At 49.3% G+C, this 70,529-nt stretch overlaps 2 protein-coding genes across 3 annotated transcripts; both read right to left on the reverse strand.

The window, feature by feature from the left end:
• Positions 1–20,119: 20,119 nt before the first annotated feature.
• On the reverse strand, positions 20,120–44,433 carry QPRT (quinolinate phosphoribosyltransferase). Its single transcript, XM_010387820.2, has 4 exons — positions 44,260–44,433; positions 22,251–22,786; positions 20,470–20,601; positions 20,120–20,398 (listed from the first exon to the last, which is right to left on the reverse strand). The coding sequence occupies exons 1-4, from the start codon at positions 44,270–44,272 to the stop codon at positions 20,180–20,182; spliced, it is 900 nt and encodes a 299-aa protein (XP_010386122.2). The 5' UTR covers positions 44,273–44,433; the 3' UTR covers positions 20,120–20,179.
• Positions 44,434–56,955: 12,522 nt separating this feature from the next.
• On the reverse strand, positions 56,956–59,547 carry SPN (sialophorin). 2 transcript variants are annotated; one of them, XM_030925336.1, is made up of 2 exons: positions 59,422–59,547; positions 56,956–58,821 (listed from the first exon to the last, which is right to left on the reverse strand). In XM_030925336.1, exon 2 carries the CDS (start codon positions 58,778–58,780, stop codon positions 57,563–57,565), a length of 1,218 nt encoding a protein of 405 aa, XP_030781196.1. In that variant the 5' UTR covers positions 58,781–58,821; positions 59,422–59,547; the 3' UTR covers positions 56,956–57,562. The 2 variants fall into 2 exon arrangements, with proteins under 2 accessions (XP_030781196.1, XP_010386135.1); XM_010387833.2 differs by lacking the exon at positions 59,422–59,547 and adding an exon at positions 59,185–59,274.
• Positions 59,548–70,529: the final 10,982 nt, after the last annotated feature.

Here is a 70,529-nt window from a genome sequence, read left to right on the forward strand (position 1 = left end):
GGGTAATTATTCTCTTTGGGCCTGCCTGATGTGATTGCTAAAAGAGCTGGCTTGATTTTGCAACATTTGCAAAAGTTTAGTAAAAAGGCCATGCCCGGCTGGACGCGGTGGCTCACGCCTGTAATCCCAGCACTTTGGGAGGCCAAGACAGATGGATCACGAGGTCAGAATGTCGAGACTATGCTGGCTAACACAGTGAAACCCCGTCTCTACTAAAAATACAAAAAAAATTAGCCGGGCGTGGTGGCAGGCGCCTGTAGTCCCAGCTGCTTGGGAGGCTGAGGCAGGAGAATGGCATGAACCTGGGAGGTGGAGGTTGCAGTGAGCCAAGATCGCGCCCAGTCTGGGCAACAGAGTGAGACTCTATCTCAAAAAAAAAAAAAAAAAAAAAAGAAAGAAAGGCCATGCCCTGTGTAAAAGAAAATAAGCCACTTTTTCTTCAAAGTTTCAGGATTGAAGGAGTCCCAGTGCTTTAAAATACACTCAAGGGGAGTGCATGTTATACATGATCTATTTCCCATCTAGAAAGAGAAGTGAGAATAAAAGCGTTCTTTTGGTCTCCTTCCTTTTGGTATGTGATCCAGGGTGGAGACAAAAGCAGTAGGGGGCGTTCCCCCAACTACCTTCTCTCCACGGTTTCTGGATTCCCAGCACCTATTTAAATGTGCTGCCCGTGACCTGTGACTGCAGATGTGACCCTCCAAGCCATGACACCAGAGGAACTCAACTTTCGGGCCTTAGTCATGCTTTCCCCAAGCAGTCTTAGTCCTCTGCCTTTTGTTTCCCTTTGACCTCCTAGACTGGTGTGGTCTTTGCGCCTTCCTAAGAAATAAATGCATTTCAAGAAAAATCATGTAATTGGGCAAGACCCCTTTAACGGAGGGGGCATGCTAGATTGAACTCTATATCCTGCTGTTACGGCCTATGATAAAGCATTTACCCATAGGAAAATGGTTCTGGTTAACTTCCAGACTTAAAATTTCCTTACTAATTAAGTATTATCTTAACTGGAGACAGAATAGGTGCCTTAAAAGAATGTAGGAACCAAATGGCCATTTTTCTATTGATGGGACAATATTAGATCGAACATCTGGCTGCAGAAGACATTTTACTCCTAACTATTAAAAGCAGAGCTTTCCCGTTCACAGAAGTAGCAGTAGAAAAGCGCAAAATGGAAAAGTTGTGAAGCTGCAATTTACCATAGAGAACCAGCAATGTGTCTCATGAAGAGGATTTTTATTTCCACTAGGTGGCTTACAAATACCACGTGCTTGCCAGAGAAACTGTAGAGAGACGTTTATTGAGTTACTGGCTGCCGTGATTCATGATCTCTTCTAACAGACCTGTTTCCCTGAACCGTAAAGATTCCTGCACATTAGACACGCAGAGAGGGTAAGAGACCATGGATAGAGACAGAAAGTTTGGCCACAGGATAGTTGAAGATTCTCTGCCAACACCCGGCTGTTGCAGGCTGCATCCGGTCCAGAGGCCTTTGAATCACGCCAGGATGTGCCCTGGCCAGAAATTCCCAGTTGCCTCAGAACTTTTCCCAGCCTCACTTGATGGCAACGTGTCCCCGCGAAAATGTGGGATATGATGAGGTTTCTCTTCAAATAATCTGATCAATCTTTTATTCTTTAATTCATAGTACTCCCTGCCTTTTTTCTCCTTTTTTCCTTTTTGCCTTTGTTAGATGCCCAGGCACACCACAGTACCAAGCGTTATCAGTACCAGCTCACATTCCTTTCCTTATCTGGAAAGAGGACTAACGTTCTAACTCATTACAGACACCCCTTGCCCTTCCTCTCCACTTGATTTTGGGAGCCCACTCTATCTTAAAAAATGAAATGTGCCGGCGGTGGCTCACGCCAGTAATCCCAGCACTTTGGGAGGCCGAGGTGGGTGGATCACAAGGTCAGGAGATCGAGACCATCCTGGCTAACACAGTGAAACCCCGTCGCTACTAAAAATACAAAAAATTAGCTGGGCATGATGGTGGACGCCTGTAGGTCCAGCTACTGGGGAGGCTGAGGCAGTAGAATGGTGTGAACCCGGGAGGCGGAGCTTACAGTGAGCCGAGATCGCGCCACTGCACTCCAGCCTGGGAGACGGCCAGACTCGTCTAAAAAAAAAAATGTAGGCCAGGCGCGGTGGCTCAAGCCTGTAATCCCAGCACTTTGGGAGGCCGAGGCGGGCGGATCACGAGGTCAGGAGATCGAGACCATCCTGGCTAACATGGTGAAACCCCGTCTCTACTAAAAAAATACAAAAAACCAGCCGGGCGAGGTGGCGGGCGCCTGTAGTCCCAGCTACTCGGGAGGCTGAGGCAGGAGAATGGCGTAAACCCTGGGAGGCGGAGCTTGCAGTGAGCTGAGATCCGGCCACTGCACTCCAGCCTGGGCGACAGAGCGAGACTCCATCTCAAAAAAAAAAAAAAAAAAAAGTAATGTTTAGCCAACCAGGATCGGTTTAGATTGTATGACCCAACCCCAGCCAATGGGGAAAGGGTACAGGGGGCAGGACTTGCGTCAGGAGTAAAGGCTCTTATGCCCCTTTGTTCAGGTGTGCTCTCATGGCAACTGGCCAAGGAGGCAACCCTCTGCACAGAAGTAAAATTGCTTTGCTAAGAATTCCTTTGTTCTAGTGTTCAATTTCCTTAGGATTTTTAGCATTATCCCTAACAAAAGAAGCTAGTTCAAACATGGCCAACATTTCCAGTACCTGTGGGTAATGGGGGGTTCTCCATGTTCTCCCCAGCAAGCCTCACATCCGAGTCTTTAGTACGGCAGCCAATGCTAAGAGTATGTATTAGGCTGACGGACGTTCGTTTATTTTAATATAGAGGCTAAGAGTGCCTCACAATGATAGAACAGATTTTAGGACTGCTCCCAAACTCACCACTCCAACGAAGGTTGTACTTTGCATTTTTCTGACCCATGTACCAAAATGATACGGCTCTGATAAGTGGAGGAACACCAGGGCTCTTGTCTCATGCACATTGGATGAAATGACACAGATACACGTGAAGTGGTGTTAAGGAGTGGAGAGTTTAATAGGCAAGAAAGGAGAAGAAAAAAGGAAGAAGGTCTCCTGTACAGAGACAGGGGGAGGGGGGCTTCCTACCAGCCAGGAATATGAGGAAGCTGGAGGAGGTGGTGTCTAATTTGCATAGGGCTTAGGGGATTGGTTTAACCAGGCACGTCATTCACATAGCCCACGAAAAAACTGGCCCGCTCACCCTAGCCTTTTAATGTGCAAATACAGGACACCATGATGTTTTACACAGGTGGGGATAAGTGGGGGCAGCCCTGTTGCCAGGCACATGTGGGGGCAAGGGCAAGAGGACAAAGGTGGGAATCGCTATGTTTGGGGGGCGATTGATATGCAAATGATATGCATTTGCATATCAAAGGTTGCTGGCTGGGCTTTAAGAGCCGGGGCTTTCCTGGTAAACCAGAAATGTTTCTGGAGTTGATTTAAAATAGACAAGTTTCCAAGGACCCCTTTTCCTCTCCATCTGCCTAAAGTAATTTTTTAATAACTTCTATAAGTAGATGAAAAGATGTTCAATATCATCAATCATTAGGAAAACACAGATCAAAACCACAATTAGATACGGCATCACACTCACTAGGATGGCTATAATTAAAAATATGAACAATAACAAGTGCTGACAAGGATGTGGAGACATAGGAACCCTTGTGCATTGCTAGTGGAATGTACAAAGCAGCAGCTTGGAAAGCCAGTGTGGCAGTTCCTGAAAAAGTAAAACATGACCTTTTTTTTTTTTTTTGAGACGGAGTCTCCCTCTGTCGCCCACGTCGCCCAGGCTGGAGTGCAGTGCACGATCTCAGCTCACACAAGCTCCACCTCCCGGGTTCACACCATTCTCCTGCCTCAACCCCCCAAGTAGCTGGGACTAGAGGCGCCCACCACCACACCCGGCTAATTTTTTGTATTTTTAGTAGAGGCGGGGTTTCACCGTGTTAGCCAGGATGATCTCGATCTCCTAACCTTGTGATTCTCCCTCCTCGGCCTCCCAAAGTGCTGGGATTACAGGCGTGAGCCACTACGCCTGGCCCTATTTTGATTATTATATGCAGAGCGTCACTGAATTGTTGACTCAGGTCATGTAAGCAACTCTTCTGCATCTTCTATATTTTCCCCAATGAATGTTTCATTCACTGGAATTAATTAGGTTGGAATGGAAAGTGCAGGACTTGGTTTAGTCCTCAAAATTTTACATCCATTGGGGAAGTTACTATACTGAGGGAAGAGAGAGACCCTCTCATATTATTTTATACTCAGTAAGGAAAGAAGCAAAACTAAAGGCAGGTAGCCCGGTGTCTAGGAATCGGACCCAAAACCAAGGAACCAGACCTGAAACCAGGCCTGGGCCTGCCTGACCTAAGCCTGGTAGTTAAAACTTGACCCCTGACCTAGCAACTGATGTTATCTATAGATTATAGAGAGACATTGTAAAACTTCTGGGTCTGTCCTGTTTCACTCTGACCACTGGTACATGAAGCCCCTGTCACGCACCCCCTGCTTGCTCAATTGATCACGACCCTCTCGTGCAGACCCCCTTAGAGTTGTGAGCCCTTAAAAGGGACAGGAATTGCTCACTCGGGGAGCTCGACTCTTGAGGTGGGAGTCCTGCTGATGTTCCCAACCAAATAAACCTCTTCCTTATTTAACTCGGTGTCTGAGGAGTTTTGTCTGTGGCTTGTCCTGCTACATTTCTTGGTTCCCTGATTGGGAAGCAAGGTGATTGGTAGATGGTTAAGGCAGCTCCTTAGGCAGCTTAAGCCTGCCCTGTGGAACATCCCTGTGGGAGACTCTGACCAGCTGGAGTGATACGGATCCTGAGAGCGCTCCCGGGTAGGCATTTGCCCCAGTGGGACGCCTCGCCAGAGCAGTGTGTGGCAGGTCCCCATGGAGGATCAACACAGTGGCTGAACACCGGGAAGGAATGGGCACTAGGAGTCTGGACATCTAAAACTTGGTAAGACTAGTCTTTGTAATTTGCCCACTCTGTTTGAGTGGAAGCGTGGCCTGATCACCCACGGCATGCCTTTATTGGCACTTTGGTTTTGGTTTTGGTTTTGACTTGGTTTGAATTGCTTGACAGGACCGGTCTTAGGAACTTGCCCACTCCTTTTGAGTGGAAGTGTGGCCTGATCACCCATGGTGCGCCTGTACCGGCACTTTGGTTTTTGTTTTTGACTTGACTTGGATTCCTTGATACTTTGGTTTTGGTTTTGACCTGGCTTAGATTTCTGGATACTCTTATTTTAGTTTTGATTTTAGTTTGGTGTAAACTGCAAAAGTATGCATGTGCCCTTTTTACCCGTTCTTTGTTTTGTGCTGTGCGTGTGATGTGAGCATGGTGTTTTGTCTCGAAAAAGCATGGGTCAGGCACAAATAAGCCCACTCTCCTAGGAACTATGTTGAAAAATTTCAAAAAAGGATTTAAGGGAGACTATGGAGTACTATGACACCAGGAAAACTTAAAACTTTGTGCAAGATAGACTGGCCAGCATTAGAGATAGGTTGGCCATTAAAAGGAAGCCTAGACAGGTCCGTTGTTTCAAAGGTATGGCACAAGGTAACCTGTAAGCCAGGACACCCAGACCAGCTCCTATACATAGACACTGGTTACAGATGGTTTTAGACCCCCCGCCTGCAACACACAGTGGTTGAGAGAACAGCAGCATAAGCAGCTGGCAAAGGCAAGGAAAGACCAGCAGAGAGAAAGAAAAGAGACAGAGAGGAAAAGAGGCAAAAAGGGAGTCAAGGAGAGAGAAAGAAAGAGAGAGGCAGAGAGAGAGAGGAAGAGACAGAGTCAAAAGGAAAGTCAGAGAGGGAGACAAAGTCAGAGACAAAAAAAGAGAGAAAGAGATACACAAGGAGTTAAAAAAAAAAGTCCATCTATACCAATTCTAAGTTAATTTGGACAAAACAAGGTCTTATTAATAGCAAAGGATAATTAAAATCACAAACTTGTAAGGTTTTCAACAAAAGTAAAGTTTGGTAAAAGTTAACAGTGTAACATGTATTATAGTAACTTCTATTCTTGTGGCCCTAGACAGTGAGTCTACAGACAGAAAAAAAAAAGATTCTCTTTAGAAAAGAATGGTTATCATCTTCGAAAAAAAGGGGGAAAAAAGAGGGGGTGGGATTTATATAAAAAGAGTGTTATAGGGTAAATTCTTGTCCTGAAACAAATAAATTAACCGGTTGTTTAAAGAAAGAAATGTTTGTAGTAAGTCAGAAAGTTAAGGCATGTCGAAAAATTGCCTGTAAAAGTCGTGAAAGAAAAAAAAGTTATTAAAAAAAAGTGTGTTAAAAAATAATTTATGCAAGAAATGTTGTATAATTTAAAAGTAATTAGGCCTCCTAAATGTAAAACTATTGAAGAGTCAGTTTGTGTGCAAGGTGTATAAGGAAAGTAAAGTATACCTTTGATAAAATGATTATAAGGAGGCATAAGAATGTGGATTTTTACCTACATTAGAATGTTAAAAATATGTATATTTTGTTTTAAAAGTTTAAGCAAGTTTTAAAACATTAATTGTGTGTAAATTCTGTGTGTAAACATATTAGCTAAAGTTAAAAAGATATATCCAGTTTTTCTGTGAACTGGACATTAAAGTCAAAACGCAACAGGTTTTTCTTAAAGCACCAACCTGCTCTTTAACAAAAATTATAAAAGGTTAAAAAGAGTCTATAAAATCTTGCCTTATGATCAAACATTAAAAATTAGATAAATATGTCTACAAGGTTTTATTAAAATTAAGTTTAACATTAATAACACACTAATATAAAGGTAAAATTTAGCTTATCTAGTATAAAGATCATACAAAAAGCATTGTTAAATGTAAAATGGTATTTTGCTTTCTCTGGTTTAAAAACTAACAAAAATAGGTGCTAAAGGAAACATTCATTTTACTAGAAGATCATAAAAGTTAAAAACTTAAAATAAACTTTGGCAATTAAGACAGCATACCAAGATGCAAATGCCTGGTTGAAATGGATCAAATATTCCATCCACACATTAAACAAAAGCAGTTGTTATGCTTGTGCACATGGCAGGCCAGAGGCCCTGATTGTCCCCCTTTCCACTAAGGTGGTCCTCCAGTCAACCGGGCGTGGGCTGCATGGTAGCTCTTTTCCAGGATTCTACAGCCTGGAGTAATAAGTCATGCCAAGCTCTCTCTGCTATATCCCAAAGTCTGGCACCCTGCAGTTCAGCCCCTGAGGGCCATCCAGAATTCATCTCCCAACATTAAGCTCACTTCATGTCTCTCATAACAGGAAGGAAACTTAGCATTCCTTGGAGACCTGAAGGGATGTGATGGAGACCTGAGGATGTGATGAGTTTAAGAATTTTCTTTTTTTTTTTTTTTTTTTGAGACGGAGTCTTGCTCTGCCGCCCAGGCTGGAGTGCAGTGGCCGGCTCTCAGATCACTGCAAGCTCCGCCTCCCAGGTTCACGCCATTCTCCTGTCTCAGCCTCCCGAGTAGCTGGGACTACAGGCGCCCGCCTCGTCGCCCAGCTAGTTTTATGTATTTTTTAGTAGAGACGGGGTTTCACCGTATTAGCCAGGATGGTCTCGATCTCCTGACCTCGTGATCCGCCCGTCTCGGCCTCCCAAAGTGCTGGGATTACAGGCTTGAGCCACCGCGCCCGGCCGAGTTTAAGAATTTTCAAGAACTTGGCCTGGCGCGGTGGCTCAAGCCTGTAATCCCCAGCACTTTGGGAGGCCAAGACGGGTGGATCACGAGGTCAGGAGATCGAGACCATCCTGGCTAACATGGTGAAACCCCGTCTCTACTAAAAAAAAAAACCAAAAAAAAAAAAAAACTAGCCGGGCGAGGTGGTGGGCACCTGTAGTCCCAGCTACTCCGGAGGCTGAGGCAGGAGAATGGTGTAAACCCGGGAGGCGGAGCTTGCAGTGAGCTGAGATCCGGCCACTGCACTCCAGCCCGGGCGACAGAGCAAGACTCCGTCTCAAAAAAAAAAAAAAAAAAAAAAAAAAAAAAGAATTTTCAAGAACTTATCAATCAGTCAGCCCTTGTTCATCCCCAAGCGGATGTGTGGTGGTATTGTGGTGGACCTTTACTGGGCACTCTGCCGAGTAACTGGAGTGGCACTTATACTGTAGTCCAATTGGCTATCCCTTTCACCCTGGCATTTCATCTACAAGAGGGAGGAAAAATAAGCCATCGTAAAGTGAGAGAAGCTCCTTATAGGTCTTTCAACTCTCACATCCATTTAGAAGCAATTGGAGTCCCATGAGGAACACCAGATCAATTTAAAGTTTGAAATCAAATAGCTACAGGATTTAAGTCAATATTTTAGTAGGTAACAGTTAATGAAAATGTAAATCAGATAAGCTACATCTATTACAACCAACAACAACATGCTTTTCATGAGTTAAAAGAAACAGCAATAAGCTTTTCACGAGTTAAAAGAAAAACTCAGGTCTGCCCCAGTCCTGGGTCCACCTGACCTGACAAAACTTTTACACTCCATGTGTCCAAAAAAAAATGGCAGTTGGAGTTTTAACCCAGACTGTGAGGCCCTGGCCAAGGCCAGTGGCCTATCTCTCAAAACAACTAGACAGGGTTTCCAAAGGCTGGCCCCCATATCTAAGGGCCCTGGCAGCAATGGCCCTGTTAGCAGAAGAGGCAGATGAGCTAACTCTTAGGCAAAACCTAAGCATAAAGTCCCCCCATGCTGTGGTGACTTTAATAAATACCAAAGGACATCATTAGCTAATGAATGCTAGACTAACTAGGTACCAAACCTTGCTCTGTGAAAATCCCCACATAGCCATTGAAGTTTGCAACACCCTAAACCCTGTCACCTTACTTCTGGTATCAGAGAGCCCAGTTAAACATAACTGTGTAGAGGTATCGGGCTCAGTTTATTCTAGTGGCCCAACCTCCGAGACCATCCTTAAACATCAGTAGACTAGGAGGTGTACGTGGATGGGAGCAGCTTCACCCCTGCAAAGTGACTCTGGAAAAGACGACAAGCCCTGCTCCAGTCACACCCAGAAGCTAACTGGTCCACGCATGGCCGAAGCATGAAGAAACTCATTGCGGGATTCATTTTCCTTAAAATTTGGACTTGTACTGTAAGGACTTCAACTGACCTTCCTCAGACTGAGGACTGTTCCCAGTATATACATCAAGTCACTGAGGTAGGACAAAAGATTGCTACAGTCCTATTATTTTATGGTCATTATAAGTGTACCAGGACTCTAAAAGAAACTTGTTTGTATAATGTTATTCTATCCAAGGTATATAGCCCAGTCTCTAAATGTTATGTTTGTGGAGGAAAAGTAATAGGAGATCAGTGGCCATAAGAAGCCCCAGAATTAGTGCCTACAGACCCAGTTCCTGATGAATTCCCAGCCCTAAAGAATCACCCTGATCATTTCTAGGTTCTAAAAGTCTCAATTATTGGACAATATTGCATAGCTAGAAAAAGGAAAGAATTCACTCATTCCGTAGGATGACTTAGTTGCCTAGGACAAAAACTGTATAATGGTACCACAAAAACAGTTACATGATGGAGTTCAAACCACACAGATAAAAATCCATCAGTAAATTTCCAAAGTTGCAGACCATTTAAGCCCACCCAGAATCCCACCAGGACTAGACGGCCACCACTAGGCAATACTGGATATGTGGACATAGAACCTACACTAAGCTGCCTGACCAGTGGACAGGTAGTTGTGTTGTTAGCACTATTAAACCATCTTTCTTCCTACTGCCCATAAAAACAGGCAAACTCCTGGGCTTCCCTGTCTATGATTCCTGCAAAATGAAAAGCAAAGCTATAAAAAAATGGAAAAATAATGAATAGCCCCCTAAGAGAATCATATAATACTATAGGCCTGCTCCTTAGGCACAAGATGGCTCATACGGATATCAGACCCCCATTTACATGCTCAACCGAATCATATGGTTGCAAGCTGTTTTAGAAATCATCACTAATAAAACCGGTCAAGCCTTGACTGTTCTAGCCCAGCAAGAAACTCAGATGAGGAATGCCATCTATCAAGATAGACTAGCTCTCGACTACTTGCTAGCAGCTGAAGGAAAGGTTTTGATTTGCTTTCTAGGCTCACCAGGAAGCTGATTTGCTTTCTAGAAAGCTGATTTGCTTTCCAGGAAGCTGATTTGCTTTCCAGGAAACCAGGGCTAGTATTAAATGACCAGCGAGTAGGCAAGGCTAGGAGCAAAACTGCACATTTATTTTTGGTCCCCCAGCTTCAGGAAAGAAGGTGTGGGGGAGGGGTGAGGTCCCTCGGTCTCTGGCAGGGGAGGCCGGGGGAGTCACCCGGTGGAGCTCTCGGGCAGAGTTCCTACAGTTCCGACAGGAGTGAGGGCTGAGGAAGTGCGCGCAGCACGCCCACTGGGAGCGGTTTTTATGTCCTGGGCCTGGGAGTGGGAGGGCAGTGGGCGGGATATAGGCAGGTCGGGGGCCAGGCGGTAGGCTGGCTAGGCGGGTTCCAGTTTTTCTCCGTCGGAGGTCGGATTGCGCCTGCGCAGTCGGCCTGTGTCTTTCCCGGGTGCGGGAAAGCTGACGGTGAAGAACCGGGAACTGCGCCATCTTGCCTCCGTTCATCCAAACAGGTTTATGGAAAATGTAACCTTACTAAATGATGTCTACACATGATCAGGGCAAGTAGTTGAAGACATAGTTAAAGATATAACAAAACTGGCACATGTGCCCATGCAAGTGTGGCATGGATTAGATCCTAGGGTCATGTTTAGAAATTAGTTCCCAGCACTAGGAAGATTTAAAACTCTTATAATAGAAGTTATAATAGCTGTAAGAACCTGCTTACTGCTTCCTTGTTTGCTATCTGTGGACTTCTTCAAATGATAAAAAGCTTCATCGCTACCTTAGTTCACCAAAATGCTTCAGCACAAGTGTACTATATGAATCACTACCAATCTATTGCACAAGAAGACTAAGTAGTGAAAATAAGAGTGAGAACTCCCGCTAATAGAAAGTGAGAGTCTCAAGGGGGGGAAATGAGGGAAGAGAGAGACCCTCTCGTTGTTTTATACTCAGAAAAGGAAAGAGAAGCAAAATTAAAGGCAAGTAGCCTGGTGCCTAGGAATCAGACCTGAAACCAAGGAACCAGACCCGAAACCAGGCCTGGGCCTGCCTGACCTAAGCCTGGTAGTTAAAACTCGACCCCTGACCTAGCAACTGATGTTATCTATAGATTATAGAAAGACATTGTAAAATTTCCAGATCTGTTCTGTTTCACTCTGACCACCGGTGCATGCAGCCCCTGTCACGTACCCCTGCTTGCTCAATCGATCATGACCCTCTCATGCGGACCCCCTTAAGAGTTGTGAGCTCTTAAAAGAGACAGGAATTGCTCACTCGGGGAGCTCAGCTCTTGAGACAGGAGTCCTGCCGATGTTCCTGGCTGAATAAACCTCTTCCTTCTTTAACTCGGTGTCTGAGGAGTTTTGTTTGCACCTTGTCCTGCTACAATACCAATAATCTAAAAATGTATTCACTATAATCCTCCACCTAAAAGACTGCCAAACTGCAGCAAATTCCCCTTCTGTTTCACAGCTTTATTAAGAAAACTAAGCAGATCATGCAAAAAGTAAAAATTAAATATTTTTTGGTTCTTAGTGAGATTATAGTTAAGGGGCTTTTTTGAGACAAAGTTTCACTCCTGTTGCCCAGGCTGGAGTGCAGTTGTGTGATCTCTGCTCACTGCAACCTCCACCTCCTGGGTTCAAGCAATTCTCCTCCTTCAACCTCCTGAGTAGCTGGGCTTACAGGCATGCACCACCACATCCAGCTAATTTTGTATTTTTAGTAGAGATGGGGTTTCTCCATGTTGGTCAGGCTGGTCTTGAACTCCTGACCTCGGGTGATCCACCCACCTCGGCCTCCCAAAGTGCTGGGATTACAGGCATGAGCCACTGCACCTGGCCTCAGTTAAGGGACTTTTTACATTTTTATTAATTATTGTTATTATTATTATTATTTTTTTTTTTTTTTTGAGACAAAGTCTCACTCTTGTTCCCTAGGCTGGAATGCAATGGCACAATCTTGGCTCACTGCAACCTCTGCCTCCTGGGTTCAAGTGATTCTCCTGTCTCAGCCTCCAGAGTAGCTGGGATTATAGGTGCCTGCCACCATGCCTGGCTAATTTTTGTATTTTTAGTAGAGATGGGGTTTCACCATGTTCGCCAGGCTGGTCTGGAACTCCTGACCTCAGGTGATCGGCCTGCCTCAGCCTCCGAAAGTGCTGGGATTACAGATGTGAGCCACCACACCTGGCCTTTATTTATTATTTTTGAGAAAGGGTATCTTTCTGTCGCCCAGGCTGGAGTGCAGTGGTGCAGTCATGGCTTGTTGCATCCTCAACCTCCTGGGCTCCAACAATTCTCCCACCTCAGCCTCCTGAGTAGCTGGGACTACAGGTAGGTGCACATCATCATGCCTGGCTAATTTTTAATTTTTTTTGTCAAGACAGGGTCTCTCTACATTGCCCAGGCAGGTCTCAAATTCCTGGCCTCAGGTAATCCTCCCTTCTGGGCCTCCCAAAGTGCTGGGATTATAAGTATGAGCCACCACCTCCAGCCTTTCTTTTTCTTTCTTTCCTTTTTTTTTTTTTTTTTTGAGATGGAGTCTCGCTCTGTTGCCTAGGCTGGAGTGCAGTGGCGTGATCTTGGTTCACTGCAAGCTCCGCCTGCCAGGTTCACGCCATTCTCCTGCCTCAGCCTCCTGAGTAGCTGGGACTACAGGTGCCAACCATCATGCCCGGCTAGTTTTTTTATATTTTTAGTAGAGATGGGGTTTCACTGTGTTAGCCAGGATGGTCTCGATCTGACCTCATGATCCGCCTGCCTCAGCCTCCTAAAGTGCTGGAATTACAGGCATGAGCCACTGCGCTTGGCCTTTTTTTTTTTTTTTTTTTTTTTTTTTTCTTTTAACGTGGAAAGCATGATCTGTATCCATTTAAGAAGTTATTGTTGTCTGACTGGTATTGTCTGATTACCTGCATATATTGATATATTATTCCAATAAAGAAGCTTGTTTTTTCCTTTGGTTAAAAAGTATCCGGCCAGGCACGGTAGTTCATGCCTGTAACCCCAGTACTTTGGGAGGCTGTGGTGGGCGGATCACCTGAGGTCAGGAGTTCGAGACCAGCCTGGCCAATATGGTGAAACCCCATCTCTACTAAAAATACAAAAATTAGCCAAGTGTAGTGGCTCGCACCTGTAATCCCAGCTACTTGGGAGGCTGAGGGAGAAGAATCTTTTGAATCTGGGAGGCAGAGGTTGCAGTGAGCCAATATCACATCATTGCACTCCAGCCATAGTGACAAAAAAGAGACTCTGTCTCAAAAAATAAAATAAAATAAAATAAAGCATCCAAAAGCCTGCTACGGTGGCTCATTGCTGTAATCCCAGTTACTTGGAAGGCCAAGGCAAGAGGATCACTTAAGGACAGGCATTCAGGACAAGCCTGGGCAACATAGCAAGACCCCCATCGCTTAAAAAAAAAAAAAAAAAAAAAGGCCAGGCACGGTGGCTCACGCCTGTAATCCCAGCACTTAGGGAGGCCAAGGTGGGTGGATCATGAGGTCAGGAGATCGAGACCATCCTGGCTAACAGGTGAAGCCCCATCTCTACTAAAATATACAAAAAGTTAGCCGGGTGTGGTGGCGGGCGCCTGTGGTCCCAGCTTCTTGGGAGGCTGAGGCAGGAGAATGGTGTGAACCCGGGAACCAGAGCTTGCAGTGAGCCAAGATTGTGCCACTGCACTCCAGCCTGGGCGACAGAGCAAGACTCTGTCTCAAAAAAAAAAAAAGCATCCAAATATCTAGAATAATGCAACTTGTAGGATAGCTCCTTCTTGTTGCTAAGGCTCCTGAATCTTTTAGCTAAAGAACTAGGAGAGAGGAAAGAGGTTATCCAAGGACCCACTGAACTAGAGGTATGTATTATGATTTCTTTGCCCTTGATAATTTTCTGGGGGTGCTGTACTAGAGTCCCATGACCTGAAGCACAAGGCATACCTGAAATAAATAAAGCCTGCATTGTCTGGCCTATCTGATGTGTACAGTGATGGATGGAGATGTTATTCACAGCCACACAGGCGGATTTTCTTCAGTACTTCGGTCTTACAATGCTGAGCTACTTAGGGCCTCCGGAAGCAGGTCTTAAATGTTGCTGAGTAATTGGCAAAACAATCCATTACTCAGGGAGTCACTGGAACAAAGTATAGAAGCAGTGAACATTTATATAATTTTACCCACCCGGTTGTCTTGAAGGGCTAGCCATAAATTAATGTATGTGTCCACAGCATAATGCCACAGCGCGATTTTTTTTAAAGAGCCGACGTTGAATTGTTCGCAGATAATTGGTTTGCTAAGAATGTCTCGTTGTTGTGTTTTTTGTTTGTTTGTTTTGGGTATTTTGGGGGACAGAGTCTCACTCTGTCACCCAGGCTGGAGTGCAGTGGCATGATCTCAGCTCACTGCAACCTCTGCCTTTGAGGTTCAAGTGATTCTTGTGCCGCAGCCTCCTGAGTAGCTGGGATTGCAGGCACCCGCCACTAGGCCTGGCTAAGTTTTATGGGTTTTTTTTTTTTTTTTTTTTTGAGACGGAGTCTCGCTCTGTCACCCAGGCTGGAGTGCAGTGGCGTAATCTCGGCTCACTGCAAGCTCCGCCTCCCGGGTTTACGCCGGTCTCCTGACTCAGCCTCCCGAGTAGCTGGGACTACAGGCACCCGCCACCATGCCCGGCTAATTTTTTGTATTTTAGTAGAGATGGGGTTTCACCATGTTAGCCACGATGGTCTCGATCGCCTGACCTTGCGATCTGCCCACCTTGGCTTCCCAAAGTCCTAGGATTACAAGCGTGAGCCATCGCGCCCAGCCTGTTTTTGTTTTCTTGAGACAGATTTTCGATCTTTTGCCCAGGCTGGAGTGCAATGCTGTGATCTCGGCTCACTGCAACCTGCACCTCCCAGGTTCAAGCGTTTCTCCTGCCTCAGCCTCCCAAGTAGCAGTAGCTGGTACTACAGGCGCATGCCACCATGCCCAGCTAAGTTTGTATTTTTTTTTTTTTTTTTTTTTTTTTTTTTTTTTTTTTTTGAGACGGAGTCTCACTCTGTCGCCCGGGCTGGAGTGCAGTGGCCGGATCTCAGCTCACTGCAAGCTCCGCCTCCCAGGGTTTACGCCATTCTCCGGCCTCAGCCTCCCGAGTAGCTGGGACTACAGGCGCCCACCACCTCGCCCGGCTAGTTTTTTGTATTTTTTAGTAGAGACGGGGTTTCACAGTGTTAGCCAGGATGGTCTCGATCTCCTGACCTCGTAATCCGCCCGTCTCGGCCTCCCAAAGTGCTGGGATTACAGGCTTGAGCCACCGCGCCCGGCCTAAGTTTGTATTTTTAATAGAGATGAGATTTCACCAAGTTGGTCAGGCTGGCTTTGAACTCCTGACCTCAGGTGATCCACCTGCCTCAGCCTCACAAAGTGCTGGGATTACAGGCGTGAGCCACCATGCCTGGCCTTGCTGTTTTTAAATGCTTTTACCTTTCACTGGCCTCAGCACACTAAAACTCATATCCACTGAGGCGACTCACTGTCAGTCTGGTTTGACCTCTTGCCATCTTTGACCTCTAGATTGAGTGCCCCAGCTCTGGGCTTCTGTAACATTGGATGGTGGGTGGGCGGAGAGGTGGGAAGAGGGATGAGTGGATGGAAGCACAAGGGGTGGACAGGATGGTTGGTGGTGGACAGGATGGATGAGTGTATTACCGAAACACCAGGGGTTCAGTCTAGGTCCCGTTGCTTACCACACAGAAAGCTGATCTGGGATCCTGGGACAATGAGTATTGCCAGGAAAGAAGGCTTTATTCAGGTGACATTAGTCAAGGAGACAGGAGATAAGTCTCAAATCCATCTCTCCAACAAACTCCAGTTGGGGGTTTATATAGTGGGGAGCAAATGTAGCTGCGTGCGGAAAAACAGGAATTAGAAGGGGGTAAACAAAAGGAGTTTCAGTTCCTTGATGATATCTAGGAGGCCTGAAGGTCAGTTTCCTGGGGAAGGAACTCAGATAAGGCAAATTTAAGTTTCAAGCTTTAGGACCAGGAAGGTCAATTTCTGTGTTTATCAAAAAAAAAAAAAAAAAAAAAAAAATCTGTGGGACAATTTGGCCAGTTTCAGGTGGGCAGGACAGCAGGTGGAAGGGTGGGTGGGTGAGGAGGAGGACAGGCATCAGCTGAGCGGATGGATGGGGTTGGTGGGTAACCCAGACAGTATTACAGTATTCAGGAGGGGATGGGTGGCTGGGAGTGAATGCGAGTTGCTGGTGAATCTGGAGTACACGGAGCTTTGAAAAGTCACTGGGGTACCCTGGGCAGTTGGATGGGGGTCTGATGAGGGCATGAGGCTGGAAAAATGGGTGGAGGAAAAATTGCTGCCAATGCCTCCTCGCATTCGTTCTTGAGTAGATGCTATGCAGGGTATTCATAGCCTTTCTGGCTATTGTCTTCGGAATCCGGAAAGGGAGCTGGAATTAGAGAGGAACGGAGGGTCGCGTGGTTGCAGTGCCCTCTGGTGGCCATGAAGGAGTTGACAATTGGTGTCTGCATATTTTCCTTAAGTATTTTTTCATTGTCTATTCTTCCCCGCTCCCACTCCAACCCCAACATACAGACTCCCTGAGGACAGAGATTTTTATCCGTTTACTCGTTGTATGTCCATTGTCTAGAATAGTGCCTGGCACATAGTAGATGCTCAGTTAAATATTGAATGAGTGAATGACACAATTCAAACTGCTCCACCACTTTATATATTTTTTTTATTTACTTTTTGTTGTTTGAGACAGGGCCTCTGTCACCCAGTCTGGAGTGCAGTGGTGCAATCACAGCTCACTGCAGCCTCAACTGCCCAGGCTTAAGCGATCCTCTCACCTCAGCCTCCTGAGTAGCTGGGACTACAGGTGTGCACCACCATAGCTGGATAATTTTTTTAAAATAGAAATGGAGTCTCACCCAGGCTGGTCTTGAACTCCTGGCCTCAAGTGATCTTCCTGCCTCAGCCTCCCAAAGTGCTGGGATTACAGGTGTGAGCCACCGTGCCTGGCCTCCACCACTTTATTGATAAGTGACCCTAAGCAGCTCTCTTAACTTCATAAAGCCTCAGTTTCCTCTTGGGTAAGTGGAGAGGCTAACACCCACCCCCACGAGCATTAACTGAGGGAAGGGGACCTGCACACCTTGGATGAAGGTGCTCCCTGCTAGTTCCCATTTCATGCAGTAGCCAGCATTGCTGGCACATCGTGTACTCAAAACAGCACATCATTTTCATTAAACAAACTGCTAGGATGGGCACATTTGCCCCTGGGTGTGCGGCATCCTGGGGAAAATGATCCCAGTTTGGTACTAGGCTGACCAGGCAAAGAGGAAGTATAACCAGATGGACAAGGGACGGGAAGGTGATGCATGAGAGTCCTTGCGTGCCATACACGCCCCATTTCCCCACTCCCTCAGTCACACCCAACTCTTCCAACTGCCTTGAGCCATCGGACTCCCCTTGCCTTCTGAGGCTCTGAAGATGCTATATCACTTCTCTCCAAACCCCATAGCCATGACCCATGCTCAAGTCCTCTTCCATAGCTCCTCCTGGCCTCCCTGCAGCCTCTCTAGCCCCCTCAAATGCATCCTTTTGCAACGGACTGGATTGAAGCTGCAAATAAGCTTATCTGATTTTCCAGTTTGATTTCCAGCTCACTCCTGGGACAGAGTCCAAATCCTCTGACCTACCATTTTGTGGTCTGGACCCAACCCAACTCCTAGTCACCTCCTGATCACAGCCTCAAATCTTACAGTAGACAATCTGAGCCATTTCCTACCTCTGGGCCTCTGCCCATGCGTCTCCCCTGCCTGGAAATCCATTTCCCTGCAAGGAGGGCGTGTGTTGCCCTTGAGTGCCCAAGATCCATTCCTTCTTCCCCCAGTAATGGAGTGCCCTCCCCAGCTCTCAGATCTGGAGGTTCCTGGAAGGCTAACCCATTTCTGGGTTCAGGGGGAGCTTAAAACTCAGCCAGGCAGGTTCCTTTTGCTTTTTTAATGGAATGCTGTGGTTGCAATGAGCATTTTCCAGTTGGTCACAGCTCACGCCCACTTTGTCTTACTCCAGTTCTAGCCATTTATTTTTTCCAAATGGGTCCTGGAGACACTGAGTTTTCAGCTCCTGGGACCCACTCCTCACTTCTGCTCTATCAGGCCCCAATGCCTGCCTGGATCCCACATGTTTTCCCTTCCGGTTCCCAGATCACCCCGGGCTCAACTTTCCTCCCTTGATGCCCAGTGGTGCCCCGGTCCCATGGGGCTTCAGTTTCCCCAGTTCAAGCATGAGAAGCTGGGGTTCACCTGAGCGTGCCCATGTTTCCCCAGAGGAAGGACGGGAGCAGGCAGGGTGGAACTGGGATTAGAGGGAACGGGGCAGCTGCAGGTGGCACCTCTGGGCTGTGTCCTGTTGTAGCAGGATGAGCTGCGGACAAAACTTCTCAGGCACCAGATTAAAGAAGGAAGAGGTTTACTCGGCTGGGAACATCGGCAGACTTGTGTCTTAATAACCGAGCTCCCTGAAAAAGAAATACTTGGCCTTTTTAAAGGTTTACAACTCTAAGGGGTCCACGTGAAAAGGTCATGATATTTTGAGCAAGTGTGGGGAATGTGACTGGGTGCTACACGCATCAGCTAACAGAACAGAAAGTTTTGCAATGCTTTTTCATATAATGTCTGGAATTTACAGATAACACAAGTAGTTTAAGTCAGGAGTTGATATTATTATTGTTACTTTTTTTTAACTACCAGGGCCGGGTGGTGGTGCCAGGGTCTTCTGGCTATTTATCTTACTTCTGTATTTTTTTTTCTAACATTTTGCTTTCTCTCTTTCCTCCTGTCTTGTAAACTAGGCAAGGTTGGGGGAGGAGGGCAGCAGGAGGAGTAGTGGTCTCCTTCCTTACTGTGGGACTGGCCCCTTTTGTTTAGGGTATCACCAAAGGCAGCGTCTAGGTCCGCGCAGCGTCTCTGCCCAGCGAACCTCCGTCTGCTGTGCATTCAGAGCCGGGTCATGCTGGTGTTTGGTTCAGGTTGGGTGCATGAAGGGTGCAGGATGGCTTGTCTGGGGCTTTTGCCTGCCTTTCTTCCTTTCTTTCCAAACTTCCTTTCCCTCCCTCCCTCCCTCCCTCTCTCTCTCTTTCTTTTTTGGAGACAGAGTGTTGCTCTATCACCCAGGCTGGAGTGCAGTGGCATCATTAGCTCACTGCAACCTCCACCTCCTGGGTTCAAGCGATTCTCCTGCCTCAGCTTCCTAAGTAGCTGGGATTACAGGCACATGCCACCACACCCAGCTAATTTTTCTATTTTTGGTAGAGATGGGGTTTCACCATGTTGGCCAGGCTGGTCTCAAACTCCTGACCTCAAGTGATCTGCCCACCTCAGCCTCCCAAAGTGCTGGGATTACAGGTGTGAGCCATCGTGCCTGGTTGTCCTAGGTAACTTCTGACATTTGCTGACCCCTCACTATGTGCTCATATCACCACAGAACCCCATGTGGTTGATCCTTTATTAGACCCATTTTACAGATTAGGAAACTGAGATGAGCAGAGGTGAAATCAGCCCTGCCGGGTCACAGGAGCAGCAGGTGGCAGAGCCAGAGTTGGGCTCAAGCTAATGCCAAGTGTTCCCCATTGGCCACTGACCCTAAAGATGTGTGACCCAGGCCGGGCGTGCTGGCTTATGCCTACAATCCCAGCACTTTGGGAGGCCAAGGCGGGTGGATCACGAGGTCAGGAGATCGACACCTTCCTGGCTAACACAATGAAACCCTGTCTCTACCGAAAATACAAAAAATTAGCCGGGCGTGGTGGTGGACGCCTGTAGTCCCAGCTACTCGGTATGCTGAGGCAGGAGAATGGCCTGAACCCGGGAGGCGGAGCTTGCAGTGAGCCGAGATCGCGCCACTGCACTCCAGCCTGAGCGACAGAGCGAGACTCCGTCTCAAAAAAAAAAAAAAAAAAAAAAAAAAAAGAGATGTGTGATCTGGAGGGTCCTCAGGAGCCACGTTAACCCATGGCTGGTGTCATCCTCTTCCGCTTTAGGACCAGTGGATTTTGGGCACTGGAGCCGCCTCTTTGGCAAACAGCTTGAGGGAGAAATCAAGGGCTGGGGCCGCCTGGGTCAGCATCCCCATGGAGATGACGTCTATGTGCGGCCCACAGAACTGAGGGAGGTTGTCCAGGGTGATGCCCCCACTGGCTTCCACCGCCACACTTGGGAACTGGGCCTTCAGCGCGGCAGCCGTGGGGTGCAGCTCCTGCGGGACACAAGCGGAGGGGAGGTAAGAGCCCACCACAGACCCCTCCCAGGAGGCAGAACCCACCTCACCTTCGGCTTGAAGTTGTCCAGCAGGACAAGATCGGCACCCGCCTCAGCCGCTTGCACTGCCTCCTGCAGGCTGCTGCATTCCACCTCCACCTTCAGAGCGAAGTCGGCCGCCTGCCGGGCCGCCCGCACCGCCTGCTGGGCAGCCGGGAGGACGAGGGTGAGGACTGGGCCCAGCACCTGGCACTGGGGCGCAGGGAGCCGGGAGGGCAAGGGTGAGGATAGGGCCCAGCACTGAAGCTGGGGCCCAGGGAGCCAGGACTGGCATTTGAAAAGCTCCGGATGGACCATGAGCTTGGGGTTAATAAGGAAACCAGACGTTGGGGTTTTGTTTTGTTTTGTTTTTGAGACAGGGTCTCATTCTGTCGCCCAGGCTGGAGTGCAGTGGTGCAATCATAGCTCACAGCAGCCTCCACCTCCTGGGATCAAGTAATTCTCCCACCTCAGCCTTCCGAGTAGCTGGGACTACAGGTGCGTCCACCACACCCAGCTAATTTTTTTTATTTTTAGTAGAGACGAGGTTTCACCATGGTGGCCAGGATGGTCTCTAACTCATGACCTCGTGATCCGCCCGCCTCAGCCTCCCAAAGTGCCGGGATTACAGGCGTGAGCCACCGAGTAGCTGGGACTACAGGGGCTTGCCCACAAGCATGGCTAATTTTTTCATTTTTTGTAGAGACAGAATCTTGCTATATGGCCCAGTCTAGTCTCAAACTCCTGGCCTCAAGTAATCCCCCTACCTGAGCCTCCCAAAGTGCTGGGATTACAGGCATGAGCCACTGAGCCAGGATGTTTCATTGTAGGCTAAAATGACCACTTTTGTGGGTCAAAAAGCGGATGAATATCAGCAATATTTGGCATTTGGACCTGAGTTCAATTTGACTCAAAATATTAAAATTAGAAGGGGTCTTTAAGGACATTTCACAGATGGGAAATTAGGTGCAGAGGGCTAGAGAGATGGGCTCAAGGCTGTGGTGCCAGTGACACTGGCTTCCCCCAGGTTGTCCTTTGTTCTTAAACATTACACCACGCAGCAGCAGAACAAAGATAAAGAATCAATTCCAAAACCAGGTGCGGTGGCTTATGCCTATAATCCCAGCACTTTGGGAGGCCAAGGTGGGAGGATCTCTTGGGTCCTGAAGTTTTAGACTAGCCTGGGCAACACAGTAAGACCCCATCTCTTAAAAAAAAAAAAAAAAAAAAAAGGCAGCTGGGCAAAGGTGGCTCACGCCTGTAATCCCAGCACTTTGGAGGCCAAGGCAGGTGGATCACCTGAGGTCAGGAGTTTGAGACACGCCTGGCCAACATGTTGAAACTCTGTATCTACAAAAAAATACAAAAATTAGCCGGGTGTGGTGGCTGGTGCCTGTAATCCCAGCTACTCGGGAGGCTGAGGCAGGAGAATTGCTTGAACCCGGGAGGTGGAGGTTGCAGTGAGCCGAGATTGTGTCACTTCACTCCAGCCTGGGTGAAACAGTGAGACTCCATCTCAAAAAAGGAAAAGCAAAAATTAGCCAGTGGGGTGGAGCATTCCTGTATATCCAGCTACTGGAGAGACTGAGGCCCCGTCTCCAGAAAAAGAAAAGCAAGCCCAGCTCCACATTTAGCTTAGCTGGATGAGCTCAACTGAGCCCAGCTCAGATGGAGGAGCTGAGGTGGGAAGAGTCTTGTGTTGCTGACTCCAGGCCATGGCTGTTCACCAGGTCATGGCTGGAGGCTCTGGGGAGGGGAGGGGAGGGGTGTGCTGAGGGTGAGGTTGGACCAGGGACAGGCAGGACCAGCACCTTCTCCACACCACCGGCGGCCACCACATGGTTGTCCTTCACCATCACCAGTCCTCCCAGGTCGTAGCGGTGCGAGGCGGCCCCGCCCACCAGGAGCCCATACTTCTCCACCAGCCGGAAGCCTGGTGTGGTCTTCCTGGTGCCGGCCACGTGTCCAGTCCAGCCGGCCCCCCTGGCAGCCTCCACTGCAGCGGTGGCAGCACTGGCAATGCCACTGCAGCAGGCCAGCGTGTTGAGGGCCACCCGTTCCCCCAGCAGCAGGCAGTGGGCAGGGCCCCGGACCTCGGCCACTCTGGCCACCGGCACCAGCTTCGATCCCTCAGGGAGGAACCAGGAGACTTGGCAGTTGAGTTGGGTAAAGATGGCATCGAAAAAAGGCTGCCCTGCCAGTACCCCAGGGGATTTGGCCCACAGCACCGCCTGCGAGGGGCCTGCCCCGCTGACCAAGGCTGCGTAGTTGAGCCCTGGGCAGTCCTCTCGGAGCCAGCTGTCCACCAGGGCTGCCAGGGTGACGGGCGGCAGCAGCAGTGCCAGGCCTGGGGGGAAACAGAGAACAGCTGTTGAGTTTGGCTGCCTCTCCTGCTGTCTGGGATCATTGTCAAAATATTTAACAACCAGTGAAACTGGGCACTGGCCCATCAGCCTCAAGATCTAGGGGTTCCAGTGGAGGGGCTGCAGTGAGGAAAGGAGGTGTGGGGGGAAGGGGGGCTGTGGGGGCGAGGATTGGGGAGTGCTAGTGGGCTGGACGAGGTCACTGGGCACCTAGTCAAATTTAAACTTCTGGGCCGGGCGCAGTGGCTCACTCCTGTAGTCCCAGCACTTTGAGAGGCTGAGGTGGGCGGATCACGAGGTCAGGAGATCGAGACCATCCTGGCTAACATGGTGAAACCCTGTCTCTACTAAAAATACAAAAAAATTAGCCAGGCATGGTGGGGGGCGCCTGTAGTCCCAGCTACTCAGGGGGCTGAGGTAGGAGAATGGTGTGAACCTGGGAGGCGGAGCTTGCAGTGAGCAGAGACTGTGCCGCTGCACTCCAGCCGGGGTGACAGAGCCAGACTCCGTCTCAAAAAAAAAAAAAAAAAAAAAATTAAACTTCTGGTCAGGTGCGGTGGCTCATGCCTATAATTCCAACACTTTGGGAAGCCGAGGCAGGCAGACCACTTGAGGTCAGGAGTTCAAGACCCACCTGGCCAACATAGTTTCTACTAAAAATACAAAAATTAGCCAGGCGTGGGGGCGGGCACCTGTAATCCCATCAGTTTGTTTATCCAATATCACGAGTTGCAGCATTCAAATTCACTTTTTAAAAAAATCAGTCTGGCCAGGCGTGGTGGCTCACGCTTGTAATCCCAGCACTTTGGGAGGCCATGGCGGGCGGATCACCCAAAGTCAGGAGTTTGAGACCAGCCTGGCCAAAATGGTAAAACCCTGTCTCTACTAAAAATACAAAAATTAGCCGGGCGTGGTGGCAGGTGCCTGCAATCTCAGCTACCCGGGAGGCTGAGGCAAGAGAATTGCTTGAACCTGGAAAGCGGAGGTTGCAGTGAGCCGAGGTCGCACCACTGCAATCCAGCCTGGGTGACAGAGCAAGACTCTATCTAAAAAATAATAATAATAAAAATAAAAAGTAAATAAAATGAGGATGATGGGGCTGGGCACAGTGGGTCATGCTTGTAATCCCAACACTTTGGGAGGCTGAGGCAGGTGGATCACCTGAGGTCAGGAGTTCAAGACCAGTCTGGCCAACATGGCGAAAACCTGAAAAAGAATTAGCCGAGTGTAGTAGGGCATGCCTGTAACCCTAGCCACTGGGGAGGCTGAAGCAGGAGAATCATTTGAACACAGGAGGCAGAGGTTGAAGTAAGTTGAGATCGTGCCACTGCACTCCAGCCTGGGGTGACAGAGCAAGACTCTGTCTCAAAAAAAAAAAAAAAAAAGGATGATGATGGGAAGGTGGGGAAGGTTAATGGGTACAAAAAAAAAAAAATAGAAAGAATGAATAAGACCTACTATTTGCTAGCACAACAGGGTGACTACAGTCAACAATAACTGTGCATTTCAAAATAACTGAAAGAATGCAGTTGGATTGTAACACAAAGGATAAATGCTTAAGGGGATGGACACCCCATTCTCCATGATGTAAATTTTTTTTTTTTTTTTTTGAGATAGACTCTCACTCTTGTTGCCTAGCTGGAGTGCAATGGAGTGATCTCGGCTGGCTTCAACCTCAGCCTTCTAGATTCAAGCGATTCTCCTACTTCGGCCTCCGGAGTGGCTGGGGTTACAGGCGCCTGCCACCACACCCGGCTAAAATTTGTATTTTTAGTAGAGACGGGGTTTCACCATGTTGGCCAGGCTGGTCTCGGACTCCTGACCTTGTGATTCGCCCGCCTCCGCCTCCCAAAGTGCTGGGATTACAGGTGTGAGCCACTGTGCCCGGCCTAACCTGATATTTATTTATTTATTTATTTATTTATTTATTTATTTATTTATTTGAGACAGAGTCTTGCTCTGTCGCCACTGTGGTGCCTGCAGTGGCCTGGCAACTGCAGAGGTGCAATCTCGGCGTGAGCCACCGTGCCTGGCCCATGATGTTATTATTATGCATTGCATGCTTTATCAATATGCAGCCGGCCGGGCGCGGTGGCTCAAGCCTGTAATCCCAGCACTTTGGGAGGCCGAGACGGGCGGATCACGAGGTCAGGAGATCGAGACCATCCTGGCTAACACGGTGAAACCCCGTCTCTACTAAAAAAATACAAAAAACTAGCTGGGCAAAGTGGCGGACGCCTGTAGTCCCAGCTACTCGGGAGGCTGAGGCAGGAGAATGGCGTAAACCCGGGAGGCAGAACTTGCAGTGAGCTGAGATCCGGCCACTGCACTCCAGCCTGGGCAACAGAGCAAGACTCCGTCTCAAAAAAAAAAAAAGTACCCCATAAATATATACACCTACTATGTACCCACACTTTTTATATATATATATAAGGATGGTGGACATGGGGAAGGTCCCTTACGCCCTAGGCATAGCCCGAGATGGGCCCTGCATGGCTGTGGGCAGAGGCAAACCCAGGCGCGGTGCAACAGCGCCATCTATCTGCGGGGTGAAGACCTGCAGCCTCATGGGCCTTCACCATCCGTGGACTTGGCTTCCCCTTGAGGGGGACACAGAGCCAGCGAGGGTGTCTGATTTAGCGCGCACACACGTGCACGCACACGCACACGCACATGCACGCGCACACAGCACACTTCTGCTCCAAGTGGAAGTGAAGGCCAGACATCCTGGCTTGGTCTCTCCGAAGCAGGCCCTCTCTTGTCTACTTCCCCAGAGCCAAGCTGCTGAGTCTCCACTCACCCCACCTCCCCTCCGAGCCACAAGCCTCCTTGACTGCACCGGGCTCTCCTTCGCCACGTTCTCTCCCACATCTGCCCCAGATGGCTCCTGCCCCTCCACTAAGAGCCAGCTGTACTGAGGCTGGGCGCTGTCTCTGTTGGTCACATCCAGCTACGAAAAAGGCCTGGGAGCAAACGGCAGGGAGTGAGAGCCTAATCCCCCACTCCCACTCCATTCAAACTAGGTGCCGTGCAGTGGGGCGATCACGACTCACTGCAGCCTCAACTGCCCAGGCTTAAGCAATCTTCTCGCCTCAGCTTCCCGAGGAACTGGAACTACAGGCGGACAGCAACCATGCCCGGCTAATTTTTGTATATGTTTTGTTGTAGAGATAGGGGTCTCCCTATATTCCCCAGGCTGGTCTTGAGCTCCCAGGCTCAAGCAATCCTTGCACCTCAGCCTCTGAAAGTCCTGGGATTACTGTGCCAATCCTGATTTTTTTTTTTTTTTTTTTTTTTTTTTTTTGATCCAGAGTTTCACTCTTTTGCCCAGGCTGGAGTGAAGTGTGATCTCGGCTCACTGCAACCTCCATCCCCCGGATTCCAGCGATTCTTCTGCCTCAGCCTCCCAAGTAGCTGGGATTACAGGTGCCCACCACCACGCCAGGCTAATTTTTGTATTTTTAGTAGAGACAGGGTTTTACCATTTTGGCCAGGCTGATCTAAAACTCCTGACCTCAGGTGATCTGCCCGCCACGGCCTCCCAAAGTGCTGGGATTACAGGCGTGAGCCACCACACCTGGCCAGCCTGATTTTTTTTTTTCTTTTTTTCAGGCTGATTTTTTAGAAGTGAATTTGAATTCTGCAACTGGTAAGTATTGGGGAAACAACCTGTGATGCAGGCTGGGCACCAAGGTTCACGCCTGTAATTCCAGCACTTTGTGAGGCCAAGGTGGGCGGATCACAAGGTCAGGAGTTCAAGACCAGCCTGGTCAACATGGTGAAACCCCATCTCTATGAAAAAATACAAAAACTAGCCAGGCGTGGTGGCACGCCCCTGTAATCCCAGCTACTCAGGAGGCTGAGGCGGGATAATCGCTTGAATCAGGGAGACGGAGGTTGCAGTGAGCTGAGATCATGCCGCTGCACTCCAGCCTGGATGACAGAATGATAATCCATCTCAAAAAAAGAAGAAACCTACTACTGATACACACAATAGGGACGTGTCTCAAATGTATCATTCTAACTAAAAGGAGCCAGATCCAAAAGGCCGTATGATCCCATTCATGCAGCATCCTGGGAAAGGCAAAACTGTAGGCACAGAGCAAATCAGTGTTACCTGGGGAGTGGGAGGAGTTGACCACTGAGATCTGGTGAGGTTGCAGGGAAAAAGGAACACTTATACACTGTTGGTGGGAGTGTAAATTAGTTAAACCATAGTGGAGGAGAGTGCAGCAATTTCTCAAAGACCAAAAACCAGAAATACCATTCGACCCAGCAATCCCATTACTGGGTATATACCCAAAATAAACCATTCTGTTATAAAGACACATCACAGCACTATTCACCATAGGAAAGACATGATTCAACCTAAATGCCCATCAGTGGTAGACTGCATAAAGAAAGTGTGGTACACATACACCATGGAATACTATGCAGCCATAGAAAAGAATGAGATCACGTTCTTTGCAGGGACACGGATGGAGCTGGAGGCCATTATTCTTAGCAAACAAATGCAGGAACAGAAAACCAAATATCACATGTTCTCACTTATAAGTGGGAGCTAAATGATGAGAACACATGGACACATAGAGGGGAACAACACATAATGGGGCCTATCAGAGGGTGGAAGTTTGGAGGAGGGAGGAGATCAGGAAAAATAACTAATGGGTACTACACTTAATACCTGGGTGACTAAATAATGTGTACAACCCCCATGACATAAGTTTACCTATGTAATAAACCTGCACATGCATACCCCTGAACTTAAGATAAAAGTTAAATTTAAGGCTGGGCATGGTGGCTCACGCCTGTAATCCCAGTACTTTGGGAGGCCAAGGTGGGTTGATCACCTGAGGTCAGGAATTCAAGACCAGCCTGTCCAACATGGCAAAACCCTGTCTCTACTAAAAACACAAAAATTAACCAGCTGTGGTGGCAGGTACCTGTAATCCCAGCTACTTGGGAGACTGAGGCAGGAGAATCGCTTGAACCCAGGAGGCAGAGGTTGCAGTGAGCTGAGATTGTGCCATTGCAATCCATCCTGGGTGACAGAGCGAGATTTGGTCTCAAAAAAAAAGTTAAATTTAAAAACAAACAAAAGGCTGGGTGCAGTGGCTCATGCCTGTAATCCCAGCACTTTGGGAGACTGAGGCAGGCGGATCACCTGAGGTCAGGAGTTTTAGATCAGCCTGACCAATATGATGAAACCCCGTCTCTACTAAACCCTGTCTCCACAGGCATGGTGGCATGCGCCTGTGATCCCAGCTCCTCGGGAGGCTGAGACAGGAGAATCGCTTGAACCCAGGAGGCAGAGGTTTCGGTGAACTGAGATTGCACCATTTCACTCCAGCTTGGCCAACAAGAGCGAAACTCAATCTCAAAAAAAAGAATAAAAACAAACAAAAAATTAGCCTGAGGTCAGGAGTTCAAGACCAACCTGTCAAACATGGCAAAACCCTCTCCCTACTGAAAACACAAAAATTAGCTGGGTGTGGTGGCGGATGCCTGTAATCCCAGCTCCTCGGGAGGCCGAGGCACAAGAACTGCTTGAACCTGGGAGGCAGAGTTTGTGGTGAGCCGAAAAAACGCCACTGTACTCCAGCCTGGGCGACAGAGTGAGACTCTGTCTCAAATAAATAAATAAATAAAGTAAGTTTGATGGGCTCACTCGGACAGAGGTTCTGTTTATAGCCAAACCTCACTCAGGTTCCCCCAGCTCTTTTCCAGTTAGGCCTTGGACTTCCGTGTTTACCTCTGCATCGTCCAATTTTCGCAAGAATCCTGCTGAGTCAGCTTAGCCAGTCCTTCATCCTCCACATCTGATTGCCCCTTGAACCCTGATGGGGGTCCTCATCCTCCACCCTCCCCCAGGCGCTGTCTGACCACCTTGGCCTGCCTTCAGCAGGAATCCCTTTAGGTTTTTCTTGCCGGAATCCCCCCAGCCCCCAGTGCTTTCTCATGGTAATGTCCCATCCACTGTCCCCCACTCTGCTCGTTGGCTATAACCCCATGGTGTACTCAGAGTTCAGCCCAGTTCTGATCTAAGGTCACTCTTCCCCTACAGCAATAGTCTGGAATGCAATATGTTTTAGTTATTTTAACAACTGTCTAGTTCTGGTTTTCTTTGATCACTCTCCTGCTGAAAACTGACCTTTCACGGTTTCAGTTCCAGTTCTCTTGACTTTTTTCTTTCTTTTTGAGACAGAGTGGAGTGCAGTGGTACAATCATGGCTCACTGCGGCCTTGAATGCCTGGGCTCATGTGGTCGTCTCACCGCAGCCTCCTGAGTACCTGCTCCACCATGCCAAGGTAATTTTTTAAAAAAATTTTTTGTAGAGACAGGGTCTCAAACTCCTGGCCTTTTAAACATTTTTTTCTTTTTCTTTTTCTAGAGACAGAGTCTCACTTTGCTGCCCAGGCTGGAGTGCAGTGGCATGCGATGGAAAAGGGATGGAGCCCCGAGCTTTGGCAGTAACTGTAGACTTACTGCAGCCTCTGCCTCCTGGGTTCTCCTGCCTCAGCCTCCAGAGTAGCTGGGATTACAGGCACGTGCCACCATGCCTGGCCAATTTTTGTATTTTAATACAGATAGCGTTTCACCATATTGGCCAGGCTGGTCTTGAGCTCCTGGCCTCAAGTGATCCGCCCGCCTCGGCCTCCCAAAGTGCTGGGATTATGGGCGTGAGCCACCATGCCCAGCCTCCAGCTCCTGGCCTTGTCTTCCTCCCACCCTGGCCTCCCAGAGTGCTGGGATTAACAGACATGAGCCTCCACACCTGGCAACTTCTTTCCATTTTTCACTGATTCTCTGACACATCCTCATCAGCACCTGCACTGTGCAGGGTGTTAATAATTGCTAGGCATGAAGGCAACAGCATGGGCAGCTCTTTCTCTTACCTGTCAGGCCTTAGCCTATGCTGTTGCAGGACTGTACCTCGGCCTGGAAGGCCCTTCCCTTGTCCCCAATCTCCCCCTTCAGCTCTTATTCCACTTACAGGTCTTCCCTTAAACATCACTTCCTCAGCAGGGGCCTCACAGACACTCCACCCCCCATATTAGATCCTGGTCCCTCTCTGCTTCCTGTTCTTCCCCCATCATCACAGTCTACAGCTGTTTCCTCTCAATGGGCAAAGACTGTGTCTGGCCATTGAGTTTTCTGCTATATTCAAGCACTTTGCATACTGAACCATACAACCATTGCTGCTTTTATTGGTCAAAACGGCCAAATATTGGCAATTTTATATTGTTTAGCTTCATAGTATGCGAGCTAGGATACTTACCTATCAGAGAGGTCGCATAGCACAGTGAATCAGAGCCCAGGCTCTGGGACCGCACACCTCAGGTCCAGCCCTGGCTCTGCCACTTGTCACTAAGTGATTGTGGACCAGAGACTCAACCCTCGGGGGCCTTGGGCTCCTCATCTGTGACAGGGATGACAATAATGACCTCCTCGTGCTGTTATAAAAACAAGAAAGTGGCTGGGGGCAGTGGCTCATGCCTGTAATCACAGCACTTTGGGAGGCTGAGGCGGGCGAATCACCTGAGGACAGGAGTTCAAGACTAGCCTGGCCAAAATGGTGAAACCCCATCTCTACTAAAAAAAAAAAAAAAAAAAAAAAAAAAAAAAAAAAAAAAAATTAGTCGGGCGCCTGTAATCCCAGCTACTAGGGAGGCTGAGGCAGAAAAATGCTTGAACTTGGGAGGTGGAGGTTGCAGTGAGCCAAGATTGTGCCACTGCACTCCAGCCTGGGCGACAGAGCAAGACTCTGTCTCAGAAACAAAAAACAAAAGACTATATTTGAAAGCCCTTAGGAACACTGTCTAGCACAGGGTAGGCGTGTTCGCTAAGAAATGAAACGTTTCTCAAGTGTGGTGGACTCACAGAATAAATGACTAGGTGTCTCTGAGGATGGGTGAGTGATGTTTGCCAGGCAGAGGTGTGGGGTGGGGCCGACATTTGGGGCTGAGAAAACTGATCTGTTCACCTGCAGACAGTGGCGGGGTGGGGGCAGTGTGAGATTTACAGGTGACATGGTGGGAGAGGAGGCCACAGGGAGAAAAAACTAAACTATTTAGCTGAGGAATTTGCCAGATCGCAGGAGCCATCATAAAATTTCATGTTATTGGCCAGACACAGTGACTCATGCCTGTAATCCCAGCACTTTGGGAGGCTGAGGTGGGTTGATCACCTGAGGTCAGGAGTTCGAGTCCAGCCTGACCAACATGGTGAAACCCCGTCTCTACTAAAAATACAAAATTAGCCGGGCATGGTGGCACATGCCTGTAATCCCAACTACTCAGGAGGCTGAGGCAGGAGAATCGGTTGACCCCGGGAGGCAGAGGTTGCAGTGAGCTGAGATCCCACCACTGTCTTCCAGCCTAGGCAACAAGAGCGAAACTCCATCTCAAAAAAATCTTTTTTTCATTTTATTTTATTATTTTTAAGTAGAGATGGGGGAGGGGATCTCGCTATGTTGCCCAAGCTGGTCTTGAACTCCTGGGCTCAAGCAGTCCTCCCACTTCGACCTCCCAAAGTGCTGGGATTACAAGTGTGATCCACCATGCCTGACCCATCACCGAATTTTAAAAGAGATTATAGTTTTACTCCAGAAAGGTCACTTCAGCCACCAACTGGAGGCAGATTGGAAGGCAAAAGAAGGCTGAGGTAGTCTTGGCCAGACAAAAAGTATCTCTAAATTAAACATTTTTTAATCAAAAAAATAAAGTTAAAGAAAGTTTCAAAGACTCTTAAGACATATACTAACCAATCACAAAGTGTAGATTCTGCTTAGATCCTAATTCAAACAAACCAGCAAATTAGGCTATTTATGAAACCATTGGAATCTGGACATTGACTGAATGTTTGATAATACCACGGAAAGTTTTAGAGTTTAGTTTTGACAACAGTATTGTGGTTGTAGTAAAAAGAAAAAGTCTTTATCTTTTAGGAAAAAAACATGCTGAGTCTGGGCACAGTGACTCACGCCTGTAATCCTAGCACTTTGGGAGGCCAAGGCGGGTGGATCAAAAATGTTAAAAAATTAGCTGGACATGGTGGTAGGCACCTGTAATTCCAGCTACTTGGGAGAGGAAGGCAGGAGAATCGCTTGAACCTAGGAGGCAGAGGTTGCAGTGAGCCAAGATCACACCATTGCATTCCAGTCTGGGTGACAAGAGCGAAACTCCATCTCAAAAAAAAAAAAGAAAAAAGAAGAAAAACATGCTGAGATGTTCACATATGAAAAGATTTGAGCCAGGCACGGCGGCTCATGCCTGTAATCCCAACACTTTGGGAGGCTGAGGTAGGAGGATCGCTTGAGGCTGGGAGTTTGAGGCCAGCCTGGTCAACACAGCAAGACCCCATCTCTAAAAAGAAAAAAAAAAAAAAAAATTTAAATTAGCCAGGTGTGGTGGCACACGCCTGTAGTCCCAGCTACTCCACAGGCTGAGGCAGGAGGATCACTTGAGCCCAGAAGTTGGAGGCTACAAACAGTGAGCTATGATCATGTTACTGCACACCAACCAGCCTGGGCGACAGAACAGGACCGCATCTAAAAAACAAAAGAGGCTGGGTGCGGTGGCTCACACCTATAATCCCAGCACTTTGGGAGGCCGAGGTGGGGTGGATCACCTGAGGTCAGGAGATTGAGACCAGCCTGGCCAACATGGTGAAACCCCATCTCTACTAAAAAAATACAAAAATTAGCCGGGTGTGGTGGTGCGGGCCTGTAATCCCAGCTACTGAGGAGGCTGAGGTGAAAGAATCACTTGAATTGAGGTTGCAGTGAGCCATGATTGTGCCACTGCACTCCAGCCTGGGTGACAGAGCGAGACTCTGTCTACAAACAAACAAAGAGTTCGAGAGCTGGTTTGCTTTAAGATAGTACTGGAAGGAAGAGGGAGGGAGGGTGAGACTGGGCTAGCCGCACATTGACGTTTTTTGAGGTTGGTGGTGGTTTCGTGGGGGTTCACCATGCTTTTCTATCTACTTTCGTGTATGTTTGAAATTCTCTATAATAAAAAGTGAGAAAAATAAGGAAAGGAGAGAGAGCGGGTCCCCACTTGAGACTGAGTCATGGAACGTTATTTTAGGGTGACATAGATTAAAAAACCAACAGTGTTTCTTTTCTGTGTGTTCACTCAACACAGAACGCTTCTGCGACCAGTGGTATGGCATTTCTTTTTCCCACATCAACCAATTCTCCGACAGTAGCTGCGTGTCCTACAGTTCACTTCAACTGTGACCATAACCAGAGTTAGTGCAGACTTCATAGCAAAAGCGCTCAGTCCCACAAGACTGTCCCCCACTTCAGACGTCAGCCTCAAGTAGTAAGAAATTCCCAGGCTACCCACAACTTCTGTGTGACTTGGCTACAAATCAGACGTTCCCATGACTCCTGCTTGTATTTGATCTTTACTAAAGCAGTGATCCCAGGAAAACAGTTTACTTACTATTGCTGGTGTATTACAACACTTTTTGTTTGTTTCGTATCGTTTTGTTTTTTATTTATTTATTTATTTTTGAGACAGAGTCTCACTCTGTTGCCCAAGCCGGAGTGCAGTGGCGCTATCTCAGCTCACTGCAACCTCTGCCACCCAGGTTCAAGCGATTCTCCTGCCTCAGTCTCCCGAGTAGCTGGGATTACAAGCACACGCCACCACACCCAGCTAATTTTTGTATTTTTAGTAGCGATGAGGCTTCACCATATTGGCTAGGCTGGTCTCGAACTCCTGACCTCAAGTGATCCACCCGCCTCTGCCTCCTGAAGTGTTGAGATTACAGGCGTGAGCCACCACGCCCAGGTTGTTTTGTTTTTTGGACAGTGTCTTTCTGTGTTGCCCAGCTGGAGTGCAGTGGATATTCACAGGCTCGAGGATAGCACACTACAGGAGCACTCTTGAGCTCCTGGGCTCAAGTGATCCTCCTGCCTTAGCCTCCTGAGTAACTGGGACTATAGGTGCGCTGCCACACCTGGCTGCATTGTCAAATGACACAAATGAACAGCCAGCTGGAAGAAATGCATAGGGCAGGGTACGGGGGAAAGGGCTTCCATGCCCTCTCCTGGGTACCACCCTCCTCCTGGCACCTTTATCTGTCCTATAACACAAGAGCTCTCCTAACATCTTATTTCAGGGATTTCTATGGAGGTGTCATCTCACAGGCGTGATAGTTAAATCAATCTCTAGCCCCTCTCCCCTTCCCAGAAGATGAAGGATACTGCTGAGGGTACCAAACTTCTAATCATTGCAGTAGTACCTCTCTGGTGACTGGCCCCCTTCCAGAAGCCCACCAAGAATCACCTCATTGGAACAAAAGACCCTCTGATCAGCCAGAAATTCCAAGGGATTAGGAGCTCTGTCAGGAACTTGGGTCAAAGATCAAGTATTAGGCCCAGTGTGGTGGCTCACATCTGTATCCCAGCACTTTGGGAGGCTGAGGAGAGGGAGTCGCTTGAGGCCAGGAGTTCAAGACCAGCCTGGCAACATGGCAAGACTCCATCACTACATAAATTTTATTTTGTTTTATTTTATTTTTTGAGACGGAGTTTTTGTTCTTGTTGCCCAGGCTGGAGTGCAATGGCGCAGTCTCAGCTCACTGCAACCTCCGCCTCCCAGGTTCAAGCGATTCTCCTGCCTCAGCCTCTCAAGTAGTTGGGATTATAAGCGCCCGCCACCACGCTCGGCTAATTTGTGTATCTTTAGTAGAGACGGGATTTCACCGTGTTGGCCAGGGTGGTCTCAGACTCCTGACCTCAGGTGACCCTCCCCCCTCGGCCTCCCAAAGTGTTGGGATCACAGGCGTGAGCCACCATACCTAGCCAACTACATAAGTTTCAAAAATTAGGCATCATGGTGGCTGATGGCAGTAATCCCAGCACTTTGGGAGGCCGAGGCAGGCAGAACATTTGAGCACAGCAATTCAAGACCAGCCTGAGCAACATAACAAAACCCTATATCTACAGAAAAATTAGCCAGGTACGGTGGTACACACCTGTAGTCCCAGCTACTCAGGAGGCTGACGTGGGAGGATCCCTTGAGCCCAGGAGTTTGAGACTGCAGAGAGCGGTGATCACACCACTGCACCCCAGCCTGGATAGCAAAGTGAGATCCTGTCTCAATTTTAAAAAACCAACGACGGCCGGGCACGGTGGCTCACACCTGTAATCCCAGCACTTTAGGAGGCCAAGGCGGGTGGATCACCTGCGGTCAGGAGTTCGAGAGCAGCCTCAACTTGGAGAAAGCCCGTCTCTACTAAAAATACAAAATTAGCCAGGCATGATAGTGCATGCCTGTAATCCCAGCTACTCAGGAGGCTGAGGCAGGAGAATTGCTTGAACCTGGGAGGCGGAGGTTGTGGTGAGCCGAGATCACGCCACTGCACTCCAGCCTGGGCAACAAGAGCAAAACTCTGTCTCAACAACAATAACAACAACAGCAACAACAACAACAACAAAACAAAGATCAAATATTAGAACAAAGGATTCTCCTTGCCCCTCTGTTGTTCAGGAAATTCCAAGGATTCCAGGAGCTCTATGCCAGGAACCAAGGACAAAGAGTAAAATACACATTTCTTATTATAAATCATAACACCATTGGGTAGGGCAGTAGTTCTCAACCTCTGCTGCACAATGGAATCATATGGGGGAGCTCCAGGCCCCATCCCTAGAGATTCTGATATAATTGGTCTGAAATATGGCAAAATAATTCCGGCCGGGCGCGGTGGCTCAAGCCTGCAATCCCAGCACTTTGGGAGGCCGAGACGGGCGGATCACGAGGTCAGGAGATCGAGACCATCCTGGCTAACATGGTGAAACCCCGTCTCTACTAAAAATACAAAAACTAGCCGGGCGAGGTGGTGGGCGCCTGTAGTCCCAGCTACTCGGGAGGCTGAGGCAGGAGAATGGCGTAAACCCAGGAGGCGGAGCTTGCAGTGAGCTGAGATCTGGCCACTGCACTCCAGTCCGGGCGACAGAGCGAGACTCCGCCTCAAAAAATAAAATAAAATAAAATAAAATAAAATAAAAATAAATAAAAAATATAGGTGGAGAACCGAGGCTCAGAAACATAAAGAGGAATTATCTAAAGAGTAGAGCTAGAAAATGATGCAGCTAGACAATGGTAAGTATGAGCCCAGGTCCTCCCATTCCATAGCTGGGTACTGTAGAACATCACAGCTGCTGGCTGGGCATGGTGGCGCATGCCTGTAATCTCAGCACTTTGGGAGGGCAAGGTGGGTGATTACTTGAGGTCAGGAGTTCGAGACCAGCTTGGCCAACATGGTGAAACCCCACCTCTACAGAAAAACACAAAAATTAGCCAGGCATGGTGGTACACGCAGCCTGGGCAACAGAGCGAGACTCCATCTCAAAAAAAAGAAAAAGAAAAAGAACATCATAGCTCCTGAGGCCAGACACGGGGGCTCATGCCTGCAGTCCTAGCACTTTGGGAGGCTGAAGCAGGAGGATCACTTGAGCCCAGGAGTTGAACACCAGCCTGGCAAACATGACAAGATCCTTATCTTAAAAAAAAAAAAAAATATATATATATATATATATTAGCCGGGCATGGTGGCATGCACCTGGGGTACCACCTACTCGGGAGGCTGAGGCGGGAGGATTGCTAGAACCCAGAAGGTTGATGCTGCAGCAAATCGTGATTGTGCCACTGCACTCCAGTTTGAGCAACAGAGGGAGATGCAGTCTAAAAAAATAATAATCAAATACATAAAATTAAAATTTAAAAGATTAGCCAGGTGTGACGGCATGCAGTTGTAGATCCAGCTACTCTTGGGAGGCTGAGGCAGAAGGATCACTTGAGTCTAGGAGGTTGAGGCTACAGTGAGCCCGGATCGCACCACTGCACTCTAGCCTGGGCAACAGAGTGAGACTCTGTCTCAAAAAAAAAAAAAAAAAAAACCTCAAAGCTGCTTCCATGTGCAGGGGTTCCCCTCTTTCCCCCTTCTTGGAGTTCAGTCTTTCTGATTGTCTAATAGAGAGGGGAACAGTTACACATTCCATGTTCTATTTGTGAAAAATAAATAAACACAACTGGGTGTTTTTTTTTTAAGGCCCTGACTCTCTCATGCATTTCCAACAAGAGGAATTCCTGTGGGTAGCTTTGAAAATACGGGGCTCCCCTAATTAGCAGCTGTTACTGAAAGGCACTTCAGAGAGGGGAAGCCACTTTTACAGCTGGCAAGGAGAGAGTTGGCCCATCAGAGAAATGCCAGGCAGGCTGCCACGTGCATGGAGGAGGCAGCTGCACCCTCCCTGTCCAGCGGCCTCCTAGCCTTGTGGCTGGACATGTAAAAGGTCTCCCAAGATGCCTGGACTTCAGAGATTCGAGTTTTATTCTGTGGGATGTAACCTTGATCCCTCAAGGCGATCCCTTCTTAATTGGTTGTCCAGAGTTAATAAAACTCTAATAAAATTGGCATATTTAAGGCTGGGCACAGTGGCTCATGCCTGTAATCCCAGCACTTTGGGAGGCCAAGGTGGGCAGATCACTTGAGGTCAGGAGCTTGAGACCAGCCTGACCAACATGGTGAAACTCTCTCTCTACTAAAAATACAAAAATTAGTCAGGTGTGGTAGCGGGCACCTGTAATCCCAGCTATTTGGGAGGCTGAGGCAGGAGAATTGCTTGAACCCAGGAGGCGGAGGTTGCAGTGAGTCGAGCCTAGGTGACAGAGCAAGACTTCATCTCAAAGAAAAAAAAAATTGGCATCTCTGCTCAGAGGGGATCAGGGTATCCTGGGATATTATTTGCCATCTCTCTTTTCAAATCATGTAAAGATACAGATTACTGACAACTCTGACATAATAGATAAAGATTTTCCCCCTCTGGCACTGTTGCTGTTCTATTCTGGATTGTTTACTGATTTGTTGTTGTTGTTGTTTACTGTTTTTTGTTTTTGTTTTGTTTTTAGAGACAAGGTCTCGCTCTGTCGCCCAGGCTGGAATGCAGTGGTGCGATCACGGCTCACTGCAGCCTCAACCTTTTGGACTCAAACGATTCTCCTGCATCAGCCTCCCAAGCAGCTGGGACCACAGATGCATGCCATCATGTTCAGCTCTTTACCGTGTTTCTATGCTACACCTAACCTACAGGCTGGGTGACTCCAGCAAGGCGCTAACCTGCCTGAGTGTCAGTTTCACATGGAAGTTCCAGGGCTGCTGGGAGGACCAAAAGAGGCAATTCACATAAAGCGCCTGAGTCAGTGCCTGGCCAGAAGCCTCAACCCAGGGGTCTGACTCTGGCAGCTCTGTTCTTCCATCTGTTCATTTGTTGACTCATTTGGCAAACACCAGGTGGAGACAGAGGCTGGTCAGCACCTCAGGTCCCGGATAAATGTCCTTTTCCCCTCCGTTCACTCCCTGGAGAAGAGAAGTGACCTCCAAATATGGCCAAATGTGACCGCCCTGCACACATATAGTAGAATGAGCCACAGAGTCTGAGTATGAATAAGAGCAGCCAGAAAGCCTGGTTCTGAGAATGGGCTGGAATTGACAGGAGAGGACGGCTCACCAAGCAGAGAGAATGGAGAGAGCACAGGTCAGGCAGCAGAGGCACAGGGCACATGCAGGTGACGGTGCCCAGTCTTGGGCATGGGGAAAGAAGGCCGCATCATAGGATGGGGCCAGACTGAGCAGGCCGTGGTTGAGAGGAAGAGTTAGGCTTCTCTCACTAGGCAATGGGAAGTCACTACAAAATTTCTATCAGAAGTCACATGATCAAAATGAACAGGGCTGGTCCAGTGGCTCGCGTCTGTAATCCCAGCGCTTCAGAAGGCCAAGGCAGGAGGATTGCTTGAGCCCAGGAGTTCAAGACCATCCTGGGCAACAGAGAAAGACCGCGTCTCTACAAAGAATTTTTTAAAAATAGCTGGGCATCGTGGGGCACACCTGTTAGTCCCAGCTACTCAGGAGGCTGAGGCAGGAGGATCTCTTGAGCCCAGGGATTGGAGGCTGCAGTGAGCCACTGCACTCCAGCCTGGGCAACAGAGAAGGACCTTGTCTCTTTGAAAAAAAAAAAAAAAACTTTGAAGTTTATTTGTTTATTTTATTTTAGTTTTTTGAGATGGAGTCTTGCTCTGTTGCCCAGGCTGGAGTGCAATGACACAATCTTGGCTCACTGCAACCTCTGTCTCTGGGGTTCAAGCGATTCTCCTGCCTCAGCCTCTTGAGTAACTGGGACTATAGGCGTCCACCACCATGTCCGGCTAATTTTTGTATTTTTAGTAGAGACAGGGTTTCACCATGTTGGCCAGGCTGGTCTTGAACTCCTGACCTCAAGTAATCCGCCCACCTTGGCCTCCCAAAGTGTTGGGATTATAGGCGTGAAGCACCACGGCCAGCCAACTTTGAAATTTAAACATTTAAACTGTGTCTGGAGTTCTTGATGGATACAAGATGGAAAGCTGTTGTGAGCCAGGGTGAAGTGTAGGAAAAGGCCACCTGGACTCCATATCCATAAGATGATGTGACTGACCCTGCTGCCCACACCTGACCCCTGGTGGACCACTCTGCCTCTGCCCACTGGCCTCACATTGGTATGTACCCACGCTGGACTCACCCGTCACTTCCCAGCCTCTGCCCCATCCCCTGGGCTCATCTCTTCTCTCCTGGGTCCATGATCCCAGCGCCAACCCTCCTGGCCCAGCCCAGAGTTCAGCATCAGCTGTCGTCACGTGCGTGAAGGCAGCAAGGAGAAGAAAGCTTCAAACAGGCTGCTCCCGCAGAGGGAGGGGTGTGGAAACAAAGGAAGAGGGTCAGGCGATGCCATGAAGGTAAGTCCAAGGAACATGTGGGGACTCTTTGGATCCTGGGGTACAAGGGAGAGTGAGTGGTCAAAGATGACCTTGAGGTTTCCAGTCTGAGTAGGAGGCTGGTGAGGCAGGAACAGAAATGGAGACATCAGGCCGGGCGCTGTGGCTCATGCCTATAATCCCAGCACTTTGGGAGGCCAAGGCGGGCAGATCACTTGAGGTCGGGAGTTTGAGACCAGCCTGGCCAACATGGTGAAACCCTATCTCTACTAAAAATACAAAAATTAGCCAGGCATGGTGGCACTCGCCTGTTATCCCACGTACTTAGGAGGCTGAGGCAGGAAAATCACTTGAACCAGGGAAGCGGAGGTTGCAGTGAGCCAAGATTGTGCCATTGCACTGCAGCCTGGGTAACAGAGTAAGACTCTGTCTCAAAAAGAAAGAAATGGAGATGTCAGAAGGAAAAGCTGGTGGCAAGAGAGGATTTTGAATGTGACACATCAGAAAGATGTCAGGTGGAAATGGACAGTCAGGGGTTTTAAAAACAGAACTGGAAACCAGGCATGGTGGCTCATGCCTGTAATCCAACATTTTGGGAGGCCAAGGCAGGTGGATCACGAGGCCAGGAGTTCAAGACCAGCCTGGCCAAGACAGTGACACCCCGTCTCTACTAAAACTACAAAAAAATTAGCCAGGTGTGGTGGTGTGCACCTGCAATCTCAGCTACTCAGGAGGCTGAGGCAGGAGAATTGCTTGAACCCGGGAGGCAGAGGTTGCAGTGAGCCGAGATTGTGCCACTGTACTCCAGCCTAGGCAACAGAGCTAGACTCTGTCTCAAAACAAATCAGAACAGAACTGAAGCCTGGGGAGGGCTCAGAACCGGAGAAACAAATGTGAGGAGCCAATAAAATCAATAGCAAAACCATTGCCAAGTGACAATTTTTTTTTTTTTAAATACAGGGTCTCATTCTGTTACCCAGGCTACAGTGTGGTAGCACAAGCATGGCTCATAGCAGCCTCAACCTCCCAGGCTCAGGTGATCCTCCCACCTCAGCCACCCGAGTAGCTAGGGCCATAGGCATGTGCCACCACGCCTGGCTTATTTTTGGATTTTTTTGTAGAGATAGAGTCTCACCATGTTTTCCAGGCTGGTCTCGAACTCCTAGGTTCAAGCAATTCTCCTGCCTCGGCATCCCAAAGTCCTAGGACTACAGACGTGAGCCACTGCGCCTGGCTCACCAAGTGATTTTTGTCTGTCAGGTGCCAGACACATGTCATCTCATTGAATCCTCACCACAATCCTATGGGAAGGCACACTCACACTTTTTCAATGAGGAAATCAAGGCACAGCAAGGCTAAGCATCTTGTCCAAGATCATAAAGCTAGCAGGTGGCAGGAATGGGACTGGGACCCAGGCATTTGACTCCAGGCTCATTTCTAAATTACACAGTGGGCCAGTCACAGTGGCTCATATCTATAATCCTAGCACTTTGGGAGGCCAAGGCAGGAAGATCGTTTGAGCCTGGGATTTCAAGAGGCTGAGGCGGGAGGATCACTTGAGCCCAGGAGTTCTAGATTGCAGTGATCCTGCCACTGCACTCCAGCCTGGGCCACAGAGTGAGACCCTGTCTCTAAAAAACAAAAACCCAACAGAAGAATTACATGGTGGGAAAGCCACAATGTGGGTATGTCATCCCTGAGCAACCCTGACATGTTTTTTCTTTTTAGAGGCAGGATCTCACTATGTTACCCAGGCTGGTCTCAAACTCCTGGCCTGCCTCAAGGTATCCTCTTGCCTCAGCCTCCCAAAGCACTGGGATTACAAGCGTGAGCCCCTGTGCCCAGCTTCCATCCTTGACTTTTTGAGGTTTTCATTTACTCTGTTAAGAATCTGGGCCGGGTGCGGTGGCTCACGCCTATAATCCTAGCACTTTTCGAGCCCGAGGCAGGCGGACCACAAGGTCAAGAGATCGAGACCATCCTGACCAACATGGTGAAACCGTTTCTACTAAAAATACAAAAATTAGTTGGGCGTGGCAGCACGTGCCTGTAGTCCCAGCTGCTTGTGAGGCTGAGGCAGGAGAATCACTTGAACCCGGGAAGCGAGGGTTGCAGTGAGCCAAGATCACGACACTGTACTCCAGCCTGGCGACAGAGTGAGACTCCATCTCAAAAAAAAAAAAAAAAGAATCTGGATCTGCTAGCCTGGCCAACATGGTGACACCCCATCTCTACTAAAAATACAAAAATTAGCCGGGCATGGTGGTTTATGCCTGTAGTCCCAGCTACTCATGAGGCTGAGGCAGGAGAATCGCTTGAACCTGGGAGGTGAAGGTTGCAGGGAGCAGAGATCATGCCACTACAATCTAGCCTGGACGACAGGGCAAGACTGTCTCAAAAAAAAAAAAAGAATCTGGATCTGATGAAAATTATGGATCTCCTTCCCAGAAAAATGCATAACTGTGTTCTCACAAAGACATGCAATTTCAAGTGCAAATTCTGGGGTTCATGAACTCCCCCAGAGCCCATCCATGATCCCTCAGTAAAGAATCCTGGCTCTGAAGGAATCAGGTCGAGACTCCTTAACATCTGCTAAGGTATTTAATCCTCATTACAACTCCATGAGACCAGTGCCACCAACTCCATCGTCCAGATGTGGAAACTGGGGCTTCCAGATGTGGAAACTGGTGAAAACCAGAGTTTCCACCGCTGCTGAGTGGCAGTCAGCATTCACATCCAGATTGGTGTTGTCACAAAAGAGAAAGACACAATGGAGATTAAAATGTGTTTGGCATGCATCCTGCATGGGACCCCCGAGAGCTGGTTCCACAGTGGAGCCAGAAGGACCGGGTGTATGGTGCCAGCAGGCACCCCAACGTGAAGGAAGGTCTAGGCACCCATGCCTCCCATCCTCTGTCCTCCCCACAACCTTGTGATCAGGGAACTTTTTTTTTCTTTTTTTTTTTTTTTGAGATGGAGTCTCGCTCTGTCACGCAGGCTGGAGTGCAGAGGCCCGATCTCTGTGCAACCTCCACCACTGGGGTTCAAGTAATTCTCCCTCCTCAGCCTCCCAAGTATCTGGGATTACAGGTGCGCACCACCACACTCAGCTAATTTTTGTACTTTTAGTAGAGACGGGGTTTCACCATGTTGGCCAGGCTGGTCTCAAACTCCTGACCTCAAGTGCTCCACCCGCCTCAGCTTCCCAAAGTGCTGGGATTACAGGCGTGAGCCACCGTGCCCGACCAGAGCAGGGAACTATTATTGTCATTTTACAGATGGAAGAAAACGAGGCTCTGAGAAGCTGGGACCCACCCACGGTCACACAGCCCCATCCCTGGTGGAGCCTTCTGAGTGCAGAGCATGGCCCCCTGGGTTTGTGCTGGTGGAAGTGTTTATTGGGTGCCAGTTTAGTCAGCCACCCCTGTGTAGGACACCTATGGAACACCATAGGGGCCCTCTGAGGAGAATCATCTCCTTATTGCCATTGTGTCCTCAGGCCAGTGAGCATGACTTGCTCTGTGGCTTTACACAGAATGCTCTGGGCTGAAACACTCCCTTGAATCTTTGGAATGTGACCAGACATCCTGGTTCCTTGTAAAACCCACTCCCACCAGCTGCAGCCCGATAAGTTCAAGATCATCTTAGTTGGCCTGGCATGGTGGATCATGCCCCTAATCCCAGCACTTTGGGAGGCCGAGGTGGGTGGATCACGAGGTCAGGAGATTGAGACCATCCTGGCTAACACGGTGAAACCCCATCTCTACTAAAAATACAAAAAGTTAGCCACATGGCGGCAGGTGCCTATCTCCCAGCAGGAGAATGGTGTGAACCCGGGAGGCGGAGCTTGCAGTGAGCCGAGATCACGCCACTGCTCTCCAGCCTGGGAGACAGTGAGACTCCATCTCAAAAAAAAAAAAAAAAAAAAAAAAGATTATCTTAGTAGTTAGACATATGCTTTGAGCTTAAAGGAAATTCACATAAACCCACCACTGCTATACATCTTTCAAATGACGCATGCACCCCCGCCTTCACTGTTTCACCCCGTACCATCTGCTTCTTAGATCAAAAGCTTGTACTCAATAAATTGTCAGGCAACCAGGGCTCTGCAGCCTTCACTTTAGCAACTGGCCCCCTGACCTGCTTTAAATCTTAACTTGTCTTTTCTCATTCCTTTGTGGCCACTGAACTTCAGGAATCCATGGTCAGGGGTTGGGCTGATCACCCCAACAGTTTGCATACAGCTCCCTCCAGGCAGGGAATCACGGGACTCAAGCCCCTCCCCCACCTGGCTACAGGAGGGACAGGACTTTGCCTCTGCTTCTCCCCAGCTACCAGAGAGAGCAGAAGTCCACGCTGCTCCCCCATCCAGCCTCCCACTTCCGGCCCCCACTGCCCCCAGGAGACGCCACCTCCTCCAGGCCGCCCTGCCCCCCTTTTCTAGGGCTTAAGCCCCTTCCTTCCCCAGAGCTCCTTGGGGACTCAACACAGGAGAAAGAAGAGTGAGAAGGGGCCTCTGGGGGTTGAGCGAGGCTGCAGGGACATGGGGTAGGTAAGGGAGTCGATGGCAGGACCAGAGGAGAGATGGCTCCAGAGGAGGTGATGAGGGGCTGAGACAAGCCAGGATGGGGGCAGGGGTAGGCAGTGGGGGGATGGGTGCAGGGACACCGCCGGGAGAGTGTCCCTTTACCTTCAGCGTCCATGGTGACTTGCAGCCGTCTGGGCTGGTGTATTGGCTGCTCAGGACCAGGGCTCCCAGAGGCCTCAGGCTGGGGGTGGGACTGTGGAGGAGGGGAGGGCCCATAGAACTGTCAGGCAGCCCTCCCCAGGCTCCCCAGGCCTGCCTCCTGTCCTCTGCCAGGCCTGCAGATTCCTCAGCTGGCCCCTGAAAGTCAGAGGAGGGGCTCTGATGGGGAACTCAGAAATCCTACCGCAGCCAGTGAAGGAACTGGAGGCCCTGTTCTCGTCCCACACCCAGTCCTCCTGGCCCTAACCCGGGGTCCAAGACTGTGAATGTAAGCGTGTGCTCCCTGGTGAGGGCAGGCAGGCATTTTGGATGGTGTGCTGGGAAAATCACGGGCCCTGGACCTGGGTTCAAATCCTAACTCCATCCTTTTTGATCTCACGTACCTTTTTACCTTTTTCTGTGCCTCAGTTTCCTGAGCTTTAAAATGGCATAACAGGGCCGGGCGCAGTGGCTCACACCTGTAATCCCAGCACTTTGGGAGGCGGAGGTGGGGGCAGGTCGATCACCTGAGGTCAGGAGTTTGAGACCAGCCTGGCCAACATGGCAAAACCCCATCGCTACTAAAAATACAAAAATTAGCCGGGCATGGTGGCAGCGGCCTGTAATCCCAGCTGCTCGGGAGGCTGAGGCATGAGACTCACTTGAACCCTGGAGGTGGAGGTTGCAGTGAGTTGAGATCATGCCACTGCACTCCAGCCTGGGCGACACAGTGAGATTCTGTCTCAAAATTAATCAATTAATTAATTAATTAATTTTAAAAATGCATCACAGGCTAGGCACAGCGACTCATGCCTGTAATCCCTGTGCTTTGGGAGGCCAAGGCAGGAGAATTGCTTGAGGCCAGGAGTTTGAGACCAGCCTGGGCATCATAGAGACATATAGAGATCCCATCTCTCCCAAAAAAAAAAAAAAAAAAAGAAAAAGAAATTAGCTAAGTACCATGGTGCACACCTGTAGGCTGAGATGGGAGGATCACTTGAGCCCAGAAGTTCAAAGCTGTAGTGACCCATGATTGTGTCACTGCAGTCCAGCCTGGGTGACAGACAGAGACCCTGTCCCTAAAGAAACAAAATTTTTTTTAATGGCATAACATCTACCTCATGGTTCAACTGAGAATCAATGAGAAAACTCTGCAAATGAAGCAGAGTAGGAACTCACCTAATATTCACTTCCCTTCCCTTCCCTCTTTCCAAGGAACTTTAAGGGCACAGAGAGCTTAGAGCCCAGCTTCTGAACCAGAAAACCAGGAAACCACCAGTTACTGGGACTGGGACTTCAGGCAAGTTCCTGTCCAAGAACTGCCAGGGCCTTCCTTTCTTTCTTTCTTTCTTTTTTTTTTTTTTCTCTTTTTGATGGAGTTTCGTTCTTATTGCCCAGGCTGGAGTGCAATGGCGTGATCTCAACTCACTGCAACCTCCGCCTCCCGGGTTCAAGCAATTCTTCTGCCTCAGCCTCCCGAGTAGCTGGGATTATAGGCATGTGCCACTACACTGGCTAATTTTGTGTGTGTGTGTTTTTTTGTAGAGACAAGGTTTCTCCATGTTGGTCAGGCTGGTCTTCAGCTCCCAACCTCAGATGATCTACCCGCCTTGGCCTCCCAAAGTGCTGGGATTACAGGCGTGAGCCACCGCGCCCGGCCCAGGGCCTTCCTTTCTTCATTGGAAACCCTTCTTGCTACAGTTGCTCACAGGGACTTCTATTTGCTAAATTCACTTGCATCTTCCCAGCCTTCTCCCTTTTCTTTCTCTGCCGCACCTGACTGCTGGGACTGGGGCTGGGGTGATGGATCAAGGCACCCAAGCCACAACATTTAGAGAGGCCTCACCCTCCAGCTCACTTTTTTTTTTTGAGACAGGGTCTTGCTCTGTCACCCAGGCTGGAGTACAGTGGCACAGTCTCGGCCCACTACAACCTCCGTGCCCAAAGCTCAAGTGATCCTCCCACCTCAGCCTCCTGAGTAGCTGGGACTGCAGGCGCCTGGCACCACGCCCAGCTAATTTTTGTATTTTTAGTAGAGATGGGGTTTCACCGTGTTGGCCATGCTGGCCGGGCTTGCTTATCACCCCAGCACCTTGCTGGCCTTGATTTAGTCCTGGGCCTGCTTCTGAGGCTGAAGTGAGCTATATGCAGTGAGCTTTTTTTCTCTTTAGAGACAGGATCTCCAAATGTCATTTTTCTCCTGGTTAATTCTTTTTTTAGATACAGGGTTTTGCTCTGTCACTCAGGCTTAAGTGAAGCGCAGCGGCCTTGAGCTCACTGCAGCCTCAAACTCCTGGCCTCCTGAGTTGTTGGAACTGTAGGTGCACGCCACCACCCTAGGCTAATTTTTTATTTTTATTTTTTGTACAGATAGGACCTTGCTATGCTGCCCACGCTGGTCTCAAACTTCTGGCTTCAAGCAATCCTCTTAAAGGCTCTTTTCTATCTTTTGCAGGCGTTTCTTCCTATATCCAACCCTCAGATTTTGGTGTTGCCTCAGTGTGGCAGGGACTGTTTCTCTTTTCCTTCTGGGCACCCTACTAAACTACATTTCCTAGCTTCCTCTGCACTGAGGCAGTCTTGTTCTGGCCAATGGAGTGTGAGCAAAAGATATTTCAAGACCTGACCCTAGAAGTCTTCACAGGATCCTACTCTGCCTCTCCCCTCCCATCAACTGGTCAAAAGCAGAGCACTCAAAGGCCCTAGGAGGATGACAGAGCCACTAGATTGGAAGGAGACTGGGTCCTGGAATAACGTTGTGGAAAGTCATGCTCCAAATGTCAGGAAATAACTGTCATAAGAAGGAAAAACCTTCTTTTGAGTTATACCACTGAGATGTGGAGGGGCTGTTGGTTACAACAGTTAGCCTGCCCTGACTATTATACTCAGATTCTCTCTACAGCTCTCTTACCAATCTACCCAGTGAATGATGTAATTTATGTATCTATCCATCTATATCACTGTTTGTTTATGTATTTATTTTTATTTTTGGAGACAGAGTCTCACTCTGTCGCCCAGGCTGGAGTTCAGTGGCACAATCTCGGCTCACTGCAACCTCCACCTCCCGGGTTCAAGTGATTCTCCCGCCTCAGCCTCCCAAGTAGCTGGGATTACAGGCGCACGCCACCATGCCCAGCTAATTTTTGTTATTTTTGGTAGAGATAAGGTTTCGCCATATTGTTCAGGCTGGTCTCAAACTCCTGACCTCAAGTGATACACCCACCTCAGCCTCCCAAAGTGCTGGGATTACAGACATGAGCCACCGCATCCAGCCGACTCTTAAATCTATATCTTCTATTCTGAGTTCCCTCTCAAGCTCCAGTCCTCTATTCTTTTTTTGTTTTTGTTTTTGTTTTTGAAACAGGGTCTCACTGTGTCACCCAGGCTAGAGTGCATTGGCATGATCACAGCTCACTGCATCCTCAACCTATAGGGCTGAAGTGATTCTCCTGCCTCAGCCATCTGAGTAGCTGGGACTACAGGTGCATGCTACCATGCCCATCTGACTTTTCTATTTTTAGTAGGGACAGGGTTTCACCATGTTTAAAGGCTGAAGCAATCCTCCTGCCTCGGCCTCCCAAAGTGCTGGAATTACAGGTGTGAGCCACTGCACTCGGCCAATAAATCTATTTCAAACCCAACCTCTTTCACCTTCCAGACTGCCACTGTATCCATCGTGGGTTAGAATAATATTATCATTTCACACTTCCTCAGAACATCCTCCTGGATGACAAGGTCAACTCAAAGGACAGCACTGGGCCAGGCACTGTGGCTCGTGCCTATAATCCCAACAGTTTGGGAGGCTGAAGCAGGAGGATCACTTGAGTCTAGGAGTTTGAGACCAGCCTGGGCAACAGAGTGAGACCCCATCTGTATGAAAATAAACAAATAAGGCCAGGCGCGGTGGCTCACACCTGTAATCCCAGCACTTTGGAAGACCAAGGCAGGCAGATCACCTGAGGTCGGGAGTTCGAGATCAGCCTGGCCAACATGTTGAAACCTTGTCTCTACTAAAAATACAAAAACCAGCCAGGGGTGGTGGCGGGCACCTGTAATCCCAGCTACTTGGGAGGCTGAGACAGAAGAATTGCTCAAACCTGGGAGGCAGAGGTTGCAGTGAGCCAAGATCGCACCACTGCACTCCAGCCTGGGCGACAGAACAAGACTCCGTCTCAAAAATAAATAAATAAATAAAACTGTTCTTTGTACATGAATTTATTCATCCCTCCATTCAGTAAACACATACGAGGTAGGCACCGCGTGCTGGGCCCTGAACTCTGGAAACACAAAGAGGGCACGTGGCCTCGGAGGGGTTCACACGCTGGTGCTGAGTGACACCCTCACATCACCACAGCCGGATTATGCATGCTGTCGCAAGGGGCGCTGCAGGAGCAGAGAAGGAACACAAAGTCTGTGTGGGGCGCGGCAGCGAGGGCAGCTGCACAGAGCCCGTGACATTTGAGCTGAATCTTAACGGTTGAGGAAGAGTTGGCGGGAAGTCAAGGCGTTTATTGCAAGCCAGCTCGGGGAGGGCTGGCTTCAGGCAGAGCTCAGGCAACTCAGGGAGAGTCGGTGATTCTCTCCAAGGCCAACGCGGAGCCTGCACGGCTTGCCTGGGACCCTGGTTCAGCTGGGCTGGTGATGGTGCAGTGGGGCAGGCAGGCTCTGAGCTCCAGACTGGGCTGAGCACACAGGCACCTGCTTGCAGCTCATTTTGGGGAGCAAGTTGACTGTCTCCAAAATAACCTGGTTTCCATTGTCTAATGACCCTGCCCCAAACCTCCCAGAGCTTGGCGGTCACCACCAGGTGGGCTCCTCAGCCTGAATAGCCTTTTAGGGTTTGAAGATTTTCTCTCTACTTTTGTTTGGGTCTGCTTTTGTTATCGCTTTGGGAATTTAGAAACATTTGATTACATTCTTCTCTGTCTCTTTTTTTTTTTTTTTTTGGAAGACGAGATCTTGCTCTGTTGCCCAGACTAGAGTGCAGTGGCATAATTATAACTCACTGCAGCCTCGACTTCCCCGGTTCAAGCTGTCCTCCTACCTCAGCCTCCCAAGTAGCTGGGACTACAGGTGTGCGTCACCAGACCCAGCTAATTTTTGTCTTTTTTTGAGAAACGGGATCTCGCTATGTTGGCCAGGTTGGTCTCGAACTCCTGGGGTTAAGCAATCCTCTCACCTCAGCCTCCAAAAGTGCTGGGATTACAGGTGTGAGCCACTGTGCCCTGCGTTGTTTTTTTTGATAGTGCTGTGTGATCTGTCTCCTGCCACACGAGTCTGAACTTGGTGGCTCAGAGATAGGGTCTGTTTCTGTTCTGTTCCCTCTGCCCAAGGGCTGAGGGCTCAGAGCTCACAGGAGTCACCTCTATCTACAGCCCTTAGGTAGCCCGTCCTCCCTTCCCCGGCTTCCCCTTCCCACTCGAACATGGTCAAGGGTCACAAATGGGGATGCAGGCCGGGCTCTGTGGCTCACGCCTGTAATCCCAGCACTTTGAGAGGTTGAGGCGAGAGGATCACTTGAGCCCAGGAGTTCAAGATCAGCCTGGGCAACATGGTTAGAACCCATCTGTACGAAAAATACAAAAATTAGCTGGGTGCTATGGCGTGTGCCTGCAGTCCCAGCTACTTGGGAAGCTGAGGTGGGAGGATCACTTGAGCCCAGGAAGCGGAGGTTGTAATGGGCTGAAATTGCACCACTGCACTCCAGCGTCAGCGACAGAGGAAGACCTTGTCTGGAAAGAAGGGAAGGGAAGGGAAGGGAAGAAGCAGAGGAAAAGTGGATGGAAATGTACATTTTCAGAAATGGAATGTCCTTAGAACCATATTCCTGTCTGCAAAAGTGAACTCCATTCACAGATTTCTCAAGACCTTCCCCATCTAAATCTTGCCATCTGGATTTTTCACTTTGGATGACAAGGCTTTATTTTGTAAACATGATCTTAATGTATACTTTTAAGAAAAAAAATGGAAACATTTTAAAGTATAAGATGAAATATAATACAGTGCATGTGCGTGTGTGAATTCTGTTATTTAAGACTCTGTTGGCCAGGTGCAGTGGCTCATGCCTGTAATCCCAACACTTTGGGAGGTTGAGGCGGGTGAATCACCTGAGGTCAGGAGTTCAAGACCAGCCTGGCCAACATGGTGAAACCCCGTCTCTACCAAAAATACAAAAATTAGCTTGGCGTGGTGGCACGTGCTTGTAGTCCCAGCTACTCGGGAGGCTGAAGCAGGATAATCACTTGAACCCTGGAGGTGGAGGTTGCAGTGAGCCGAGATTGTGCCACTGTACTACAGTCTGAGGGACAGAGCAAGACTTTGACTCAAAAAAAAAAAAAAAAAAAAAAAGGAAAAGAAAAAAAAATTATGCAATGTGCTGATAATTAACTTTTGCAAAACAGGAAAAAATGTTATTTTGCTATCTGGAAAAAATAAATATTTCAACATGTTAAGCTACCCTTCTTCACCCCTCACTTCCAAATAAAGTGCATGACATATTCAGGGAGCAATAGTAATTTGATGGGGCTGGATAGCATAGACTGTCTGTACCAAGGGCTGACCAGGCAGGCGTGGTCAGAGGAGAGATAGGGTCAGGTCCCAAGGGTCTTATTTGCCATGCTAAGGAAGGAGGGTTCCACTCTGACAGCCTTGGGGATACAGGAATATCACCCAGACAGAGCAGTCTTTTATTTTATTTTATTTTTTAATTTTATTATTATTATATTTTGAGACAGGGTGCCACTCAGGCTGGAGTGCAGTGGTGTGATCATGGCTCACTGCAACCTGGACCTCCTGGCCTCAAGTGATCCTCCTACCTCATCCTCCTGAGTAGCTGGAACTACAGGTGTGTGCCACGATGCCCAGCATTTTTTTTTTTTTTTTTTTTTTTTTGAGACGGAGTCTCATTCTGTCCCCCAGGTTGGAGTGCAATGGCGTGATCTTGGCTCACTGCAACCTCCAACTCCCGGGTACCAGCAATTCCCCCGCCTCAGCCTCCCGAGTAGCTGGGACTACCGGTGCACAACACCACGCCTGGCTAATTTTTGTACTTTCAGTAGAGATGGGGTTTCACCATGTTGGCCAGGCTGGTCTTGAACTCCTGACCTCAGATGATTGACCCGCCTCAGCCTCTCAAAGTGCTGGGATTACAGGTGTGAGCTACTGCACCCAGCCCATAGTGACCTTTTAGAAGGATCCCCGGGGCCATCACTAGCAGAGAGTGGAAGGAAATCAAAGGGGAAGTGTCAATAGGATCCTGCTGAGGTGCGATGAGGACTGAAGAGAAGGAAGGGATGCAAGGGCTGGTAGAAGAAGAGCCAGGGACTTGGCACCTGGAGAGCAGAAATGGTGAGAGAGTGGGGCTGCACGGTGGTCCTAAGGCGTTTTGCCTGGGCCACCGGAACGATGCTACTCACCACTCTGGGGACCAGAAGAGAGGAGAAGAGCAGACTTAGGTGTGTTGACTTCACCACTACTTCCAGAACGCAATTCAAACTCTTAGCAGAGCACGGTGGCTCACGCCTGTAATCCCAGCCCTTTGGGAGGCTGAGGTGGACGGATCACGAGGTCAGGAGATCGAGACCATGCTGGCTAACATGGTGAAACCCGGCCTCTAATAAAAATACAAAAAAATTAGCTGGGTGTGGTGGTGGGCGCCTGTAGTCCCAGCTTCTCCGGAGGCTGAGGAGAATGGCGTGAACCACGCGCGCCACTGCACTCCAGCCTGTGCAACAGGGTGAGACTCCTTCTCAAAAAAAAAAAAAAAAACCACCTCAGAACTCAATTCAAACTCTTGACTTTTCATAGCACGGCTCCAGCCTCTACTTGCAACCTCATCCCCCAATACTCTCCTCAAACCAGACACCCCCAGGTGACCCCCTTGAACACCTTTTTGACCACTATTTTTTCATACTGTAAACGTAACAGATATTTATTGTATGAAATTCGGAAAACACAGAAGAGCATAAACAAAATAAAAATCACACATAAACTCACCACTTTTGAGATAAGCATGGTAATTTGCAATGGGTCCTTTGTTTCCCTATAAGTGCCTATATGGTTAGGAATTTTTATTACAAAACTAGAATCATATGTATTTACGGAGGAGTAACTTGCTTTTTTCCCCACTTAGCATTATATTGCTGGTATTTTCCAAAGTCATTACATAATTTTCAAAAACATGACTTTTAGTGACTATAAGTTCAGTAAGTCATTTACAATTATTTTCATAACTAATATATTTAATCTTATACCATATTTTATATTTTCTTTTTTTAAATTTTTTTCCAAGATGGAGTCTTGCTCTGTCGCCCAGGCTGGAGTGCAGTGACACGATCTCAGCTCACTGCAATCTCTGCCTCCTGGTTTCAAGCAATTCTCCTGCCTCAGCCCCCCAAGTAGCTGGGATTACAGCTGCATGCCACCATGCCTGGCTAATTTTTGTATTTTTAGTAGAGACAGGGTTTCACCATTTTGGCCAGGCTGGTTTCAAACTGGCCTCATGATCTGCCCGCCTCGACCTCCCAAAGTGCTGGGATTACAGGTGTGAGCCACCACACCTGGCCATTTTCTTTCTTTTGAGACAGAGTCTCACTCCGCTGCCCAGGCTGGAGTGCAGTGGCATGATCACAGTTCACTGTAGCCTCAAACGCCCAGACTCAAGCAATCCTCCCTGCCTCAGCCTCTTGAGTAGCTGGTACCACAGGCGCACACCACCACACCTGGCTAATTTTTCATATCTTTCGTAGAGATAGGGATCTCGCTATGTTGCCCAGGCTGATCTCCAACTCCTGACCTCAGGTGATCTGCCTGCCTCTGCTTCCCATAGTACCACCGCATAGCCACCACACCCAACTGTTTTCTTTTCTTTTCTTTCTTTCTTTTTTTTTTTTCTTTGAGACGGAATCTCACTCTATCTCCCAGGCTGGAGTGCAGTGGCACGATCTTGGCTCACTGCAACCTCCACCTCCCTGGGTTCATGCCATTCTCCTGCCTCAGCCTCTGGAGTAGCTGGGATTACAGGCGCCCGCCACCATGCCCAGCTAGTTTTTTGTATTTTGAAATGGGGTTTCACCATGTTGGTCAGGCTGGTCTTGAACTCCTGATCTCAGGTGATCCACCGGCCTTGGCCTCCCAAAGTACTGGGATTACAGACATGAGCCACCACGCCCGGCCTGCTCTATCTCCTTTTTTTGTTTTCCTTTTTAGTCTTAAAAATATCCACTGCTTCTTTTGCTTTGCTTTTTTCCTCCAGAGAATTAAAAGACATCTATTGCTGGGTGCGGTGGCTCATGCCTGTAATCCTAGCACTTTGGGAGGCCGAGGCATATGGATCAGCAGAGGTTGGGAGTTCAAGACCAGCTTGACCAACATGGTGAAACCCCATCTCTACTAAAAATACAAAATTACCCGGGCTTAGTGGCACATGCCTGTAATCCCAGCTACTTGTGAGACTGAGGCAGAAGAATCATTTGAACCCAGGAGGCGGAGGTTCTGGTGAGTCGAGATCATGCCATTGCACTCCAGCCTGGGCAACAAGAGTGAAAATTCCATTTCAGAAAAAAAAAAAAAAAAAAAGACACCCATTTCATGTTTGTTCAAAAAAGACTGCACTGAACTGCTCCACTTTAAAATATATATATAAATGTTTACTTTTTGTAGAGACGGGGTCTCACTATGTTGCACAGGCTGATCTCAAATTCCTGGCTTCAAGCAGTCCTCCTGCCTTAGCTTCCCAAGTAGCTGGTACTACAAGCATGCACCACCTTGCCTGGCTAATTTTTTTATGTTTTTGACAGGGTCTCGCTATGTTACCCAGGCTGGTCTTGAGCTCCTAGCCTTAAGCAATCCTCCCTGCTCTGCCTCCCAAAGTGTTGGGATTACAGGCATGAGCCACTGTGCTGGATCTGCTCCACCTTTTTTTTTTTTTTTAAATTATGCATTTCCACCTGCTATCCCCTCTGCTGGAAATGCCTTTTCCTTTTCCCAGCTTGACAAAATCCTTCCCAGCCTTCAAATATCTGAGGCAAGCCTGGGCACAGTGGCTCACACCTATAATCCCAGCATTTGGGACCACTTGAGCCCAGGAGTTCAAGACCAGCCTGGGCAACACAGCAAGACCCTGTCTCTACAAATAAAAAATTTTAAAAAATTAGCTGGGCATGTTGGTGCACACCTGTGATCCCAGCCACCTGGGAGGCCCAGGAGGCTGAGGCTGCGGTGAGCTATGATTGCAACAATGCACTCTAGCCTGGGTGACAGAATGAGACCTCATCGCAGAAAAAAAAAGGATCTCTGAGACATCATCTCATTCATTCATTCATTCATTCATTCATTCATTCATTCAAATGCATATTCATGGAGGATCTGCAACACGCCAGGCACAGCAGCCACCAGGGATAAAGCAGTGGCAGGATGCAGTGGCTCATGCCTATAATCCCAGCATTTTGGGAGGTTGAGGCAGGTGGATCTCTTGTGCCCAGGAGTTTGAGACCAGCTGGGGCAACATGGTGAAACCCCATCTCTACAAAAAATACAAAAATTAGCCAGATGTGGTGGTGTTCATCTGTAGAAAAAAGTAAAAATAATTTTTTTTTTTTTTTTTTGAGACGGAGTCTCGCTCTGTCGCCCAGACTGGAGTGCAGTGGCACAATCTTGGCTCACTGCAAGCTCCGCCTCCCGGGTTCACGCCATTCTCCTGCCTCAGCCTCCCAAGTAGCTGGGACTACAGGCGCCCGCCACCATGCCTGGCTAATTTTTTGTATTTTTAGTAGAGACGGGGTTTCACTGTTCACCTCCTTTTTTCAGGATTCGCCCAGGACCTGGCTAAAACCAGTCCTGGCTCAGAAAACAACCATATCTGTCCAAGGAAAGGGAGGTGGAACTGAGGACAGCGGCGTTTGGTGACAGTATTTTCTAAACCTGATATGGGGGCACTTATTTAAACAACTCTAAGACAACAGTGTCTCTAAGGGACTTTTGGACGTGGCCTCTGTCATTCTGCAGCTGCAGTGAGTCCAAATAGCAATCAGAAAAGGCCACCAGATGCAGCCCAGTGGGTGCCCAGCCTGGCTGATGGAAGCCGGTTCCATCCCAGCTCAGCTCTTCCCACCCACTAGCAAGCGCCTTCCCGCCGCCTCCCTCCCTCTCCTCTCCCACTGCAGGAGCCCATCTCCCACCTGATCCTTTTCCCCCATCTCCTGCTCAGGCCACAGAGCAAGGCTGTCACACTCACATGCTTCCCCTGTCTTTTCTCGCAGGTCAACCTGTCTGCTCTCAGCCACTGCAACCTCTAACTCAACAACTTCCTCTTTGAAAATTTCCTCTTTGCCCTCGGGGAAATACCAACTGCCCTGGCCCATGTGTGCTCCCGGGCTGTAGGCTGGGCTGGTCTCAAAGGCAGCACCATTGGGTCCTCACCTCTCCACCCAGGCCTCACAGGGGAAGTCCCCGGCTCTGGGCCCGCCCCCTTCACTCACTCTCACTGGTTCCTCTTGGAGGATAGAAGGGGCTCAGCCCCTGGGATGGAAGAGGAGACACAGACAAACTAAACCTGGAAACGTGCAGGGGGGAAGCACCAGCAAGACCAGTCCCCGCGACCAGGGCAGACCCCTCGCCCCCTGCCTCTGTTCACGCGTGCACGTGTGTGTGTGTGTGTGTGAGAGAGAGAGAGAGAGAGAGAGAGCACATGCATGTGTACTGCAGAAAGGGAGACTTCAAGGAAGGGATTACCGTGATTGAGCTGAAGAACTCACATTTGGGTCACACATACAATCTTTCTAGGAAGCCTGGCTTCCTTTTTCTTTTCTTTTTTGAGGCAGGGTCTCGCTCTGTTGCCCAGGCTGGAGTGCAGTGGTGCAATCACAGCTCACTTCAGACTCGAACTCCTGGGCTCAAGCGATCCTCCTGCCTCAGCTTTCCAAAGTGCTGGGATTAAAAGCACCAGCCACTGTGGTCACCCTGGCATGCTGTATGGGGCTATAGACAGAGTTAGATTTTCTGTTATGTCTACCCCATCAGAGCAAAGATGACACACATATTCTCAGCAGTCCTTGTGCCCCCATGCTCAGGGCGACCCTTTTCAGTCTCTGCACCACTTCCCACTCCCACACTGTCTGTACCCACCACTACCCCTCCCCAGCATCGCCAAATCCTCAGCTCTTGCACACAAACCACACCCATGAGTGGACGCACGCAGGCACTGGGGTTTCTGAGAACTACACACCCAGCCAGAAACTCAGAGGAGAAACCGCAAGGCCTCTGGCTGCCTCTGTCCCTGAGTGGGGACAGTGTGGTGGCATGGGCCAGGGCCAGCTTCGAGTCCAGGTGCCCTGGGAAAGATCACAGGCCTGCCTGAGAGCATGGGCCGGTGGCCCCACCCAGCCATGCTCCTGGCTGGCCTTGGGGACCCAGAGCTAAAGGTGGTTGCGGGCTGCCCAGGTTCCACAGCCCTTGCAGCTACCGGGCAAGGGTGCTTTACAAAGTTAATCCTAGGAGGGAGTTTGCCAGGTTCTCTTGTCCTTCTTCTTCCCAGACTCTGGTCAACCCAGGGTGGGGTCTGGGGGAAAAGGAGAATTCTCAGAGAAATCACAGGTCAGATAAATTTGGCCGATGAAGACTCAGCAGCCGTTTCTAAGAACAAGAAAGAGGGGGAAATCCTGATGGAGATAAATAGGGGTGGATGAAGAGGGTTTATTAGTTCAGTCCACAGATGTTGAGAGGTGCCGGCCCTGCCCTGCCCAGGTGCTGGTTGCAGGTGCTGGGTGAGGATGCCAGCAGGAAATCCAGGGCTGAGAAGCCTGATGAGGATTCAGAGTGAAGAGGTGGGTGAGGAGGCAAGGTGTGGTGGCTCACATCTGTAATCCCAGCACTTTGGGAGGCCGAGGCAGGTGGATCACCTGAGGTCAGGAGTTTGAGACCATCCTGGCCAACATGGTGAAACACCGTCTCTACTAAAAATACAAAAAAGCAGCTGGGCGTGGTGGTGGGCGCCTGTAATCTCAGCTACTCGGGACGCTGAGGCAGGAGAATCTCTTGAACTTAAGAGGCAGATGCTGCAGTGAGCTGAGATCATGCCATTGCACTCCAGCCTGGGCAACAAAGCAAAACTCTGTCTCAAAAAAAAAAAAAAAAAAAAAAGAGAGAGATTCCGGGTGAGGATCAGGATGCCAGGTGGAAACGTGGGAGTGAGGGGGCAGTGTGATGGTGAGAGGGAAGGTGCTGGAGGCTGGCTGAGATTCCGGCCTCCAGCCTTACTATTCGCCAGCACTTAAGGGGCAGCCCCATCTCCCACTCCAGGCTCATCAGGAGCGGGGGCATCCAGAGCCCCATCCTCGCTGGCCACCAGCGGCTCCTCCTCCCCTTTGAGGCTGGAGCCTGACCCAGACTTCAGCTCCTCCATCGCCAGGGAGCCCTGGCGAGACTTCCGTCTGCCAAAGAAAGTGGTGAGTGTGGGCCGCCGGCCAGACCCCTCCCCGTCGGGGACCCCAGAGCCCTTGTTGCCCCCGGACCCTCCCACGGTCACTGTCACAGCCCCCTCCTCAGGGACCTGGGCTGGCCCAGCCCAGGCGTCCACCACCCCGTTACGCTTGCCGCCTCTGCTCAACACCAGGGCCCCTGTCCGCCGTTTCTGCCGCCGGCGCCACAGCAGGAGCAGAGCCACGAGGACTATGACCGCCAGCAGGACCACAAGCACGGCCACTGGCAACATGCCTCGTGAGTTCTCATCTGAGTTCCGAAAGGGCACAGTGCTTGCGTTGGTGGAGGTTGTTGGAGTCATCATCGTGGATAGTTTTACACTAGAGACCTGGGGTCCACTGGCCCCACTGGTGGGCTCCAGAGAGCCAGTTGTCATGGTAACAAGGGGTCCAGTGGTCCCAGTGGAGGTCTCCAGAGAGCCAGCTGCTAAGGTAACAGGGGGTCCAGAGGTGCCATTGGAGGTCTCCAGAGAGATAGTTGCCGTGGTAAGAGGGGGTCCAGAGGTGCCTTTGGAGGTCTCCAGAGAGATAGTTGCCATGGTAAGAGGGGCTTCACTGGTCCTACTGGAGGTTTCTGGAGAGTTCGTTGTCATGGTTCCACCTGTCATGGTGTGGGATCCTAGAGAGTTTGCTGTTATGGGAACAGCAGGATGACTGGTTGTATGAGGGTTTTCCTGGGGCATTGATGACATCTTGAAGGAAACATTCTGTAAGGTTGTTGGCTCAGGTAAGGGGGAACCAGTGCTGGCACCAAGGGAAGTCCCAAGAGGGGATCCCTCATTGACGGAAGCTGAGGGAGGTAGGGCTGAGGTCTGGTCCCCAGTGCTGTCGGCCGTAGGGTCACTCGTTATTGAAGCGGTGTACATCTTTGAGTAGATGCTCAGGTATTTGCTAGTAGAGACCAAAGGACCAGAAGTCTCTCCGGGCATGGGTGTCTGCACAGCTGTCATGTTCCCCAGAGCCTCTGGGCTAACCACCAGCACCCCAAGGAGGAGGAGAAGCACGGCCATTTCCAGGCAAACAGCAGGAGCTGGGACCTACAGGTGGGCAGCTGGAGAAGCAGAACACGCGGGAGTTGCCGGAGGACCTGGCCGGGCCTCCCCTTGCCCACTTCCCTACCAACGGCCAGGCTCAACCTGCGGTTTAACGGTTTTTTCCATCCTGGCTTTTACTGTTATCAGAAATGACATAGGAACAGGTGCTGGCAGCTCCCCCATCAGCCCCATCCCGAGGCTCCCTCCAGCCTCGGCAGCTCAGACTCCAGCAGTGGCCACCCTCTCCTGGCCTTCCCTGACCCTGTGCAGCCCAGTGGCTCCAAATCTCTTCCCATCATCACCTGTCAGAGTCTTTTCAAGCCACAGGCACATTTCCAGGCCCACTGAGGCCCCTACCCCACCAAGTCTCACCCTCTTACCGGCTCAGCTGATAAGGACGCAGCGCTTGGGCCAGGTCACTCCACCACCTCCCGAGGCTGGGGCAGGACTGGGGAGGACAGGGCCCCAAGGGGAAAGGAAGTGGGCCCTGGCTCCACCCACCCCACCCACCCCTCCATCCTGCCCCACCCGCCCTGCTCCCACAGCTACTGGGCGAAGACAGCACCATCACCTGCTCCTTCAGGGGCCAGTGGGGTGTCCGGGGGTCTGGGGCTCACCTGAGGCAGGCAGGGAAGTGCGGGATCTGGAATCTGGATTACTGGCTCTTGGCTGAGGAAGGGGATGGAAGGGGTGATGCTAGGGATGGCTGGGCTCAGAGGTGGGTGGTGGGAATGTGAGCCTGAGAACTCAAGGGTGCAGAGGAGGAGGTAGGAGGGGAGGGTGGTTTCCTTTGCATTTGTGGTCCCCAAGCTGTTAGGCCAGGAGCTGAGTGGTGCCATTTCCTGCCCTCAGAGCTCCCAGGAAGTAGCAGGGCAAGAGGAAGCCCCGAGTCTGGCTGGGGGCCGCGAAAACCTTTGCAAGCTGGTGATCTCTTGACTCCCTCACGGGGAGCTGGGGGTCACCACAGTGGCCCCCAGTCAGGGAGGCTTGGCTAAACCAAGGTGGTTCCTACACACTGCATATGCTCGGATCTTATTTCAGCAAACTAGTAAAGATGTGGGAATCTTTTTATTTTTTATTTTATTTAATTTATTTATTTATTTTGAAGTGGAGTTTAGTGCAATGGCATGATCTTGGCTCACCGCAACTTCTGCCTCCCAGGTTCAAGCAATTCTCCTGCTTCAGCCTCCCAAGTAGCTGGGATTACAGGCATGTGCCACTGTGCCCGGCTAATTTTGTATTTTTAGTAGAGACGGGGTTTCTCCATGTTGGTCAGGCTGGTCTGGAACTCCTGACCTCAGATGATCCACCCATCTCAGCCTCCCAAAGTGCTGGGATTACAGGCGTGAGCCAAAGCGCCCGGCCAGATGCGGGACTCTATATGGAAAAGCGTCTGGAAAGATATTCACTAAGGGATTCACCTAATTGTCCTTTGGATAGGTGAGAGTAGGAGGCCGAGGCATTTTCTTTGAATGGTTCCCATTTCCTGACTTTTTTCTAATTAGCAAGCGTTGACTCTTGGTTTGTGTATGTCTTTGGTTTTTGTTCTTTAAAAACGAAAATCAGTCCTGGGCGTGGTGATACATTATGCCTGTAGTGCCACCAAGGCGGGAGGATCCCCTAAGCCCAGGAGTCTGAAACCAGCCTGGGCACCACAGCAAAAACCCTGTCACTAAAAAAAAATGCATATGTTTTTAAAATCAAAACTGATGGCCGGGCGCGGTGGCTCAAGCCTGTAATCCCAGCACTTTGGGAGGCCGAGATGGGCGGATCACGAGGTCAGGAGATCGAGACCATCCTGACTAACATGGTGAAACCCCGTCTCTACTAAAAATACAAAAAACTAGCCAGGCGAGGTGGCGGGCACCTATAGTCCCAGCTACTCGGGAGGCTGAGGCAGGAGAATGGCGTGAACCCGGGAGGCGGAGCTTGCAGTGAGCCAAGATTGCGCCACTGCACTCCAGTCTGGGTGACACAGCGAGACTCCTGCCTCAAAAATAAAATAAAATAAAATAAAATAAAAACTGATTTGTATATTTTAAGAGCAACATGTGCACAATTGAAGATTCTAACAGGTCCTTGGGACTGTGCCCTTTCCACAAGCTGATGAGTTTGTCTGATCCAAAGACGTGAGACTCCAGGGTGAGAGCTGCAGGAATTAATTGCTCACACCAAGCAACAGCAGCGTGATGTTCGCGTCAGTTCCCCTTACCCCAAGTCCCACAGAGGCAACATGGAAGGGCCCAGACTGACACCGCACACATCGTGGGCCTGTACCGCAGCCATAGAGCTCTGAGCTTGAGAGATTCCCCTCCTCTAGGGCCCCTGGTAAGCCCAGTGTCCCACAGGGAGACATGTCTTCATCCCTCGGGGGTGCTCACTGCAAACACAGCACTGGGAATTGGCTTGAGTACAAAGTGTTCAGAGGCTAGGTGAGGTGCCTCACGCCTGTAATCCCAGGACTTTGGGAGGCTGAGGCAGCCTGATCACTTGAGGTCAGGAGTTCGAGACCAGCCTGGCCAACATGCTGTCTTTTCTGCACACAGTGGCTCAGAATGGTAACAGGGTGCCCATTCTGCAGAGGGGATGAGGGACGCAGGAGCAAAGAAGGGTAGGTTAGAGGGCTGCAGAATCAGGCCCAGCGGACTTCCTGTCCTACCACCACTATCTTCCAGCTGCATGACCTTGAACAAGTCACACAACTTCTCCAATGCCCTAGGACCACCACCTTCTTCATCAAGTGACTGCAAAGATTAAATGAGATAATGTTAAGTGCACAGAAAAGCGGTTACCAGCACAGGACTCTGGGTTCCTGTCCTACCTCTTGCACTTGGGCAAAGGACTTAACCTCCTTATCCCTCTGTTGCTTTCTATAAAATGGGGATAATTATGGTAATACCACATAGTTTGTTTTGATGATTAAGAGTTAATACATATAAATGACTGGGCACGGTGGCCCATGCCTGTAAGCCCAGCACTTTGGGAGGCTGAGGCAGGTGGATCACCTGAGGTCAGGAGTTCGAGACCAGCTTGGTCAACATGGTGAAACCCCGTCTCTACTAAAAATTCAATAATTAGCTGGGCATGGTGGCAGGCACCTATAATCCCAGCTACTCAGGAGGCTGAGGCAGGAGAATCGCCTCAACCCAGGAGGCGGAGGTTGCAGTGAGCAGAGACTGTGCCATTGCACTCCAGCCTAAGCAACAGAGTGAGACTCCATCTCAAAAAACAAACAAACAAAAAATGTGCTCAGGACCTGGCATTCTTGATACACCCAATATATCACACAAAAAGACTCCACACCCATCACCTCCAGACAAACATTCCTGACAGTGTCTGTGTCTACACAAGCATGTATTCATCCATTTTAGTGTTTTGCACTTTTCACATTCCCCATAATAAAAAAGTTTAAAACAGGCCGGGTGTGGTGGCTCATGCTGGTATTCCTCTTTTTTTTTAGAGATGGCTTCTTGCTGTGTTGCCCAGACTGGTCTTGAACCCCTGGGCTCAAGCAATCCTCTCATCTTGGCCTCCAGAAGTCCTGGGATTACAGGCATGAGCCATTGTGCCTGGCTTCTGTAGTATTACTGGCTTCAGCCAGTAAAAAATGTATAACCTGGCTGGGGGCGGTGGCTCAAGCCTGTAATCCCAGCACTTTGGGAGGCCGAGATGGGTGGATCACGAGGTCAGGAGTTTGAGATCATCCTGGCTAACACGGTAAAACCCCGTCTCTACTAAAAAATACAAAAAGCTAGCCAGGAGAGGTGGCGGGCGCCTGTAGTCCTAGCTACTCGGGAGGCTGAGGCAGGAGAATGGCGTAAACCCGGGAGGCGGAGCTTGCAGTGAGCTGAGATCCAGCCACTGCACTCCAGCCTGGGCGACAGAGCGAGACTCCGTCTCAAAAAAAAAAAAAGAAAAGAAAAAAATGTATAACCTGCCTGGGTGCAGTGGCTCACTCCTGTAATCCCAGGACTTTGGGAGACCCAGAAGGGATCGCTTGAGTTCAGGAGTTCAAGGCTGCAGGGAGCTATAATTTCGACACTGTACTCCACCCTGGGTGACAGACTGATACCTTGTCTGTGGGAAAAAAAAAAAAAAGAAAGAAAGAGAGAGAGAGAAAGATCTAGAATCTGATCCCTGTTCGCCCCTTCACTGCTGCCTGCTGGCCTGACCCTCCGTCTTCCCTGGCCTGGACTGCTCTCCCTGTGTGAGATCTCATCCTCCTCCGGGCTGTTTTCCATACAGCAGCCAAAGGAACCCAGATGAAACATCTGACCCCACCCCTCCTCTGCTTGGAACACTGAGACCATGCCCACTCCACTCAGGATAGAAGCCAAGTCGGCCACATCCGATCTGACCCCTGCTTACCTCTCTTACCGACGTTGCTTCTGCCCCTGCACCCAAGGCCCCTGCCATCCACGCCCGCCACCCGGACCTCTGATGTGTCCCTGGAGAAGGCAAGCCTAGGGCCTTTGCGCCATCTGTGGCGGCTACCCCAGGGCTCCCCATGCAGATGTTGCTTGGCTCCTTTCTCATTCTTCGCTCAAATGTCACCTTCTCAGGATGGCTTTGCCTGGCCAATCTATTTACTTACTTACTATGTTTGTTTTAGACACAGGGTCTCACTGTGTCACCCCAGCTTGAGTGCACTGGTACAATCATGGCTCACTGCAGCCTCGACCTCCTGGGCTCAAGAGATCCTCCCGCCTTGGCCTCCCAAGTAGCTGGGACTACAGGCACGTGCCACCATGCCAGTCTAACTTCTAATTTTTATTTTTTGAGATGGAGTCTCGCTCTGTCTCCCAGGCTGGAGTGCAGTGGCACAATCTAGGCTCACTGCAACCTCCGCCTCCCGAGTTCCAGTGATTCTCCCACCTCAGTCTCCCAAGTAGCTGGGATTACAGGTGCGTACCACCACACCCGGCTAATTTTTTGTATTTTTATTTTTATTTGTGTTTTTGAGATGGAGTTTCACACTCTTATTGCCCAGGTTGGAGTGCAATGGCGTGATCTCGGCTCACCACAACCTCCACCTCCTGGATTTAAGCTATTCTCCTGCCTCAGCCTCCTGAGTAGCTGGAAATACAGATGCCTACCACTAAGCCCAGCGAATTTTCTTTTTTTAGTAGAGACAGGGTTTCACCGTGTCGGCCAGGCTGGTCTTGAACTCCTGACCTCAGGTGATCTGCCCGCTTCGGCCTCCCATAGTGCTAGGATTACAAGCGTGAGCCACAGCGCCCAGCAGTTTTTTGTATTTTTAGTAGAGACAGTGTTTTACCATGTGGGCCAGGCTGGTCTCGAACTCCTGAGCTCAAGTGATCCACCCTCCTAGGTCTCTCAAAGTGCTGGGATTACAGGCATGAGCCACCATGCCCAGCCTAATTTTTAAAATTTTTATACAGATGGGGTCTTGCTTTGTTGCTCAGGCTTGTTTCAAATTCCTAGGCTCAAGTAAGCCTCCCACCTCAGTCTCCCAAAGTGCTGGGATTACAGGCGTGAGCCACCGAGTCCAGCTGGCCACCCTATTTAAAATTGCACCCCCGGTGGGCGTGGTGGCTCACGCCTGTAATCCCAGCACTTTGGGAGGCTGAGGTGGGTGGATCATGAGGTCAGGAGATCAAGACCATCCTGGTTAACACGGTAAAACCCCCTCTCTACTAAAAACACAAAAAATTAGCTGGACGTGGTGGCATGCGCCTGTAATCCCAGCTACTCGGGAGGCCGAGGCAGAAGAATCGCTTGAACCCAGGAGGCGGAAGTTGCAGTAAGCCAAGATTGCGCCACTGTACTCCAGCCTTAGTGACAGAGTGAGACTCCGTCTCCAAAAAAAATAAAATAAAATCGCACCTCCTCCCTCTGAACTATAACCCCCCTCCTTGCTTTCTCTCCATAGCACTTATCGCCTTCTAATGCGCCATGTAATGGACTTTCTTATTTTGCTTCTGTCACTCTCCCCACACCAGAACGCCAGCCCCATGGCCTCACGGCTGTGCATGTGTGCTTGCACGGTACCCCAGCACCCACGAAGTGCTTGGTACACAGTAGGCACTGGATGATGTTTATTGACTGAAGACTTCTCTGGTTGAGACAAGGAAGAGGGTAGCAGGCTGCAGAACTGTGGACAAAGGCAAGGAGGCCAAAGGGTGGAGGGCAGAGAGGGGAGTGATGAGGCCAGGGACGGGGAGGCTGGGTGTGCCTGGAGCTGCTGTGAAGGCCCTGCCCATCCTGCCTTGAGGTCATCAGAGGTCACCAGAAGTCACCAGAGGTTTACCTGCTTCTCCTGAGATAATAGCTGTACCCTCCCCAGGCCCCAATTCCCCCTTCCCTCTATAGGTTTTTTTTTTTTTTTTTGAGATGGAGTCTCACTCTGTCGTCCAGGCTGGAGTGCAGTGGCTCGATCTCGGCTCACTGCAACCTCCACCTCTGGGGTTCTCAATCAATCCTCCTGCCTCAGCCTCCTGAGTAGCTGGGATTATAGGTGCCCACCACCACATCCGGCTAATTTCTGTATTTTTAGTAGAGACGGGGTTTCACCATGTTGGCCAGGCTGGTCTCAAACTCCTGACCTTGTGATATGCCCACCTCAGCCTCCCAAAGTGCGTGCAGGCGTGAGTCACCGTGCCCGGCTCCCTGCAGGTCTTTGAGGGGCCGTTCCTACACCAAGGTAGACAGGAGCTGGCAGAAACCTGAGGGCAGGGAAGCCACGGAAGGGGAGGGGTACCTGAGCTTGACTCCTGCCTGCATTGAGACCAGCCTGGCCAACATGGTGAAACCCCGTTTCCACACACACACACACACACAAAACTAGCTGGGTATGGTGGCACACGCCTGTAATCCCAGCTACTCAAGAGACTGAGGTAGGAGAATTGCTTGAATCCGGGGGCTGGTGGTTGCAGTGAGCCAAGGTCGTACCACTGCACTCCATCCTGGGCAACACAGCGAGACTCTGTCTCAAACGAAAAAAAAAAAAAAAAGCCAGGTGCAGTGGTATATGCCTGTGGTCCCAGCTAACTCAGGAGGCTGAAGTAGGAGGCTGGCTTGAGCCTGGGAGTTTGAGGCTGCAGTGAGCCGTGATTGTGCCACTGCACAATCTGAGCAACAGGCACAAGCCTGGGCAACAGATGGAGACCCTGTCCCTCAAAAAACTAATTAACTAAATGCCCAAATCACCTCTGCCCAAATCAGAACGGAGCTCAGCTCTTTCGCCTACTGCGGGTAGTTACTGAATAAAATCTGTTTTCACCACCATAACTAATGTCTGGCTATGTTTTTCTGTGACACTCAGTTACCCCTTCTGATCCTCCAGGGCCACGGGATTGGGGCTTGCTTGGGGCCAGGGGCCCTTTCTTCCCATAAAAAGCACCGACAAGTCACACCACCCTTGTCCTCTGGGGAATTTCCGTCTGGTCAGAAAAGTTTACATACTTATTTATTCATTGAAAAGCACCAGGCCGGGCACGATGGCCTATGCCTGTAATCCCAGGGCCCAGAGCAGAAGGATCTCTTGAGCCCAGGAGGCAGAGGTTGCAGTGAGCCGAGATCACAACACTGCATTCCAGCCTGGGCGACAGAGCAAGACCTTATCTCAAAAAAACAGAGAAGTGCTGTTTCCTAAGCTAATGCATGTTATAAGCACAGAAGTGTTTTTCATGAACAATAAGCTTTCCCTTTCCCCACCAAGTCATGGTCTCAGAAAGAGACCACTTCTAATGCTTTTAACTTTTTCTAGTCTCAATTCTACTGGTGAGTTCACATTCCTAAAAAGTGTGCTAATTCTGTTATTCCTTTTATTATTATTATTATTACCGCATGGAGATACTATAATTTTATTTCTCCATGTATCCATTTTGCCCGGCATAATCATAGGTGAGTGTCTGACCCACTGGCCCTGCTCCAGCCCCATTCCACATTGCAGGGCAGTTAAATCCCTCTCTTCAGGTCCTTTGTAAGGAACTAAAGTTGCTTTTGTAACTTTATTTATGTAGTTATGCATGGGTTCTTTGTTGTTGTTGTCATTTTGTTTTGTTTGAGACAGGGTCTCACTCTTTCTCCCAGGCTAGAGTGCAGTGGCCTGATCTCAGCTTACTGCAACCTTGGGCTCAAGTGATCCTTCCACCTCAGCCTCCAAGTAGCTGGAACTATAGGTGTGTGCCACCGCACCTGATTACTTTTTTTTTTTTATTTTTGAGACAGAGTCTCGCTCTGTCACCCAGGCTGGAGTACAGTGGCATAAGCTCCGCTCACTGCAAGCTCCGCCTCCCGGGTTCACGCCATTCTCCTGCCTCAGCCTCCCGAGTAGCTAGGACTACAAGCACCCGCCACCACGCCCAGCTAATTTTTTGTATTTTTAGTAGAGACGGGGTTTCACCATGTTCGCCAAGATGGTCTCGATCTCCTGACCTCGTGATCCACCTGCCTCGAAAGTGCTGGGATTACAGGCGTGAGCCACCTCGCTGGGCCCTCACCTGGTTACTTTTTATATTTATTGTAGAGACATTGTTTCGCTATGTTGCCCAGGCTGGTATCAAGCTCCTGAGCTCAAGCAATCTGCCCACCTTGGCCTCTCAAAGTGCTGGGATTATAGGCATGAACCACTTCACCTGACCTATTTATTTATTTTTAAAGAGATGAGCAGCCTCGAACTCCTGGGCCCAAGCAATCTTCCGACCTCAGCCTTCCGAGTAGTTGGGACTACAGGTGTGCACCATTATGCCCAGCTAATTTTAAATTTTTTTTGTAGAGACAGGGATCTCATTATGTTGCCCAGGCTGGTCTTGAACTCCTGGGCTCAAGTAATCCTCCTTGCCTTGGCCTCCAAAAGTACTGAGATTACAGGCATGAGCCATAGCTTCTGGCCTAAATTCTTATCACTTTGTGACATGAAGATAGTGGCTTTCCTTTATCTCTCTTCTGCTCATTTCCGTTACCTGTACATTTACTTTTATGTTGTTAGATGTAGATAATATTGGCATTCTCTCATTCACATTGCTTAGAGCTGCGTTGTCTAATATAGAAGCCACTGGCCACAGGAGGCTACTTTAACTTAATTAAAACGTAATGAGATTTAAAACCCAGTTCCCTCAGTTGCAACTAGCTAGTTACATTTCAAGTGCTCAGAAACCACATGTGGCTAGTAGCTATCAAATTGAATAACACAGATAAAGGATATTTCTATCACCTCAGATAGATCAGCACTGTCTAGTCCAGAGTTTGAGTCTAAAATGGAAACTTATTAATTTTCTTTCTGTTTAAGATTATGGGGCTGGATGTGGTGCCTCATGTCTGTAATCCCAGCACTTTGAGAGGCCAAGGCAGGAGGATCACTTGAGGTCAGGAGTTCAAGACCAGCCTGGGCAACATAGCAAGGCCCTATCTGTATAGAAAAAAAGAAAAAAAGTAGCCAGGCATGGTGGCACATGCCTGTACTTCCAGCTACTCAGGAGGCTGAGATGGGACAATTACTTGAGCCCAGAAGTTCAAGACTGCAGTGAGCTATGATGACGCCACTGCACTGCAGCCTGGGTGACCAAGGGAAACCGTCTCTTTAAAAAAAAAAAAAAAAAAAAAAAAACAGCCGGCTGCTGCGACTCACGTCTGTAATACCAGCGCTTTGGGAGGCCGAGGCAGGTGGATTACCTGAGGTCAGGAGTTCGAGACCAGCCTGGCCAACATGGCGAAACCCCGTCTCTACTAAAAATACAAAAATTAGCCAGGCATGGTGGCGCGTGCCTGCCATCCCAGCTACTAGGGGGACTGAGGCAGGAGTATCACTTGAACCCGGGAGGCGGAGGTTGCAGTGAGCCGAGATTGTGCCACTGTACTCCAGCCAGGGTGACAGAGCAAGATGCCACCTCAAAGAAAGAAAGAAAGAGAGAGAGAGAGAGAGAGAGAGAGAGAGAGAAGAAGAAAGAAAGAAGAGAGAAAGAAAGAGAGAAAGAAAGAAAGAAAGAGAGAGAGAGAGAAAGAAAGAAAGAAAGAAAGAAAGAAAGAAAGAAAGAAGGAAAGAAAGAGAAAGAAAGAAAGAAACCATTATGTTAATATTGTTCAGTGCACAGCCAAAAATTTACTATAATACATCTTTTAATTTTACCTAGAGTTTCTAATTGCTTCTCTAATTCCTTGCTCCAGTGTGACCTGCCTCCTCTCCTCCCACTCCCTGTTGCTACATGGCTACATCTTGGGACCAGCGATTATTTCTCTCTTGGGTGGGATCGTCTGCACCCTTCTCTTTTGCGGTTTATCCCCTTAATTTTGCAGGAGCACATTTTCAAGTCACATCCACAGAAAGTGAACCCCCTAATAAAAAGGTGAACTTTTTTTTTTTTCTTTGAGACAGGGTCTCTCTCTGTCACCCAGGCTGGGGTGCGGTGGGGCAATCTTGGCTCACTACAACCTCTGCTTCCCAGGTTCAAGCGATCCTCCTGCCTCAGCCCTCCTAGTAGCTGGGACTACAGGCACACGCCACCATGCTCGGCTAATTTTTGTATTTTTAGTAGAGACAGACTTTCGCCATGTCGGCCAGGCTGGTCTCGAAATCCTGACCTCAGGTGATTCTCACCCTTTGGCCTCCCAAAGTGCTGGGATTACAGGCATGAGCCACCGTGCCCAAAGTAATCTTGCACCTAAATAAGTCTTTAGTTTATTCTCACACTTGATATGAAAGTCGAGCCCTCAAGTTGGAAAGCTCTACTCCAGTACCACAAGCCCCGGTCAGTCTTTTATTGGCTTACTCTTAACTATGATGGGACTTGAAAGAAATACCAACTGTTTTTTTTTTTTTTTTGAGACAGGTTTTCACTCCTTCACCCAGGCTGGAATACAGTGGCGATATCACAGCTCACTACAGCCTCAACTCAACTTCCTGGGCTCAGGTAATCCTCCCAGTGCGCACCACTAGGCCTGGCTAATTTTTGTAGAGACGGGGGTCTCCCTATGTTGCCCAGGCTGGTCTGGAACTCCTGAGCACAAGAGATTCCAACCACCTCGGCCTCCCAAACTGCTGGGATTACAGGCATGAGCCATCGTGCCTGGAAGAAATATCAACAATATTCAAAGAAACCTTGCAACATGAAAGGAAAGCATCAAGATAAACCATCCCCAACGTCCATTCTGCCTCCTTCTTTCCTAAAAGTACCCCGATTTGTTCAGGTGCCCACCCCCATACACACCCTGGGCACTGACCCCTTCCTTCTTCAGCTCCAGCAAAGTCTGACCAGCCTAAAGTAACCACTCCCCTTTTGCCCACGATGCATCAGGAAAGGGTATATGCCCCAATTCTAGCCACTGAGATAAAAGGAAGGGAGTCTTCTTAGAAAGGCTCCTTCCTTTTAATTAAAAGAGAACCCAGCGGCAGTGACTTCTGCCTCCCACCAGCCATGATTAAGGATACATCCTATAACTCTGAGAGGAACAGGCCCCAGGACGGAAACATTGCAGGATTGCAGAGGAGGAGGCAGAAGAAGAGCATGGGATCTCAAGGCATGGCAAATGCCTGATAAACGGGCCCTGAATCCCAGCCACCCGCTTCTGTGAGCTTCCCGTAAGTCGGATGTTTAGTTATTTGTAACCAAATGCATCCTAAGTACTTTAAAAGGAAAAAAAAAAGAAAAGAAAAAGAAAAGTAATCGTGGAGGAAACAATTTATGTAAAGAAAAAGAAAAAAAATCTGGTATTCTTAAGACATTTGAGAAAACGCTGCTTCAGGCCGGGAACGAGGCTCACCCCT

Source organism: Rhinopithecus roxellana, chromosome 20, assembly GCF_007565055.1.
Source record: "Rhinopithecus roxellana isolate Shanxi Qingling chromosome 20, ASM756505v1, whole genome shotgun sequence".
Lineage (NCBI taxonomy): Eukaryota > Metazoa > Chordata > Mammalia > Primates > Cercopithecidae > Rhinopithecus > Rhinopithecus roxellana.

What these genes read in the sequence shown, in the direction of transcription:
- SPN (XM_030925336.1), bottom strand. Translation starts at nt 58,780, where the DNA reads ATGGCCGTGCTTCTCCTCCTCCTTGGGGTGCTGGTGGTTAGCCCAGAG.
- QPRT (XM_010387820.2), bottom strand. An exon ending in CCGCCGGTGGTGTGGAGAAG is followed by an intron (nt 20,602 to 22,250) that starts GTGCTGGTCCTG and finishes GCTGCCCAGCAG; the next exon opens with GCGGTGCGGGCGGCCCGGCA. An exon ending in TGGACAACTTCAAGCCGAAG is followed by an intron (nt 20,399 to 20,469) that starts GTGAGGTGGGTT and finishes TGTGTCCCGCAG; the next exon opens with GAGCTGCACCCCACGGCTGC.